The 57,951-nt window shown below is 31.1% G+C and overlaps 2 protein-coding genes across 3 annotated transcripts; one reads left to right on the top strand and one right to left on the bottom strand.

Annotated features, from left to right (window-relative positions):
* Positions 1-3,763: 3,763 nt before the first annotated feature.
* Positions 3,764-45,018, bottom strand: LOC129948130 (uncharacterized). 2 transcript variants are annotated; one of them, XM_056058986.1, is made up of 4 exons: positions 44,858-45,018; positions 23,369-23,453; positions 5,898-6,054; positions 3,764-5,831 (listed from the first exon to the last, which is right to left on the bottom strand). In XM_056058986.1, exons 2-4 carry the CDS (start codon positions 23,426-23,428, stop codon positions 4,357-4,359), a joined length of 1,692 nt encoding a protein of 563 aa, XP_055914961.1. In that variant the 5' UTR covers positions 23,429-23,453; positions 44,858-45,018; the 3' UTR covers positions 3,764-4,356. The 2 variants fall into 2 exon arrangements, with proteins under 2 accessions (XP_055914961.1, XP_055914960.1); XM_056058985.1 differs by lacking the exon at positions 44,858-45,018 and adding an exon at positions 31,428-32,157 and having other exon boundaries at positions 3,765-5,831.
* A 97-nt stretch (positions 45,019-45,115) lies between these two features.
* LOC129948131 (insecticyanin-A) lies at positions 45,116-50,760 on the top strand. The gene is made up of 5 exons (XM_056058987.1): positions 45,116-45,376; positions 48,883-49,020; positions 49,931-50,054; positions 50,310-50,466; positions 50,525-50,760. The coding sequence occupies exons 1-5, from the start codon at positions 45,260-45,262 to the stop codon at positions 50,685-50,687; spliced, it is 699 nt and encodes a 232-aa protein (XP_055914962.1). The 5' UTR covers positions 45,116-45,259; the 3' UTR covers positions 50,688-50,760.
* Positions 50,761-57,951: the final 7,191 nt, after the last annotated feature.

Below are 57,951 nucleotides of genomic sequence, written 5' to 3'. Positions count from 1 at the left end.
GGGAGACTTAAAGGACGAGAATATGGTGAAATGAAATAAAGCCAAGTTTTAGTAGTTGGCCGCTTTATTTTGAAGGTCAAACTTTTTTGAGAAATACAACCAACTTAATTTGGTTAAAAAGAGCACATGCACTTCGTGTTACATGAACAAGGTCAAGCTTTTTTTGTTTTTTATTTGACTATATTTTAAAAATTGTTAGGTTTTACAAGTCTTACAAGTTTTTTGGCGGGTTTTCCGAAGAAGGTCATACAAAGTACCCGTTTTTTTGTGTCACATGAATGTAAGGGACAAGATCTAAATTCACTTTTAAGCGTGATTTAAATCAGATAAAAGCATACTCCGATTGCTTTGGAACTAAGAACGAGCATTAATTTGATTGAGTGAAGAAGTATGTGTAGAGGTAAATGTGTAATCAAGAAGGAAATAGGAGAAATTCGATCATACATCCGTTTTATAGTCAGCAAAATTAGAATAAGTTAAAATGTTGTATAGAACCACCCAAGGACCGAGAGATTTATTGAAAAAACCACAAAGGAAGAGTAAAGATAACCACATAATTACAGAAAAGTCGGGCTATAGTGAGAGCTGCTTCAAATTCAAGGCTTTCCATTAGTAAATTCAAGGCAGGAGCTGGGATAAATGCTAGTAGATTGACTGTTGCTCAAGTGATACAGAAGGCAGACCATACATGTACGACAACAAAAAATGAAAAAAAAACACAATAGGATGCTGCACGCATGAGCCAAACATACCGTCTTTTCCAATGAAAATTAAATTAATTTGGACGGACCTGATGGATACAGCTGCTATTTTCATGATTTTAGAAAGGAAGAAATCTATCTTAAAAAACGGCATAGCAAAGGATGCGGTGCAATGAAATAGGGAGCAATCACCTATTAAGGGTCAGTGAAACTGGATTTTCAAAGCTCTAAAATAATAGCAATCACTTTAAAATCGATTCTGGAACAAGCTTTTTCTCTAGTTTTCTGAATTATTTTGTGGACTTTTCAATAAGATTATGGACCAATATATACCGCACAGACAACAAAAGCTTGGGTTTAGGAGCAAAATGTGAACCTATTACCATGGCCCCATATTCTCCTGAATATTGTGTGGCGATGGATTTCAAGAAAAGTCTACGAGGGATACTAAAAAATACCTGGGCCCACACATTACTAAAAATTATTGTAATCCATTCAATAAAACCAGTATAACCATAAGAATGGTTGTTATTTTCTTTACTTTAAAGGGTCTTACAGGTAAATTTTGATTTTGTACTTATTCTTATGACACAAAAAAAGTACTTTTTATGACCTTCTTTGGAAAAACCGTCATAAAACTTGCATTTATCAACTAAATCCAAAAATCTTTTGTTAAAAACAAACCTAAGGGCTTAAGAAATATCAGCAAATAAAAAAAGAAAAAAACTTGTTACTATTCATGTGACACGGGGAATGACATTAATTGTTTCTTTCATATTTTCCTTTGCAAACGTTTAGTTTTAAAGCTAGTGTTGTTTTAAGCCCAACGTTTTTTAAGTAGTATATATTATTACCACGTAAGTATTCGAATGTAATGCTGCGTCAAGATATCAAAGCAACACTTTCAAAGATAAGCGATAAGGAACATCTAAACCTATACATTTTAATTCCTGTAAATTGTAAATTTTCTCTCCAAAAAACTTTCCTCGGACTACAACGACTACATGAAAAAAAAAGATAATTTCCCATCCAGCCTGTCTATTTGTCTTGCTTAAAAGTATTACTATATGTACTCGTATCACTTTTTAACCAAATTTGCGTTCTTTTCTTTGTAGATTTTATTTTTTATGAAAAAACGGACTGTTGGATTTTTATATAAAAATCACTGAATATCGAAAACAATATTTTCTGTGAAATAAAATAAGTTTGAAGCGAATATTTTTAATTTTTGAAAAGCTATTTGAGTCGAAAGTAAAGTTTTACCAAGTTTTAGTATTGTAGAGTTTCATTTTTTGTAAAAACACTGTCAATTCGATTTTTTCAAAATTTTATCGAATGTTGAAAACAATATTTCTTATAAAATAAAATTACTTTGAAGCCAATATTTCAAATTTTTGAAAAGATATTTGAATCGAAAATCAATTTTTACCAACTTTTGTTAACTTTTTTTAGGTTTTTAATTTTTTGTACAAAAACTGTCAATTATTTTTTTCAAAATTTTACTGAATGTTAACAATAATATGTTTTGAAAGATAAAAGCAGTTTAGAGCCAATATCTACATTTTTTGAAAAGATATTTGAGTCGAAACTCATTTTTACCAACTTTTATACATTTTTTTTTAGGTTTTTATTTTTTGTAAAAAAACTGTCCATTCGATTTTTCTCAAAATTTGTCCTAATGAAAATAATATTTCTTATAAGCAAAAATTAGTTAGAAGCTATTATCTCAAATTTTTGAAAAGATATTTGAATCGAAAATCAATTTTTACCAACTTTTGTTAATTTTTTTTCGGTTTTTAATGTTTTGTAAAAAAAACTGTCCATTCGATTTTTTTTCAAAATTTTACTGAATGTTGACAACAATATTTTGTGAAAGATTAAAGTAAATTAAAGCCAATATCTCGAAGTTTTGAAAAGATATTTGAGTCGAAAATCAATTTTTACCAACTTTTATTAATTTTTTGTTTAGGTTTTTATTTTTTGTAAGAAAACTGTCAATTCTCAAAATTTTACTGAGAGTTGAAAACAATATTTTTTAAAAGATAAAATTAGCTTAAAGCCAATATCTCAAGTTTTTGAAAAGATATTCAATTCTTACCAACTTTCAATTCAATTTATATATTTTTTATAAAAAAATACTGTCAATTCGATTTTTCTCAAAATTTTACCAGATGTTAAAAACTTTTTTTGTTTTGGAGATAAAATCATTTTGTATTCGTAAAATTTTCGAGTTGAAAAATTTTTTTTAGTTTTTTTGATTTATAGAAAAAAAAGTTGATTAGATTTTTTCCAAAAATATACTGATTTGGTATCACGTTACAATAAATAATAAAATTTTTTATTCAAGTCTCTAGCTACATTGGTTCGTAAGATATTTAGGGTTAAGCAAAATGTTCACCTTTTTTTGAAACTGTAATTATTTTGAAAAAATTGTATTCTTCCACCATTAATGGTGACAAGTAGAGGTTTATTCGCATTGAATAAACCTGTCTAATTGTGTGAAAAGAAATGTGTAGATACATTTGTTTCAAATTTTAACAATTTTAACGTCTTACCATAAGGAATAATTATTAAATTGTAAGGCAGCATATTACTAGCCCTTAATATTCCACCATAAGTCACACTTAAAAAAAGAAACTGCACGCAAATGTAAATAAATATCTCACAATTTTTATTATTTTTTCAATAAATATTAATTTTTTCACAACGATTTATTTTCACAACAAAGTAAAATACATTTTTATTATTTTTATTTGTTCCAATATGTTACTGGATTTATTAAATGAAAATCATATTAATATATAATCAATTGAAATAATAATTTATTGCTTTTAAAACAAAGAAAATCTAGCTGAGGTATGTATTAAAAATAGAATATAGTTTTAGTTTTTTTTTAGAAAATGCATTAAAAAAGTAAATTATAGCAGTTCTGAGTGAAAATGATAAAAAAGTTATATTTTTTTTTTCTTAATTAATAAATATTAAGATTTCTGATTAAATAAAATATAAAAGTCTTCTTTTACATTTTTGTTTTCTTTTTATTAAGCAAAAATTATTATCACTTGTGTGGTGATATATTTCTTTTATTTCTTAAAATAAATTGTCTAACCTGTTATATAAATACTTAAGAACTAAACATAAATAAAATTGTACTTAAGCTTAGAAAATAAAGTGAAATGACTATTTGGAAAAAAAACGAGAAAAATAAAACATTTCTATTTCTATAAATATTTTGTTAAAGCAGAGAATATTATTTTTTAATTTAGTTTTTTTTTATTAAATAGTCAAATTTAACTTCAGCACAAGATTTTGAAACAATTTCATACTTGAGGTTGTCCTAAACTCAAAATAAACAATAATTCTTCAAGACATTTACGTAAAAAACAAAAAAAAAACACAAAATAATTTCGTATAAATGTTGTTAGTTTTTTTTAGATTCAGGTAAATTTTTTTAACATAAAGCTATGTTTATAGCACCGTTTTTTTGTTTTGTATCAAAAATGATTTGAACTATTTGTTTTACCTTAGGCCTACTCCACACTATTAGAATAATGCGTTCGGCCTTTTAAGAAGAAAAATACTCGGAAATAAATATTTATTTCAGTAAATTGTTTTTGTTTGATTTTGCTAAACCTATAAACGCTAAGTTGACCTCTCACGAGAGATTACGATTTTTTGGCACAGATTTTTGTCCCTGGATGATGTGAGACAGTGTGGCTGTAAGCTGGGGATTTGTAAATGCTACAGAGTGTTCTTTCTTTGACATTGAAAACGGGCGCAATCGAACATAGAGGACGGCAGACATCAGACATGAAACCACCAAGATGCTTAGCAGAATTACCAGAGTTATCGTGAAGCCAGGCGTGGTCATGCAGATCAAGCCATCGTCTCTGGCTGGGAAGACCATAGTTGTTGGCTGGTTTTCGGTTGTGGTATTCGTGCTCTCTTCGATGGCAAAGGTGAGATCACCCGACGAAACAACTTTAATTATTCGGTTAAGCCCCACTTCTGGTTCAGGATTGACGGCTCTGGATCGACGAACTGTACGCTCATCTCGCCGCTTGCCGATAGAACCTCCAACATGGTATGAGTCCAATTGAAGTGGTGGTGGGCCATACTGGGACTCGGGTCCAACTTGGAGCTGATGGACTTCTTGAAGATTGGGGTCGGAGCACTGATCTGGACATTGGTACCTACAAATTTGTATCGTGCACTGGAAATGCACCTCCATAGAATCGGGGAACTTGAATGCTTGGAAATGGGCATAGGAAAGTACTGACGCGCTGGCACCAAAGTTTTTAATTTTTGTAAACCTCGACATAAGCTTTGGTCTAGTTACACATCCTCGTTGGTCGACAAGTTGAATAGGGGCTCTTTTTCCGTCATGCGCCACGCAGTTTCTTACCAACATATCAAATTTGGAATCATCATCCTTGATAGCGAGGACCATTGTCATAGTCTGTCCAATCTTAACAAGTCCCGAAACTTCAGAGGCCCAAGGTCCCTTTCCAACTTGAATTTGCATCCAGCATCCAACGTTGTCACCAGCGAAGTCGGCTCTCACCACGTCCAGCATATCCACTGGGAACGGCCTAAATGTAACACTCTTCTCATATTGATCATGCCATGTGCAACGAAGTTTTCTAGCTTGATCCCAGACCTCTTGAACCTGTGGATCGTACTGCAAGACGATAATATTTTCAAAATATGTTCCCGATCCAGATTCATGACCATAGCCATAGAGACCATTCTCTGTGTTGCCCGATGTCCCACACTCGTGAAGCCCAATATCAAATGTTGCCGAGCTACGACCCAGACCCGATGGCAAATGGACACAGTTAATGTTGCTATAGTGGCCCTTGGAAAAGACTATTCCGTAGAAGGGTTTATCGAACTGTACGAATACTTTCATGCCATTCTTTTCACACTTAACATCCAAAGATATGATCTTAGGCATATCCTGTCCAGGTGATGCCCAGATTTCGTTATTATTCGATGCACCAATACTTAGATCGGGTAAATTCTGTGGTCTCAAAGGCAACGGTGGTGGAGGACCTTGATAAGTGAGCTGTGGCGGCGGTGGGGGTCCGAATGGTTGACTTAAGGCCAAAGGCAAACCTGGAATATTACCTAAAAATCAGAAAAAAAAAGTTTCCATAAAGTTGTTAATCAATGTAGTTTACTCATTTTGGGTACCTCGGCCAGGATTGTTTTGTATATTGTGTTGATAATGAACTTTTGGTGAGTTGTCTTGATCTGATTCCTGAGCAATTTGGTCCACTTCATTCTCGTTCTCAGATGCTTCGTCTCCGGATACAGCTTTGACTACATCGATATCTTCAGCATAAGCAATCTAAAAAACGTAAAAATAGTGTTATTTTCATACATATTGGAATAAAAATCGTATAAAAGAACTTTAAGATTCTATATGACATCGAACTTAAAACGATAAAAATAATATAATTCGTGTAAACATAACCTTATGTTTTGAAGGTGAAATATTTCTACTTAACCTCAATAGAAGTGGTGGTGTTCCCGTGAAATGATTTTCCATTTTTAAAATGTTATCAGTAATGACTCTAACGATTCTGATAAAACAGAAAAATGTTTATGTATTTAAGGGAAGGTCATAAGAGAGAAACCACTGTAAACATTATGGGTTTCTTGTTTTAAGAACATAGAACAAAATTACTATTGGTCGATGTAACTTTACTAAAAAGAATTAATTTTGAATGAAACCTGTCACAAAGTGATTTTTCATAAAATAATAAATAAATGATAAAAACAACAACCAGAGACATAGCCATCCAACCAACCGGTGTATCTGACCGCGATTTCAAATCGTCTATCATGCGTCTATATGAAAAGTTTGGTGCATATATGTAAGCACAAGACGTGCATGGTGGATCGTTTTTCTTTCGATTTTATTTTTGCTCGAGGTTCTTGGCTATTGGACATATTACAGCAAAAAAAAAGTAGAAAACTAATAAAAGTCACTCTAATAAATTCTTTAATAGAAAAGTCTAGCAACCAGCAACGAGTAAGAGTGCTGATTAATTGCAAGTCTACTATTGAATTGTTGTCCCGTCAGAAGATGTGGAACAATAATCGTATCAGGTATGTACATTACATATATTGACCTAATGTCCGAGATGTCTGTACTTGGAGAACATCCTGGTAGGCTCTGAATGTAATAAAAGTCTATGTTATCATTCCCAAAATGAATTTTAAAGAAATTCGTATTAAGTCTTAAATAAACTATTTTTATAATATTAATCAATGTACACTTTAAATTTATAATCATTCATATAACAGATAGATAGATATTCTCTAAGATTTCTAGACTTTAGTTTTGAAGTATGTTAGTAGAAAAAAGGTTAGTATAAATGATAGTTGATAAATATATTAGTAATTTGTAAGTAAGAATTAACATATTCTTAAATTAATAAATGAATAAATTAGTATATAAATAAATTAATGAATAAATAAATAAATAAGCAGATAAATAAATAAATAAATAGACAGATAAATAAATAAATAAATATATAAATAAATAAATAAATAAATGAATAAAAAAGTAAATTAATAAATAGATATATAGACAAAAAATAATAAAATAAATAGTAATATTTAAACATATTGATTTATTGATTCTTAGAGAAATCAATTCAACATTTGCCTTATCATTTAAGTCTTTGGTGGAATGATATCGTGGAAGATTAAGCATCATTTTTAAAAGCTTGTTTGTGATACTTGCAGTTTTTTAAGATGGCAATTTGCACATTTTCCCCAAACCTGACTTCCATGCAGAAGTATTGCTTGGAATACTACTTTTTGGATTACCATTTTATTATCGTTGCTAAAACAGGACAGTTTGTCAGCATTCAGCTTTATTTTCCATTAAGTGTGATAATTAGTCAACAATTCTATCGCATTTTTTTAATTCGTCCCAATGGTAAGACTAAATTCATGTGATGAAAAGATGTCTGTACGATCCGCAAATATGGCTATATGAAACCTGACAACCTGGTAATCTAGGAATATCAGAAGTACATATTGTACATTAAAGGACCTAGTACTGATCCTTGCGGGACACCATAGTTGACTTGGTAACAGTTAGACGAACAGTTGTTGACTAGCACACTAAAGTAACGATTGCCCAAAAAACTTTGGATAATTTTTACAAGATACGAAGGAAACCCGAAATACTCGTATACCACCTTTTGCACAACTCCATCGTGCTAAACTGAGTCAAATGCCTTTTCGACATCAAGTAGAATAAGCCCAGTCGATTTGCCGAGAAATCGGTTCTTATCAATCTGTTCACAGACTCTAAATACCTGTTGAATAGTACTGTGATGCGTTCTGAATCTAAATTGTTCATTTGGAAATATCTGAAACTCATGAAAGATGCGTAATATTTACATTTCAAAATTTTGTGGAACACCTTGCTTATACTACTTAGCAAACTTATTGGTTGGGAGTTTTGACGGTTTGCCAGGTTTAGGAATCGGTATTACCTTTGGATATTTCCAATTCAATGAAAAAAAAACTGCGTTTTGAGACATGCGTTTAACAAAAACGTAAGAACCCTGCTTTTGGTAGTTTTTTAAGATAAATGTTTTGTATGTTGTCTAGTCCATCTGATTTTTTTACTTTTAAATTTGAAACGATGTAAACGGTGATTTTTTAAGAGCTTGAGAACTTAAAAAAAAACGCATACAATTTGCAAAATCTCATCGATTCTTTATTTGAAACGTTAGATTGGTCCATGACATTTACTTTTTGAAGATAATTTCATTTAAATGTTGACCGCGGCTGCGTCTTAGGTGGTCCATTCGGAAAGTCCAATTTTGGGTAACTTTTTCGAGCATTTCGGCCGGAATAGCCCGAATTTCTTCGGAAATGTTGTCTTCCAAAGCTGGAATAGTTGCTGGCTTATTTGTGTAGACTTTAGACTTGACGTAGCTACACAAAAAATAGTCTAAAGGCGTCAAATAGCTTGATCTTGCTGGCCAACTTACCGGTCCATTCCTTGAGATGAATTGTTCTCCGAAGTTTTCCCTCAAAATTGCCATAGAATCGCGAGCTGTGTGGCATGTAGCGCCATCTTGTTGAAACCACATGTCAACCAAGTTCAGTTCTTCCATTTTTGGCAACAAAAAGTTTGTTAGCATTGAACGATAGCGATCGCCATTCACCGTAACGTTGCGTCCAACAGCATCTTTAAAAAAATACGGTCCAATGATTCCACCAGCGTACAAACCACACCAAACAGTGCATTTTTCGGGATGCATGGGCAGTTCTTGAACGGCTTCTGGTTGCTCTTCACTCCAAATGCGGCAATTTTGCTTATTTACATAGCCATTCAACCAGAAATGAGCCTCATCGCTGAACAAAATTTGTCGATAAAAAAGCGGATTTTCTGCCAACTTTTCTAGGGCCCATTCACTGAAAATTCGACGTTGTGGCAGATCGTTCGGCTTCAGTTCTTGCACGAGCTGTATTTTATACGGTTTTACACCAAGATCTTTGCGTAAAATCTTCCATGTGGTCGAATAACACAAACCCAATTGCTGCAAACGGCGATGAATCGACATTTCACGGTCTTCAGCAACACTCTCAGAAACAGACGCAATATTCTCTTCTGTACGCACTGTACGCATTCGTGTGGTTGGTTTAATGTAAAATAAAGTAAACTGAGTGCGAAAATTGGTCACAATCGCATTAATTGTTTGCTCACTTGGTCGATTATGTAGACCATAAATCGGACGTAAAGCGCGAAACACATTTCGAACCGTACACTGATTTTGGTAATAAAATTCAATGATTTGCAAGCGTTGCTCGTTAGTAAGTCTATTCATGATGAAATGTCAAAGCATACTGAGCATCTTTCTCTTTGACACCATGTCTGAAATCCCGCGTGATCTGTCAAATACTAATGCGTGAAAATCCTAACCTCAAAAAAATCACCCTTTATTTAACATCCTCCTTGGATATATACTGATCCGTAGGAGATTTAGTGATTTGCGAGTGAACTGTGTTTGCTGTTTCACTTACTAGTATTTTAGTAAGATCATCACTAAGGTGTTGGAGATACACAATGATTTTTCAGAAATGTTGTTGCAAAGACATTGGTATTATCTGAATTTTAATAAACAACTTTATCACTATTCTGAAGGTTGAATTTGTCTGTTTTTGTTTTTGAAAATTTTTGCTATGTCCCAGAAAGGTTTAGCATTCTTTTCCAACTTACTAAGTTTCTCATTCCAATTTTTATTTCGAAATTAACTTATTTTCTCCGCAAACTTTTTGTTATAAAATTTAACTTAATTGCTGCACTCTTGTAAGCGATAACTTTGCCATTGTATTTCAAAAGAACTTCTTATACGAATGTAAAATATAATCCGGCATTTTGAAAACAAATGGTTTCTTGATTTTTTTTTTGGTACACATGTCTGCACTGCTTCAAGAACTATGTTTGAGAAAAAATCGATTTGAAAATTAACATCTTCTTTTAAAGATACTCTATTTAAATAAGTTGGAATTGGCCTAAACTATAACAATTAGGCTAAAATCAGAGGACTTTATAAAATTGTACTAGAATATTATGGCACACTTGGTTGAAAAAGTATTTTCATACAAAATTGTAACGTCGGTTATAAACGGACTCCATGAGACTGGAAAATTTGTTTGTTTAAACCAATTTTCAATTTTGTGTTTATTTATTGTACTTCTTCGAAAAATTAACATATGTATGCATCAAAACAATGTTTCGAATTTATGTGATTTAGTGTGTTTTAAATAGGCTATGTTTATCCAGTTTTTAAATCAAAATTAAACTTGTCACCTTTGCGAATTAAAAATTATTTTTTTTACACAATAAATGTGTGCAATGAAGAATAAAGTTTTTACAGCTGGTATAATTATAGAAAAATTAAATTAATTCTTTAAAAAAAGGCTGGGATGCGACTCACATTGATAACTTCCTATCCCGTCTGTCTATTTGTCTTGCTTAAAAGTCTGTAGGTTTTGTTGTTTTGGGTTAAATAAGTTGATAGTTGAATTATTCTTAAAAATTTTAAAATTGCCAACAATACATATTTTTCATATAAAGAAATACTTTAGTTTGAAAATCTAGTTTTGTTAAATAGATTTTTAGTCGAAAACAAAGTATCATTTCTTAAATTTAAATTTAATTTTAGAGATATCAAGATCCGAACATCAATTTTTACGAATTTGCGTACTATTTTTGTAGATTTAATTTTTTTTATGAAAAAACGGACTGTTGGATTTTTATAAAAAAAACTACTGAATATCGAAAACAATATCTTCTGTGAAACAAAAAGAGTTTGAAGAGAATATTTTTAATTTTTGTAAAGTTATTTGAGTTGAAAGTACATTTTTACCAAGATTTAGTATTGTTTTTTTTTGTTAGGTTTTTATTTTTTGTATAAAAAACTTTTAATTAGATTTTTCTCAAAATTTTACTAATTTTAATTTTTAAAAGAAAAAAGTAGTTTTAAGCCAATATCTCAAAGTTTTGAAAAGGTATTTGAGTGGAGAATGAGTTTTTACCAACTTTTATTAATTTTTTGGTTGAGGTTTTTATTTTTTGGCCGAATGTTTCCGAATGTTGAAAACAATATTTCTTGTATAATCTTATGGTTTTGAAAAGATATTTGAATCGAAAATCAAATTTCTACTAACTTTTATTAATTTTCTTGTTTAGGTTTTTATTTTTTGTAAAAAAAGTATCAAATTGATTTTTCTCAAAATTTTTAAAAATGTTGAAAACTATATTTCTTATAAGTTAAAATTAGTTGGAAGCCATAATCTCAAATTTTTGAAAAGACATTTGAGTCGAAAATCAATTTTGACCAACTTTTATTAATCTTTTTGTTTAGGTTTTTATTTCTTGTCATAAAACTGTCAATTCAATTTTTCTCAAAATTTGGCGGAATGTTAAAAACAATATTTCTTATAAGTAAAAATTAGTGGGAAGCCTTAATCTTAAATTTTTGAAAAGATATTGGAGTGGAAAATCAATTTTTACCAACTTTGAGTAGGTAATATTTTTTTAGATTTTTTTTTCGAAATTTGACCACATGTTAAAAACTTTATTTTTCGCTGCACAAATTGTTTTTGGGATAAAATCATTTTTATTCGTAAAATTTTCGACGTGACACATTTTTTTCAGTTTTTTGATTTATCAAAAATCGTTAATTGGATTTTTTCCAAAAATATACTTATTTGGTATCACGTTACAATATATTATATAAAATGTAATTCAAGTCTCTAGCCTTTTTGGTTCGTAAGACATTTAGGGCTAACCAAAATGTTCACCTTTTCTTAAACTGCTATAGTAAAAAAAACCACCCACGCAATTTTCTTGAGAGCCTTTCTGCCTTATTATATGTATAACAAAATTTATTTAAAGTCGATATATCTTCTAGTTCTTGAGCTATGTCGCGAACGTACGAACGTTCGTACACACGCACGCACAGACATCTTACGTGCGTTTTGTTCGCATTTCATATATAGTAAAGTGAGAATTTCCCAACAAAGCTATCCGCAGTGGCCAGATTTTTGTATTTAAAAATTGGTACAACTGGAAGAAGATCTGTCAAAATAATAATAAAAAAAAAACTTCAAAAAGGGGGTTTGCTCGTAGACTACTATATTAATATGTGGTGTTGAAGCGAGCTTGAAGCTCGCCGCAATTCTTTATATACCTGAATCGAGTTGAGATTTATCTATTCTAAACTGAGATAAACCTTTTTTGGAAACATAGCAAAACATAAATATCTTTTCTATTGTTTTTTCATGCAAAATAAGCCCAGTTAGTCCATTTTCACTTAAAAAACTAAATAATATCAACAGTAATAGATTCGTTTTTTCCGCAGTGGAAAACACACATGATTCTAAATGTAGAACTACTCAACGAACACAGCCATCGAGATACAAATGCAATATCAATCGTACCAACATATGAGAACGAAATCACATAAGATCCATTCGAGGCTTGTATAAATGTCAAAAACCTATCCATAGTGAGATTCTACTCTAACTTTTATCGGTGTTATTCTCACTATGGATAATGTTTTTGTTATTCGTGTAAAATCCTACTTTACTTTGGATAGTTTTTCCAACAAAACACGGGTCTTTCTAAAAATCTTTTATTTCAACTCTAGGGACCTTGAAATGTCGAGAAACGTTGACAAATCGGACCCATTAAAATAACTTCATATGGGAAGTTAAAAAGAAAAAGTAAAAACCTGAAACCAAATCCAATAAATTTAAAAAAAGTTTTACAACGCGAATATTTTGAAGGTATTTTCTTCAATATTGATTCATTTATAGTGAATATTGTTGTTAATATTTAAATACAAATTTAATTGACAGTTCTCTGATAAAAAAAGCAACACCTTACCAAATTACGAATCAAAATTGATTTTAGAATTAAATATTTTTGGGAACGAACGAAGAATTGATTCCAAACTTATTTTATGCTATCAAGATCATTGTTGCTAACATTTTTACAAAGAACAGTTTAAACTTAAAATATTAATTTTACTTCTTGTAGTGTTTAAAATTACAATTTAAAAAAAATTATTTTAAAAGTCACAATTGGAAAGTTATCAGTGTAAGTTGAATCCCAGCCTCTACTTAGTTTTGTAATTAATTAATTGAAACATAAAACATTTCTAGAGGTTGCTGAATAATGACATAGAAGATAGACAAGAATTTATAAGTAAAGACAAGGAACTTAACGTATTATTATAGATAAAATCTTTAGGAACTGTTCCGACGAGAATGAATAAAACAATAAGATTGATGTTTAATTAACTGATAGCCTGACCAATATTTGACAGTGACAAATGTTGGCATCGGCAAATTCTTGTAACTTCAAAAGACTACATCAAATTAAATACTTACTCTCTCGCAATATTACTTTCTTCCTGACTTTCCTTTAAAATAAAATCTCAATTCGGATTTAATTTCACTTGGCGAATAAAGAATAAGTAAAGTTCAATTAAATTGAATTTAAAGAACTTGTTTTACATAGGTAGACGGTTAATCATTGAGTATATATAAATTCTCAGAGTAGAGTACTTATACAACGCCCTAATTAATATCCTCAGAAGATGGACCACACAAAAACCGCCAAATTCCACCAAAAAGGAAACCAATTTACATTCACAATTATGTGTTGGTTACTTGATTTAATAAGGTCATTTCTGCTATCTCTTCGTTGCTGGCGCTGTCCATTTCATTTCCTGCGGCCATATTGTGAAGCAACAATATACTTTAGTATACGCCGCGCCGCCGCCGTTTACCTACTTCACAAGAAAAGGAACATAATTTACATAATACCAATTTAAGTCCTACCTTGCGCGAGCGACTACAACTACGACTAAGACTGCGACTGCGACTTTGATCGCAAAACGAGGCGAATGCACGACTTAAAAAAAACTGGTGCTGATGCTGACACTGACGCTTCCGGCACCCCTTAACCGGAGCTTCAATACTGGCTAAGGCTATGTCGACAAGGCGGCTGCAACTTCAGTAGACCCATTCATGTTTTAAACCACCATAGCACCCGTGCCCGTAACCGTACCCGTGCCACACACTATACAGATACACTCCCTCCCTACTCGTTGTCGTTACTAGTCTTTTGATGATAGTCTTCACTCCGAAGAAAGGAATGTTTGTGAGAGTTGTCTTGGTCTCCGTCTCCGTCTTGAAACGCATCGAATCTACGTACACGCTTCTTCTTCTTCTTATGTGGTCAGAGTCAGACACACCGACAGACGGATTGTCGGGACAGCGAGTCGAGTTAAAGGAACTAGTTAATGACAAGGTTGACCTCTAAAATGCACACAGCATGAGAATTAAGAGAAAGTCAGAACTGCGATGCTAATTGATGAGAACTTTCCTTACGAAACTCAATTTGATAGGCACGCGGGTACCGGGATGTATACAGAATGGATGGAAGCGAGGCGCAGCAGTGCTGCTGCAACAATATATAGTAAAGTGGCTCGATGATGTGTGTCTCTATCTCTTTCAATCAACAGTGAATAACAAATAGCAGAACGTACTTGAAATTTCGCTTCATGTGTGTTTATTGATGTTAACGAAAGTTTTTCATGGCCAGCATAAGAATCGATGTTGTGGCTATAAAAAGTGCAAACTAAATTTGCTTCTGCTCAAACAGCAGGCTTACACAACAAAAAAAAACCTCAAAATCATTGACAACACTTTCAATCAGACTCAATTGAAAGCCGTCCTTTAAAATGAAATAGTTGAGGAAAGTTAGGCAGAAAAGCCTAATTCCCGAAAAGCAGAATTATGGCGAAGAGGTTTTTGAAAGGAGTTTTTCAAATTGGTTCCTGAATATAGCAATAACAGGGAAAGACAGAACTTTCCACATTCGTGTTGTACGGCTCAAAAACAAATGACAGTATGACGGAAGTTGGGCTAGAGGGTTTACTGATCAGCATTCCTGGAGTCACAAGTATGAAGATTAGTTAAACGCAGTTGAAATGTCTGGAAGTATTTCTTCAAAGATGAATTTTGGCAATTTTCCCGAAAATCACCTTTTCGGAAACAATTTAGACTAATCAAGTTACAAATAAACTTTTTCGACATACCGTCGTCGTCGTCTTATTGTGATTAAAGAAAGTAATGAGTTATTTTTTAACAGTTACAGATCATTTAAACAGTTTACACTATCTTCACTTATTTTTTTTTCTTTATCTTCATTTCTCAATGTAATGAGACTTTTCCTACATTTTGTCAATATAAAAAGTTTTCAAAAACTTTGTTTACAAAGAAGCACTATTTTTTAATGCACATTACATATATTAATTTAAATTCCATTATTTTAGCCTTGAGCTTTATTTAAGGCTTATATCTTGAATGTTCAGAACTTAAAGACTATACTATGCATCACTATATTCTACTAACATCTTTCCTATTTACCTAACTTTCAACATGTTAGATATTTTCTGTCAAGTAAGTATCTGAGCTTTCTTCGATATTGAAATTTTAAACTTAGAAAATGAACAATACAAGTCTCATAGATTGTTTTCGATAAGTTGACAAACCACAGATGGAGCTACTATAGACAGTGGCAGTACCTTTGTTTCATGAATGAAACAGAGAGAGTGTATTCTGTTCCAATACAACTTGCATTACACCTAGATAAGTTACCAACCATGCATAGGTAAGACTTATAGCATCTTCGATTTTTTAGATACTAACTTTACTTTATACCTTACAAAGTATGTAGTAGAGGTACCTATGTTATGTATAAATCTACGTCTTCACTGCAACATAGCGCCTCATAGTTGTCGTTGTTGTCGTCGTGAATGCATCGAAATAAGGTCATTTTTAACCTGGTACGGTAGGAAATGGTTAAATGGGTCAAGCGTGCTCTACGTCACAGAAAATTGTTGAGAGTTTTCTATTTCGATTCGTTGGAATCATATCGTGCATTTTTCTTTTCATCGTCGGAGAATGAGAAGATTAAATTGATGCCGTTTATAGATTGCGCTTATTTAAGACGAGACTTAAAGTTGAAGGCGTTATATGGTTATAGTATTTTTATGTAAGTTGGTGAGACTCATGTTCATTCATTCATGGATAAAATAATTTATTGTGTACGTTATGAGAATGTAATCGAATAATTGTTGTGTATTCTATGTGTTAGTGGGGATACTTTCTTTGGATTTACAGTTGTTATTACATTATTAGGATTTTCCATATAGAAATTAAAAATTAGTTCAAAAACCTAATTTATCAGATCACTATCTTAAGATCCTTTTTCTTTTAGTTTAACTTCAAAGTTCATTAGTTGTTAAAATTAAGCGATAAGTTTTTTAACTTTGACCATGGGAAGTTATTTTAATCGTTGCGCTCCGTCGAGTTGAAAATGTTGACATTTCTCAACACTTCAAGGTCCCTAGAATCTAAATAAAAAGTTTTTAGAAAGATGTTTGTGTACGAACAAACGTCTTCAAATAACTTCCTATGGGAAGCTAATAAATTTTGTTTGACACATAATTACATCAAAAGATGGAGTCAGGACTTAAAAATTGAGCCATTGATTTTTTTTATAATATCAATTTTTAAAAAAGTCAAAATTTAAACTGCTTCCAAATAAAAATCTAATAGACAGAATACTTACTAAAATAAACCTTAAAATACTTCAAAAAGTTGGTTACAATAAATTTTTGACTTGAATAGCATTGCAACAATTTAAGCATTGGCTTAAAACTAATTTTATCGAACAAAAACTATTAGAACAACATTTTAAACGATTTAGTAAATTGTTAAATCCTTTTTTAGCACTTTACTAGGCTCAAAAGGTGATTTAGCTGATTTTAAACGATTTTTAAATCTTCTTATCTCTTAACAATTTGCTAAAGTTGAAATCACGGAATAGCTACTTTAACTTTTAGCAATTTGCTAAATCCATATGACATCAAAGTTGTCAAAAGTTGGGTATTGTTGCTTTGTTTATTTCCACCAACTGTCACTTTCAAGACATGTTTGGGTGCACGTTTTTTAATAAAAGGCAACTAGCAATTTAATAGTTAGAAAAGGTTTAAAATGTTGGATTCCATTAGTAAATTGCTTAATATTTAGCAAATTGCTAACTACTAGTAAATTGTTAAATCCTTAATAATGCAGGGTCCGGCAAAAAACCCGCCCGTATTTTCAGACGTTTATAATTAAAGCTATTTATAGATAAAATGGTATACCGGTTGGAGATAGATAGAGATAGACGAGCCGTTTTTAGTAATCATAACGGCGTGGCACGTTGAGCATCGCGCATTTGCCGTAGAGGAATATATCCGTGGTTCTGCGATTACTAATCAGCGAGCATTTTGCATTCCATTTCAACTTGGACGACATGATCCTGTTCCGGATAGAAAAACAATTTAAGTTTGGTTATAAAACTTTATAACAACAGGTTCTGCGCTAAAGAGAAAAAGGTTTGGCCGACCTTCAACCGCATCAATGCCGGATAATGTGGCACGTGTAAGTGCGTCTATCCAGCAATCTGCGAGGCGTTCAGCACTTAAACATGCAACTAGCCTTGGATTGTTTGATAGGAGTGTAAGACAAATTTTGCACACACATCTTCATATGCTTCCCTACAAAATGATGATCGCACAAGAATAAAGTGAGAGAGCTGTTTGTGAAGACATTCTTTAAAACATTCCCGTTGGTGTTGTTTTAATTTCGTAATGTAAATAAACAAAATTTCCGATACTGGGCTTTTCTGTTGCCTCAAGAAATTCATCAACGACCACTTCATCGCCCTTATGTGACAGTTTGTTCTGCTGTTGTTGAATTTGTTGTGTTAGGTATGTACTCGTATGTTAGGCCATTACACCACAAATGACTAGACGAGCAATGGGAAACTTCCGGGAAAGGCTTCGTAAATGTATTAATAACAGAGGACAATATTTTACGGATATAATGTTTAAAACTAAGTAATTATTTTAATTAATGTAAAATGGCATAGTATTTCATTTAAAAAATTCAATAACATTTTTCTGTTAAATTGTTTATTTATATGTCATTGTCTTTTAAAATATGGGAGATCTTTTTGCCGGACCCTGTAGGTTCTTTAAAATCTTGCGCCATTGTTTTTAATATAACAAAAAGTTTCTTAAAAAAATCAAATTTTCAGTTTATTTACTGTTTTATTTTTGTTATAAAAAATAGGTTAAGAACATGAATTTGAAAAAAAAACGCGTTGAACATAGAATTTAGAAAATAAATTTTTTGTATGTAAAATATGTGTGGAGTCTAAACTTTTTGCTCTTTTTTTAAGATTTTTATAGATAAAATCGTTAAACTTAATCAAATACAAACATTTTGGTGTTTGAAATTTTAAAATATTATTGACAGTTTTCGAGGTCGGCGGTCTTCAGCTTCATTGTTCATCTCGATTCCCCGAGAATAAATGAAGAAACTAACTTCTGAGCTGAATTTTATAAGATATAAAAACTATCGCAAAATACTACTAGAACTCGTAAAACATTTCTTGGATATAAGAAAAGATATTGAAATTTTATCATATGCAAAATATTGTTGTTAATTTCTTAATTAATTTTTATCAAAATCCAATTAACGATTTTTTTTTAAAACACTCCAACTTTCAAAAAAAAAAGAACAAAATGATAAGAAATAGCTTTAGACTGGGAACAGAGGAAGAATTTGTCAAATTAAAAATGTTGACATTTCTCGACGCTTCAAGGTCCCTAGAGTCGAAATAAAAGATTTTTAGAAAGATGTCTGAGCGTGCGTGTGTACGAACATTCGTACATCCGTACTTCGCTACGTTTTATTCGGGTTCCATTGCTCAAGAACTAGAAGAGATATCGAATTCAAATAACTTTTGTTAATCAGATAATAAGGCAGAAAGGGTTCTCAAGAAAATTGCTTGGGTGGTTTTTTACCATAGCAGTTTAAAAAAAGGTGAACATTTTGGTTAATCCTAAATATCTCACGGACCAAAAGAATCCAACTAACGGTTTTTTTATAAATCAAAACACTGAAAAAATTTGTCAAATTTGTTCTTATAAAAAATAAAAACCTAAGAAAACATTACTCAAAGTTGGTAAAAATTGAATTTCGACTCAAATATCTTTTAAAAACTTTGAGATTATGGCTTTCAGCTAATTATTACTTATAAAAAAATATCGTTTTAAACATTCCTACAAATTTTGAGAAAAATCGAATTGACAGTTTTTTAACAAAAAATAAAAACCTAAACAAGAAAATTAATAAAAGTTGGTAAAAATAGTTTTTCGACTCAAATATCTTTTCAAAACTTTAAGATATTGGCTTCAAACTACTTTTATTTTTTAAAAAATATTTTGTGAAAAATCGAAAAATATAAACCTAACAAAAAATACTAAAACTTTGTAAAAATTAACTTTCGACTCAAAACATTAAAATTATCTTCAAACTTTTTTTTCGATATTTAGTATTTTTTCAAAAATCTTAAAGTTCGTTTTTTTCATAAAAAAAAATCTACAAGAAATAGTAAGCAAATTTAGTAAAATTTGATTTCCGGTTCTTGATATCTCTCAAATTAATTTTATTCATCCAATTTATAAAAATTTAAAAAATTCTACAGAAATTGGTAAAAATTTGTTTTCGACTAAAAATCTATTTAACAAAACTAGATTTTCAAACTAAACTATTTCTCCATGAAGAAAATATTGTTGGTAATTTTAAAATTTTTAAGAACAATTCAAGTAACATTTTTTAACCCAACCCTACAAACTTTTAAGCAAGACAAATCTACAGAGGGGATGGGAAGTTATCAGTGCGGTTCGCATCACAGCCTCTTTTTTGTATAAAGAGTTTTGACCCATCGAGTTTTCAGTACTTTTTGTACCGCAAATACACAGTGTAAGTATTAGAAAATGGAAAGATTTTAGCTTTGTATTTGATGTTCTTCTTTGAAAACTGATCATTTGCATTAAATTTTATATTGATGGTGAACCAAATTAAAATGTTCGGAGCACGTTTGTATTTTCTTAAATCGAGGATTAATCCAAACATACATGATAGGACATGTATTTCTGTATATTGGTACCATTACTCGTAATATTTCAAACAAAATTCTAAGAAACCGTTTTATACTATACTTTGATAACTTGAAAATTCATGAACTTTATTTCTAACAATTTAAATAGAATTATTGTTCAGCATTGTATTTTATAAAATAATGTATAATGTATGTCACATAAATTTACTTTACGTAATACTAATGTGTTGTCTACTGACTTAATTAAGTATAGAGCTTAAAAAGGCCATATCTGCAAGAACTAACATTATTAAATATCTAGGTAGCAAAAAAAGTATTACACATATTAACACCTTATCATCAATCACAAAAATGTTAGTCTTAAGCAAAATAGATTATGGTTTATTTATATATTATTACTACCCAAAAAGAACTCTAAATATCATCAAACCAACATATCACCAAGCTGCGAGGAGAAACATCAACGCCTTTCCTACAACCCCGATAAAAAACATCTTAGCAGAAGCAGGACTTCCCACCATCAAAGAAAGAAGAGACACAATTACATTGAAGCTAACGGCCAAGTTGGCTTTTTCCAAAAACACGGTAATTGATTAGGACATCAGACAATCGAAATCCCATAAATTAAGAAAACGAAACCCATCCGCAATAAGAAATATCCTCGACAAATCTTCGCAGATGGATCTCCCAACCAATCGACCACACAACGTGGTATTAACCTACCCTCCCTGGGCTATAAATCCACAATCAACCATAATGACACTAGCAGATTATAAAAAATCCGACCTGCGATCGGATGGATGGAACCTTATATTTACTGACGGCTCAAAAACACCAAAAAACACAACATTCGCCGTTACACTCGAAGAGGGATCCACCCTTTGCGTTCGAAAGCTTCCTGAATTCGTATCCATCTTAACAGCTGAAGCTTTTGCCATATCACAAGCTGTAAAACAAGCCTTAATCGTCATGGAAAACATATAATTTGCTCCGATAGTAACTCTGTCCTCAAAGCTGTCAATAACCCTAACAACAACACAGAACTCATAGTCGACATCCGAAATAAACTGATCAAATCACCAAACAAACTGAAATTAATGTGGGTCCCTGGGCACTCCTGCATTCAGTTAAATGAATACGCCGAGCACGAAGCTAACCTAGCTCAAAATGAGCCACTGCTACTATTCAACATCTACTCATCAGCTTCTTGAATGGAATTCTTACCACCACCATTACAGTAAGATTAACTGTGATAAATACCCCTCAAAGTACCCCACCAACAACATCCAAAAAATTAAGATTTCAAATTTCGTTCGACTTCGTCTTGGCCACATCAATGGTACCCACCAACATCTATTAAAAAAAAAAAAAAACGTACCGATTTGCCCTACCTGCAACGTAAGATTGGACCTACCACATATCCTCGAAAATTGTGCAGTAACTAAACCTATCGCTCTCAAAATATTTAAAAACACAAATATTTATGATATACTAAAAAATCCAAATTCTACTAATATAGAAAAAATAAACCAGTTTGTATATAAGTTTATATCTTTATTTAAGAGCTAATAGTCTCTGCAGCTAGGCTCATTAATTTTGTTTATTACCATGTAATTTTAATTATTTGTTAATAAAATATAATAATAATAATAAGTTTTTGGGAAAACTCTAAAAAATTTCTTAAAAATATCAATTTTTGTATGTATCTCAAAAACACTTAACTTAAAAAATCGTTTGCATCAAACAGTAATAACGATAACAAACATGTTTCTTGTTTGACTTTTTTAAACGTATTACTTTAATATTTTTCTATGGTACCCAAAACTTAATGAGCCAAAAAGGTATAGAAGAGACACAAGTTAGTGTTAGAAAATATATTTATGAAGAATTTTGCCCCTAACTTTTTTGATCAATTTATTTCAAAGAAAATGATTACCGTATCAGTTGTTCTTTCAGTTCCAGATGAAAAATAATTCATCCGAAAACAATTCAAAATTTCACTTTTAACCAGGAAAATAATTGGTTTTCGACATATTCTCCTTTATCTATTATTCACGGCTGAAATGTTTGCCCATTTTTTTTTAAGCTGTTCGAAATATTATTTCTTACATATAAAACTCTTAATGGGGTCTATCATAATTTCCGATCCGAACGGAATTTTCTTATAAGATATTCAAGAAATATATCGTCAATTTTTTCCTTTTCAACAATTCGATGAACAAATTTTCCGGAGATGAAACCGAGTTATGAGAAATTTGTATCATTAAAATGAAAAATAAATACAAATTTGTAAGAGCATCTTTTAAAAATTCTGGGCGAATAAAAATATTTCTGGTAAAATATTTTTGTTCTTTAAAATAAGTATATGTGTTTGTTTACTTTTTATATTTTCTTCGTTTTAAATATTTACATTCTATCGATCAAAACTTGGTCAGGCTTGAATAAAATTTAATACAGACTTAAAAGCATTTAAAATTAAAGGACATCAAATAATTGAAGGCGATTCAGTACTTGTTATCACATTTTTAAATCAAGAATGTTATCATTGTCAAAAATTTATTTTGAGTTTTATTTGAAAATGTAAGTTTTGATATTGTGTGTATTCAATACAAGTGTATATTATTTTCCTAAAGTACATCATTTTTTAAAAAAGCAAAAATTAACAATAATAATATTAAGTAATTCTTCAAATGCACATCACTATAAGTTATAATTTTAACTTCAAACAATTTTTTGATGTGTTGAAATTACGAATAAGGTATAGGGTACTTATACCACTTGGTATCTCAGAAAGCATTAAATTCAATCTTCACAGAATTATTTCTCACGTGCTATAAAACAAAACTGGTATTACCACGATCATGATGAAGAATTCCTTCTCCATAGGTACATATTTATCGATCTTTTGTGGGCGCATACAAACGTGTATACTGTATATACCTATACAATCATTTAATATCTTCTCTTTTTGTTTGTTTTAAAAAAAAAACTTCTAAATCTATGAACCGCATTCATTGGTAAATAAACTTCCTCCACATTAAATTATTACTGCCAATATACAGGCCCACACAGTTTATAACGTACGTACCTGTAGTGAAAGGAAAATTGCAATCGTCAGCCAAATCTTCTTAATTCGCATCTTTCTCATGTTGTTATCTTTGAGTCGATGATGTCTGCAAGAAAAGATATACAAAATAAAAAGAAAGATAATAAATAAAGTGAAAGTCAATTAGTTGTATCAAGAATTTAAGATATTCTGAGAGCTGAGACCCTGGATATTCAAGTGTTGTAGGTAGGTAAGGTATAATAAAGATTGGAAGTTGGGAATATCATTTATGCTCAGAAAAGGTTATTTTATGGTTGTTTTCTTTATGAATATCTTAAATTTGTTAAGGTATTTTATTTTCATTCACAATAACCAAATCATAAAACTTAAAAGAGAGGAATGTTTATTTATAGACATAATATTAATTTAATTTTATACTTTCACATATTTGAAAACCAACTTGAGGTAGGTATTCAGCCCTTTTATTTATTGGAAACAAAAGCAGACACAATCGTCATGACAAGGTTAGAAGTTTTATAGCCCTAAGTTGACTGAATCTTTACTACAAATATTAATTACCACTTGAAGTTTTCTGCTATCAGTCTGTGATTTAAGAACTAAAGATTGCACAGACTGTAAATAACTGACTTCTGGTATTTCAGAAAACGATTACATCTGCTGTATAAAACAGTCCGTCTTCATACGCAGTGCAATTCTGATACAAGACATTTTAAAAATCTTCTTTTTTGTATCCTTATATTCTATTTTTTCTTATATAAGGCTTCCGGATCATGAGTTTCATTTTGAATAGCTCACTTTTTTGACAGCTGTCACTTTTGATGCTCTCGTCGTTTAAAAGTTTAAAAGTAATATCTACTTCAAGAATACATTTAATTTGTTTGATTTATGTTCAAAAATGAAACAAAATTATCAGGTAAAGTTTTCTGACCTTGTTATTTTAGAAAGAGATTGTCATCAACCCCCCACCGAAAGCTTGCGAATAAACACGTTAAGACTCTTATCTTTGGGTACAATTGAAAGAATCAGTCTTTATTAATGCTCCACGCTTCGGAATATGGTGATGAGCAAATTGTTCATGAAAAATTTCACGAAAAGGATGTGGAGCTGGTAATGTAGACTTAACGACCATTTCGTTTTTAATTGTAAATGTCACACATTAATTCCTACAATAAAATAAACAAACATTGATTTATCAATACATCTAATTAGAAATTCTAAGTTTTTTAGACCATAGCCACAGCCCAACACAAATAAATTAAAAGCTTGAGCTAGGTATCTACTACTTAGGCCTCTTTTGAATATTAATTCATTGAATCAAACATAGATCGTTGCCCTTAATAAGTTAATACAATTAGAAATTTCCAACTTTATTAGCAAAAAACCAACTCAAAATAAACTAAAATAACAACAAAGTTTAAAAAACAATTATTTTTAATACAGGGTGTCCTATATTCATAGCCGCAGACAAAAAAACGTTTAAAAACTTTACGACGTAATTTTCTCGTTTTTCCTCCTTTTTCTTATTCATTTCTTTACTGTCTTTAACCTTCTTAAATTCTTATCTGTTTGTTATATTCAAACAAAAAAAAATACACTTACTTATCATATCGTAATCGGTCCGATTTGTCGAATTGAATTTTTGACATTTCTCGACGTTTCAAGGTTCCTAAAATCTAAATAAAAGATTTTTAGAAGATTTCTGTGCGTGCTTGTGTACGTACTTTCTTACGTCCGTACGACCGTTCGTTTGGGAAGCTTTTTTCGTTGTCAATATCTCAAGAACCAGAACAGATATAGACTCCAAATAAATGTTGTCATACTGATAATAATGCAAAAAGATGCAAAAAAGACTCTCAAAAAATTGAGTGCGTGGTTTGGTTAACTCAAAAAATCTCACGAACCAGTAACGCCTGCGACTTGAGTCGAATTTTATATTATATATAGTGATGTGATACCAAATTTTCAAAATTCAACTAACGGTTTTTTATAAATTAAAAAACTAAAAAAAATAATTTTTACCTTAAATATTTTACAAATAAAAACGATCTTATCTTCAAAGTAATTTTATGCAACGAAGAATAACTTAATTGACATCTGGTGAGAATTTGAGAAAAATCGAATTGGGCGAATTGGGTTTTTTTTTACAAAAAATTAAAACCCAAAACAACATTACTAGAAGTTCATAAAAATTGATTTTCGACTTAAGTATCTTTTTAAAATTAAAGATAGGTATCGCTTCAAATTAATTTCATCTTCTAAAAAAATATTGTTTTCAACATTCAGTCAAATTTTAAGAAAAATCGAATTGACAGCTTTTATACAAGAAATACAAATCTAAAAAGAAACATTACTGAAACTTTGTACACATTAAATATCTTTTTAAAAATTAAAGATATTGGCTTTAAACTTATTTCATTTTACAGAAAATTTCAGCAGTTCTTATAAAAATCCGACAGTCAGTTGCTTTCATAAAAATTAAAATGTACAAAAAATTGTAAAAGTTGATGTTCGATTCTCGAATAAGACAAATCGACTGGGCGGGATGAGAAGTTACCAGTGTGGGTCGCATCCCAGCCTTTCTTCCTAAAAATTTGACCATTTTTGTATTTAAAATTTATTTAAGTGCTACGACATTCACTTTAAGATTTTGGCGGTTGTTTGAAAGACCTTACATCAAAATGATTATTTGAGCCCATATTTTTTTTCTGTAACGAGGCACCCTATTTACAAACACTTTGTCTATGTTCACAGGTTTAAGTGTTTTTTTAAACATTTATCCTCTATGCTTTAGAGGCCTATCTTACTTTTAAATTTTGTATAACCGTTATGTGAAGAATGCTGAATACAAAACTAAAATCGTGTTATCTCTTAAGTTTATCACAAAAATAAACCATTTCGTTTAAAACTACAAGTGTTTGAAATTAACCTTCTTCGTTTTTCTTCTCTTCTGGAAATAATTAAGTGGTTGGGCAGTATTAAAAAAAGAGCTTTTAAAATGAACATCGAACATCGACGGAAGGTTTCTTGCTTCACCCTTTGTTACCGTTATTTTAACGGACTATGCTATAGTGAAATAGCCAGTTGCATTCCTCCCCTAAAACAATTTAATTGTAATACCCGCTCTTCTAAGAATGCCCATCAGTTTGCCCTTGAGCCCAATTTCGGCCGTACTATGAAGTACAGAGATTCATTTTTTAGCCGTAGGTACTACGCGAATGTGGAACGCATTGCCACGCTCTGTCTTTCCCTATCATTGCAATGTTCAGAAATTTAAAATCCATGTACAATCAATCAATCAAAATTATACAATCAAAAAGCGATTGAGTGATATTTTTTACGTCATTTGCATCTGATTGTTGTAACTTTGTCCTATTAACTAAATATTGCCATGTCGTAGTCCCTTCTAAATCTGCTGTACAAAAGAATGGTTGAACCCTATAGAAGTGGTACGGCACTAGCTTCTGGTTCTTTAAAAGCAGTTACGTTAAAGAATATACCAATGTGAACTCATAATAATTAAAATTTTCATTTTTCGACGTTCATATTTCTGGCTTAAAGGAGAGATAAGTCTAAAAATAAAGCTAAAAATGCAATTTTGAAATATTAAGATTGGAAGGAACTTATTTAGCTAATTAAATTTCCTTGAAGTATAGGAATTTAAACTTTAATTTTTTGACCATTTCTCTTGAAGTAATGACTTTCAAATTTTTAAGAAACTTAATTTTTTTCCTAACAATAAGGAATACTCAGCTCAAGCTACATTCTAATAACGTAAACTTGATACAGTTTTCTTATAATTAAAAGTTTTGTTGAATATTCGACGAATTCACATCATACCTACAAAATCTCATAGAAACCTTTTATACATTAGCATAATTTAATCAACGCTACATTTAAAAGAATGTAGTCGCTATGCATGATGCCGGGTAAACCAGATTGACAAATATTAAAGAAAAATAATTTAAATATTTATGTAGAACTTTCATTTTCTAATTTAGTCTTTTTACTTCCATAGGCAAGTTGTCTATCTGACAATATTATTTGATGAGAAGAATCAGACATCAGAGAAATCTTGAATCAATCACATATTTTTTTTTACTACACGAATGTCGAACATTTTAGGTCTGTAGCACAGATACCTACAACATACACTTAACTTAGCCTCTTTTTGAACTCATCACGCTCACTTCAATTTCACTTTAAGAAGTTACACCTTGCCAAAAGTACCTATACCTGATATGTACAGGTACATCAAAGATGATAACTGAATGCGAAAATAAAGGCAACTTTGAGCTTGAGGTAGGTGTCTATTGCCCAACCCACTAATAACGATCGCACTTTTTTTTTCTTCTGCTTCTTCTTCTAACAAGTTGTAATAACGCCTTAAGATCTATGTTGTATGTTTGGTTTGTTGGTGTTTTGCTGCAAGTTGCTTGGTTGTTAATTAATAAACAATTTGGCCCCAAGCTATCACACTATGAATTCAATTATGAACTAAAATGGTAAGGTCTTAATTAATCGTTTAGCTTTTGGATTTTGTGTCTGAGACTTTTATGAATGAACGGATTTTTGATAAATGATCCTTAACTTTTTGGTTATGGACTATATTTCATTCATAAAAAGTTTTAGAAACAAGAATTATTATAAATAAAAACTTTTGTTTTTTTTTTATTTGTGTAAAAAAACTGAATTTATTTTAGTATATAAGTTAATGATGCGGTATTCGTCTTACAATATACAAAACCCGTGTTTTGTTGGAAAATCTATCCGTAGTATAGTAGGATTTTACACGAATAACAAAAACAATATCCATAGTATGAAAAACATCGATAAAAGTTAGAGTATCTAACTATGGATGAGTTTTTGACATTTATACTAGTTTCGTATGGATCTTATGTGATTTCGTTCTCAAATGTTCGTAAGATTGATATTGCATTTGTATCTTTATGGCTGTGTTCGTTGAGTAGTTGTGCATTTGGAATCATGTGTGTTTTCTATTGGGGATAAAATTAATCTGTTACTATTGATATTATTTAGTTTTGTTAGTGAAAATGCACTAACTGGGCTTATTTGGGAAGAGAAAACAATAGAATTTATTTTTGCTATGTTTCCACCAAAGATTAATCTCAGTTAAGATTAAATAAATCAATCTTTTTTGTGTTTCCACCGCACAAGAAGATTTAAAAATGATTAAGCTTGACAGCACTTTCTAAAATGCAAATGGTGTTTCGATGTTTCTTATAAAGTGCAACTAAGATAGTTTGATTCATGTTAAACAATGAAGGACTGATTAGTTCAGCACCATATAAGAATATGCTACCTACTCTATGTCCATTTTTTTATTTTGTAAATTGATTAAAACAAAACTATTTTGTTTGTACACAATCATGCAAATAAACAGACCGTAATGAAATGATTGGTGATTATCAAATATGTTAAACCAACTTCTCCACACATGTTTTTCTTCTCAAATTTTAACTCGACTCCGATCTCGGACGGGAATCGACTCAAATCAAGCTCATTTCAACTTGATTCAGGTATATAAGGAATTGAGGCGAACTTCAAGTTCGCTTCAACACCACAAGTTAATGCCGTAGTCTACGAGCAAACTCCCTCCTTGAAGCAATTGTTAAATGAACTTTTTGTTATGGAATCTCAATTTCCAGATGTTTTCTTCTTGAAAATTGTCCATTTTATTAGTTTTAATTAATTTGTTTTGATAAGTTAATTTTAACTTTTGATTTTTACAGAACTTTCTTCTATTTTTGTTTTTTTTTATTATTATTCTGACAGATCATCTTTCAATTGTACCAATTTTTAAATACAAAAATCCGGCTACTGCGGATCGTTTTGTTGGCAATTTCTCACTGTACTATTTATGGAATACCAAAAAAACGCACTTAATGAGATCAAATTTGAAATTATTATCAAATAGTTTTGGAACAAAATATTAATGACTATAATGATAATTCTAGTTTACCAACCAATTTCAAAATTATTATTGAAAACCTTAAACCGTTTTGTCTAAGTTTGTATTTTTTGAGTTGTGATAGTCGAACGGTATTAGCAACTTTAGCCACTTGCACAGTTTAGGACTAAACACATTGCTGAACTCAAAATGTGAATTAAGTGATCAAATATCAAGGTCAATATGTTCACATTTTTAGTTGAAAAATAGAAAAATTGATTCCTTAAAATTTAAGTGACCTTAACCACGATCGCGTTAATAAGTTTGACTCAAAAGTCCTTAAATTTAATTTTTAAAGTGTTCGTGTTGTTTTTAAAGTTTGATATTTTTATACACTTTTCTCTCATAAGACAAAAAAAGGCAATGACGTATTTCAAAGTAAATACGTAAAAGAAATCAAAATTAATTTTGTTTAACTTTTAACTTTTGCTTTTACGAATGAAATTATTATTGAAAGATAATTCTTGTAACAGAAAAGTTAAAAATGTTCAAAGAAGTATAAATATTATCAAAAGGCAGTCAATTTGTTTCTTTTATATTGATGATACAATTTTTCTTACAGTCAATTTGACAATTATTATTAAAAAATTAAGTTAAATCACCTAACACAGAAGAAATAATTGGTAATTATCAAATTTGTCTATGGAAACTGTAACAACAACTTGTGACCCTAGCGATTCCACCGAAAAAATTAAGGACACTCTTTTCAACGACATAATAATTTTTGGATTGTAATAAGTAACTTTTTTGAAAATCAAATTTGAAAATTGTAATCAAATAAGAATAAAATACCCCTGTAATTTTTTCGAATGGGCAAAATTTTAAACAGGGACTAATTTAAATTACATAATCTTAAATTTTCGTTTAACATATGTATGTGAAAAATTGACAGTGAAATCTTAATTTCCGAATATTCTCAAAAAATGTATATGTTTTAAAGATTGTTACAAATGAATGTTATGAATACAAAATAATTGAATGTGTTTGCAAAAATAAATTAATATTTTTACAGATGTAACAAGGAAGTAAACTGTTAGTGACATAAACCAAAAGAAAATATGTTCTTTCAAATCGTGGTAAAATCACAAACAGTTTCTAATAAAAAACCGAAAATATTTTTAAATACTAAAAAACTGGATGAAATTTAGACAAGAATATGATATGTGTTTACTAATTTGTATGTTTTTATGAATGTCATTAATCAATTACTAATTGATTTTCCAATGCAAAGAAGGATCTAATGACTGTTAAGAAAGTCACAGTAAATATATTTACTTCACAGAAGCTATTGATAAAACGATAAGTTGGTAGATAAGGGTTTTAACTAAGTCAATTTCCTGAAAACAACATACTACGTACATATATTGGAACATCAAAAACATTAACCCACACGGTAATGACTACTTTGTTTAATTTTTGTTCTTTAAACAAACTATGATATTTTCTATGTAAGACTTTAAAACAGCATTCTTTCAATGACGAAAAAACTAAAAAATCACAAGGTATCAAAGACAGCTTCTAGCAATTTTATAAGTTTTTAATTTTGTCATTCCTAAAAAACTGGTGAAAAAAAAACATATTTACCCCGAAGATGGTTCTTATTTTAAATAAGTAAACATTAATAAAAAAAAACGTTTTTTTTCAATTTTTTTCCGGTTTTTCATTTTCATTGAGTAAAATGTTTGTTCGTATATTAATACTTTTTCAAATTTCTTAACATTCAGAATATTAAGATTGACAGAAATCAAACTTTCAAAGAGTGTATTTGGCTGAATATATCAAATTTGAAAAATTATCTAACTGGTACTCAACCAAAAAATTTCCTATAGGTTTTAAGTTTTACACTGAAAAATAGTCCAAAAGATTACCTAAGTACCTACAAACTACTTTTTATTTCAATTAACCCATAAAACGAAATGAGACTTCACCAATTTTACTTTTACATCCCATTCTTCGCCTTAGTAAGATTATAATTAAATTTGACCTTTTGTAAAATTAAAAACACCAAAAAGAACAACCTCAAAAACCATATAATCAAAAATCATAAAATATGTCAAACTAAACTCATAACCTCGACCTTGTCGAGAAGTCAAACCAAAATTTCTTAATTACCTCTTTAAAATTTATTGCAAATCTTTTGTTACTTTATCTCCCTTTAAAGTTCCACGTTCCTTGAAATACGTCCCGGCTTTTTATTTCTTAATGAAGTTTATAGCTTGCTTTCGTCACTCTTGAAAATTTTACTTTTACTCGAAACGCGCATCCGGAAAATATACTGTCAATTTAGCAGCACCTTTCAAGCCTCTCGTATCTATTAGCACATTAACACTTCACTGCATCTACAGGTATGCACAACTTTGTATCTAGTCAAAGTATCGACAACTTTTTTGTCGAGATGAAAATGTATATTCCTTAAATTCCTTAAGTGAAAACTCAGCGTGATGTGTATCTACGCAGCAAAAAAGTGAAGTGGGTCACACAACTCAATCGGATGGTTAAAGGCGAACAAAAAGTGTTCCTTTCGCGCCACTATATAGCCACTTTAATGAAATGAAAATTTAATTGAGAAACTAATCGATAGTTAAATAAGGAGGCTTATCACAATGAAAGGTCGTAGTAAAAAGGTTCAAAATAACACACAAAATATGCGCCGCCGTATTATTGAGTTAGGACCTGGCCGACAGATAATATAAAAGCTTTAATTTTAGACGAATATGTTATGGGTACACGCAGTGTATATGGTGACAAGTTGCACACATTAAACGCGCGTCTTCACCGTGCCGTGGGTAACTAAAGAATGGTAAATACACCTGCTTTTCCAAAGCGATACACTTCACATCTTCGGCGCACGATAAGAGAAGATTGAAACTACCGACGACGACAACGACAAACGAAAAGTTGCTGCAGAAAGCACGAAAACGATATTAAAAACAACAACAAAAACAAAACAAAATCAACCTCAAACTGAAGTAAATAAAAAAGAAACGCTTGCTATTGAAAAGATACTTCTGGGCTGTCACTTGTTTAGGATGCGCGCAAGATGACTATGCGCGCCGCCGCACCGGCCTCTGCGCCTCGGTGGGATTGGTGTAAAACTGCTACCAGTGTCGGACTTATTCCAGAACACAAGAATTACATGCTGAGGCCTTATTTTCTTAAACGAGTGTTTTGAGGAAGAACAATAAAATAATGTCTTGTTTTGAAATAAAATGTTACTTTAAATTTTACAATCGCATCTTTTTTTGTTATTCTTGAAGGCTTGATTGACAAATAATACTAACAGAGCAGGTTTTCTAATAAAAGAAAGAAAGCTGTCATCTTTGACATTTGACGGTTGAAACTATGAAAAAGTTAGAAGGGTAGACGTTTTGACGATGCTTTAAAATTGATTGTTAAAATTCTCTAAACATTTGGTGAAGAGCAGTCCAGATTTGTAGTTAGAAGAGGTGATCATAATTAAAGATTTGTTTGTTGCCTTTGGAACACATCCAGACTTTAAAAATTCGTTATAAATTAGTAATTATTGTTAACTTATCCTAAAATATGATTTAAACAATTTTTAAACTTGTCAATTCATTAATCCCATACCATTTTAATATATTCCTGAAATAATACATTTTGTCAAGAATTTATTTTGAATTTCTACAAAAGTTAAGATTGTACTCGCTTTGATACAACGTGCTCAATTGGCCACCAAACTTGGCTTTGGGGGGCCACGTGAAATATAAAGTGTATTTTAATGCTCCACATTCGATTCAACTTTTAAAGATAGAATTCGTGAAGTTATCAAAGACACATAAATGGAAATGTAGGAATTGGTCATAGAAAATTTCATGACAAAAGTTTGGGTTGCAACCATAGCCGTCACGGGCAAACATAATTTTTTTCCAGGTTTACAGCTGAGTAAGCAATAATAACACAATTTGTTTTTTTCATATAAAAATAAGACTAACCTTTCAAAACACATCTAAAGCTTTATTTGCCATTACAACCCCCATAGTCCGAAAAAATACAGAAAATTGAATTTTTGGTTGCGGTTTTATTTGCTATTCAAAAGCGTACGTTTTCATTTTGTGGATACCTTTGAGTTTCATGAACAAAAAAGTAAAAGTAAAACTAATGCACAAATTCGAAGATTTAAATAACCGAGGCCCTTGAGGTTCAAAATCCACTGCTGTCACTGGCTGGGAAAACTTTATTTGGTCACATGTAGTATCAACACTCGCGCATCTTGTCGCGTTCGCGATGGGCCATTCTGTACCGCCACCGCTGTCGCACCGCCTCCACCGCCAGCCACTGCAGCCGCGTCATGGCCGAAAGACACTATATAGTGCCGATACTGAGGAGGAAGGCCCGGCCGGCAGTGACGACGGCGACGCGGCGTATGGCACCATTTGTTTGAGATACTTTTTATCTTAAGTTGGTTTTACCTGATTGGGATTGTGTGTTGGTTTTGATTCGCGATGCGAATGCGACTGTCTCCTCTTTGCAAGTTGCAACTTCAGGATGCAGCAAGTTGTCTATGATTTAATTTTTGGCTGTTTCGCGCACTTTTCATTTAATTTCAAACGCGATTTTCTTCTCGTAGTCGACGACGCTTTTTTTTTATTTTTCTAGGCTTGGATTGTTGGTTAAGCTACTTTGGCAAGATGTGTACATCCGTGTTTTGTCTGTTGACATGTTATGCCTCTTTTGAGGCAATGGTGTTGTGCTTGTGGTTCTTTGACTCTTGATTGTTGGATGTCTTCTTCGGAGTCTTCGTATTCGGCTGACGACAACGCGATGATGATGGTGATGGGGACAGCTTCAAGAAGACACGTCGAATCCGATTTTTTGTGTCTCTGTGTCAAGGAATGTTTTCATTTTCTATTTGATTGATATTATTGACATAGTGAAACACTATTCAAATAGAGAACTACTTGCTATTGGCAGATGGTCCTCGATGCATATAACTTTTTTTCCTGAGTGGGTGTAAACTTTTGCTTGTAATTACAATGCAATTTCTTTTACAGGTAAAAGTAATGAATCGGATATGTTGCATGTTGCAAATAGCCTGATGGGTATATTGACCTCGTTTTAGTGTAAATTCATACGTTGCTTAATTGTTTATAGTATAAACACAATTGAATTATTTATTATTGATAGAAACTCTTAAATTCAAAATACTAAATAAACAAGTTTAATTTCATTTTTCACGTTCATTTTTAATAAAATTTGTGATTAAGTGGTATTGGTAATAATAATTTTAAAAATCAGATATCATCATGGAAAGTGTGAGACTGAACTTGTTAGACAAATAAAATGGAATGAATCTGTTTCTGGAAATGTAAAACTTTGTTCAAAAAATCAAGGGAATGAAAATAGATATTTCATTTAAAAACTGAAATAAATAGTTTGTATATTTATTCGATTTATTATACTTTTATTTTATTAATGAATTTCGATTTATTTTTAAAGATATATTTTTACTTCACTTTACTTTATTTTCTTATGTTTATATTACAGCGCTGCTTTAAATGAATAGTAACATTTAAGAAAAATTAATATAAATAATTAAACATTGCTTTTACCTGAAATATGTTGAGAGCAATGAAACATATATACTTTCAACTTTTTCATGTTATCCAAAGTATATGGTTATAACTTTTGATACAATTTCTTAAACAATATAGTTAATAGCTTTTTCTCCATAAAATAAAATCCTGTTTAAAATATTGTATTATAGTACCCGTGGCATGTTGGTTAGTGCGTTGGACTGTCATGCCAGAAGTCTTGGTTTCGATCCTTGCCTATGCCATCTAAAGTCTTTTCACGGGTACTGCCTCTTGCGAGGAATTGACAAATTCTCCAAGAATAACTCTTCTCATGAAAAAGTGCTTTTTAAATTAGCCGTTCGGATTCGGCTATAAAATGTAGGTTCCGTCCATTCCTGACAACATTACTCGCACACAGGAATGGTTGAGAGTTGTAAGTCACTAGGCCCTAGTTCTCAACGGACTGTTGCACCACCCAATTTATTTTATTTTATGCTTAAAATATTATATTTATGAAATTTCAGGTTAAAGAGAATATCATTTGCTAATTTTTAAAGGCCTAGCTTTTTTTTACATGTGCCATATATTAACTTAAAAATGTCCCCCCCCCCCCGTATCGTTCGAGTATCCTCGCCCCTACAGTCCAAACCATTGGGTCGACTAACTTCATACTTCGAAATTAAGATTTTAAATCTATTCGCAATCTTCTTAGATCAAAAATTCGAATTTTCTTAAAAACCATCCGATAGATTTGTATGACATCTAATCTTAAAATATTTTGTTTTTAACTTCCTACACTACAATAGACATATATTTGTATTGCTCCAAAAGGGTACCCGGTATAGAACCTATATCTCAAGAACTAACTTACCGATTTCCATAATGGTTTTCTGCACAAGCTCTAATGCTGTTTTTTTTTTTTTTAATTCATTTTTATTAATTCATTCTTAACCTATCTTAAAGCTAGACAAAAATTCATAAAACTAGCCTAATTATCCATAACTTACAACTAACTTAATGGTCCCATACGGACACTCTAAGTTAAACTATAACACTTACTACTGCTCTAATGCTGTTTTAATATATTCAATGACAAAATGAAATTTTTTTGATTTTTAAAAACATGTATGTATGTATTTTAGCATCTACGAGTATTTTTCACTATTCGATGTCTCGAAAATGGATTTATTAATTTTGTAAGAAAAACAAAATTTAAAGCGTATAATAATTAGCTCTTAAAAATGCGTACTAAAAATATTTTTAAATTAAAATGGAAAAATTGTATATACATATAAGAAATTAATTTAATTCATTAACGAAATTCGATACATCAAAATACGATAGGTTTTTAAAGAAATTTGGACTTAAAACTTATATAAATAAAATAATTTGCAAAATTTTATAAAAAGAAAAATATAATTTAAAATAGAGCCGTTTAACTGATTGTCGACTTTATTGTGAAATTAAATAGCATAAACTAGTTTTGCATTTAAATATTTAAAAAAAGAGGCTGGAATGCGACCCACATTGATAACTCCCCATCCCGTCTGTCGATTTGTCTTGCTTGAAGGGTTTGTAGGTTTTCTTGTTTTGTTTAGAAAATTATCAGTTAAATTTTTCTAAAAAAGTTTAAAATAACCAACAATATTTTGCATATGATGAATTTTTGATAACGATATTTTTAGTCATTAACTAATTTTTACCAATTTTAGTAGCATTTCTTAAAAGTTTTTATTTCTTATAAAAATTGGATGAATGAAATTAATTTGGAGTCAATATCTTCTTTTGTTCACGAGATATCGAAAACCGAACATCAATTTTTACCAAATTTGCGTACTAATTTTTGTAGATTTTATTTTTTTATGAAAAAAAAACTGGCTATTGGAAATTACTGAATGTCGAAAACAATATTTTCTGTTAAATGAAAGTCGTTTGAAGCCAATATTTTTAATTTTTGAAAAGATATTTGCTCCGGAAATCAATGTTTACCAACTTTTAGGTGTGCTTTTTTTTGGGCTTTTATTTTTTGTAAAAAAAAAAATGTTGAAAACAATATTTTTTATAAAATAAAATCAATTTAAAGCCTATGCCTCAAATTTTTTAAAAAATATTTGAGTCGAAAATAAATGTTTACGAGCTTTTAGTAATGCTTTTTCCGGTTACTATTTTTGTTAAAAAATGTCAATTAAATTTTTCTCAAAATTGTAACAAATGTTGGAAACAATATTTCGTATAACATACAATTATTTTTTAGCTAATATTTTTAATTTTTGACAAGATAATTGAGTCGAAAATAAATTTTTAAAAACTTTTATTATTTTTTTTTAGGTTTTTATTTTTCGTAAAAAACACTGTCAATTCGTTTTTTTTTTTAATTTTACCAAATGTTTAAAACAATATTCCTTATAAGATGAAATTAGTTTGGAGCCAATGTGTCGAAGTTTTGAAAAGTTATTTGAGTCGAAAATGTATTAATTATTTATACGTTATTCTTCGTTGCACAAAATTGTTGTCGAGATAAAATCGTTTTTTATTCGTAAAACTTTCGCGGTGACAAATTTTTATTCAGTTTTTTTGATTTATAAAAAAAATATTAATTGGACTTTTTTTCGAAAAATATAATTTATTGGTATCACTTTACAATATATAATTATATAATATAATATGAAATTTAATTCAAGTCTATAGCGTTATTGGTTCGTGACGTATTTAGGGTTAACCAAAATGTTTACCGACGCAATTTTATTGAGAGCCCTTTCTGCATCTTTCTGCCTAATTATCTGTATAAAAACATTAATTTGAAGTCGATTTCTCTAATGGTTCTTGAGCTATGGACGAGGAAAAAAAACATTGCGAACGTATGGGCGTTCAGACGTAAGAAAGTACAAACGTACGTACACACGCACGCCCAGACATCTTTCTAAAAATCTTTTATTTCGACTCTAGGGACCTTAAAACGTCATGAAATGTTAAAATTTTTAATTCGACAAATAACTAACACTACAATAACTTCCTATGGAAAGTTAATAAAATAATAAAAATAATAATAAAAAATAAAAAAAAACATATTTAAAAAAAGAAGACTCTTTGGATACAGGACCAGTCGTGCATTTTTTTAAATTTTTTTTTAAGTTTGTGTTCAATACCTAATTTCTTAATTCAATCAAAAACACTGAAAGAAAATATTTCACTGCTGTCAGATGTTTTTTTTTATTGTATTAAATGGCTCTTATTTTTAAAACATTTTTAAACAAACTGATAAATCTAAAGACATTTGTAATTCTAGCAATTACTCAAATATAACAACGTTGTCATCAGAGAAGAATATTTCTGATTGTACAAAAGTGCATCTAAGATAAAGTCACAAATCTGAAATAAAACCTCACAATAATTTATACTCAAGATATTTGTTTTTTGCAGTCTTTCACACTGGTATTTCCGAGTGATGTACCTATACTTCTTTTCATAACCTATTTGTTTTTGTTACTATAGTTTCACTTATAGGTACATGTATTTAATCACTATTCTCTGGGAACATTCTTTTGACTAATTGTTTGTGCCACCGATATATTCAATTGTTGGAAGTTGGAAGAATAAGGTTTTCACCTCACTTTAACGAGTACAAAAAGAAAACGGAAAAAAAAACCTTACCTAACTTACTTACAGATGTGAATTGGAAGTTTTTTTGTTGTTGTTTCAATTTAATCTTTGAACTCCAGTTTATTAAGCCAATTGTTTCAATGAAAGTTTTATGAAAAAGAGTAAAAGACACCAAGTGTATAATAGTGTACTTATTTGATTTAGCGAGTACCAATTGATAAAATTTCTATGTTGAGGGAAAGTTATTTTTGTTGATAGACGGTAATCCTGTAGCTTGGCTTTGAAGTTATGAGATCGGGATATCATAAATTTTCACTTGGAGAAAAATTAAATAACAAGAAGTATAATATAAAATAAATAAATGTAAGTTAGTAATGAAATTATTAAAGATACATAAATGAATAGAAATACATTATCTGAAGATATTAGTATTAACAAATATTGAAAAATGGGATGATTCACGATTGAGATCATCTAAAATTGAATACGTATGAAAAACATAAGTTTTCTAAACAGAAAACATATGTACAGATATTAGATTACAAAACATACATATTACGTAATTTGAAGTCTTAGTAAAAAAAAATGCTAGGTAAGGAAATCAAATTTTAAAGAAAATTTAATAAAAATTACGGGTTTGTTTTTGAGAAAATTCGATTTTTGACCAAGAAATTTGTATGAGGACTACTGTTATTTTAAGTATTAAAACATGAAAAAAAGAAGGCTGGGATGTAACCCACACTGATAACTTCCTTTCTCGTCTGTCGATTTGTTTTGCTTAGAAGTTTGTAGTCGTGTTGTGTTGTATTAAAAAAGTTGTCAGTTGAATTATTCTTAAAAAATTACTAACAATATGCATATAGTAAAATAGTGTTATTTCAAAATCAAGTTTTATTAACGAGATTTTTAGTCGAAAGCCTTTTTTTTTATTTCTTACATAAACAAATGCAAATTGGATAAATGAAATTAATTTGAAGTCATGTCTTCTATTATTCACAACATATCGAAAACCAACCATACATTTGTACAAATTTTGAGCAGGTACTATTTTGTGTATACTTTATTTTTTTTGTGAAAAAAAGGAATGTTGGATTTTTATTAAAAAAAACTACTGAATATCGAAAACAATATTTTCTGTGAAATAAAAAGAGTTTGAAGACAATATTTTTTATTTTTAAAAGCTTTTTGAGTCGTAAGTAAATGTTTACCAAGTTTTAGTATTGTTTTTTTGTTAGGTTTTTATTTTTTGTAAAAAAATAGATTTTCCTCAAAGTTCAACTGAGTGTTGACAACAATATTTTTTAATAGATAAAAGTGTTTTAACCCGTATCTCAAAGTTTTGAAATGATATTTGAGTCGAAATCAATTTTTACCAACTTTTGTTAAATTTTCTTTTAAGTTTTTATTTTTTGTAAAAAAAACTGTCAGTTCGATTTTTCTCAAAATTTTAAATGAATGTTGAAAACAATATTTTTTAAAAGATAAAAGTAGTTTAAAGCTAATAACTTGAAGTTTTGAAAAGATATTTGAGTCGAAATTCAATTTTTACCAACTTTTATTTAGATTTTTTTGTTTAGATTTGTATTTTTTTTAAACGTTGATTATATTAAAATATTGAAAACAATATTTCTTACAAGTTAAAATTTGTTTTAAGCCAATATCTCAAATTTTAGAAAATATATTTAAATCGAAAATCAATTTTTACCAATTTTTGTTAAATTTTCTTTTAATGCGCTCATTTGGGCTCATGCACAGTTAAAATAATTTAAAAAAAAAAAACTATTTTAAGATTCAAAATTTTACCTGAAAAATAAGTTTGGCTTCAAAAATTTAAATGCCATTTTATAAATCAAAAAATCCTTGATTTTTCAAATTTTATTTTTGAAAATCGTTAGAGTAGTTTTTTTTTCAAATCAATTTTGTATGTATAAAATTTTTCAATTTTGTTCTAAAAATATTTTTTTAAAAATCCAAACAATAAAAAACTTTTGATAATCAAATATTGTTAAAACAATATAAAAACTTATTCAAAAAAAATTATTGAAATCGATTGATTAGTTACCGAGGAAATTAAGAAACAAAATATCGGTTCTACTAACGGTACCTTTCCTAAGAAATACAAAAATATGTTTTTCTTCTTAAAAGAAGCCAAGTTAAAAATAAAATTTTAGAGAAAATTTAATAAATTTTTCTTTTTTGACCAAAAAGTTGTATGGGGGCTACTGTCAGTTTTGAACTTAAAAAAAATGAAAAAAACGCCTAACGCGAATCTGCTGAAAACCTTAACTTTCAAGTTTGAACTTAATCGACCCAATGGTTTTGCCTGTAGAAGCGTGGACAGACAGACAAAACATACCGAATCGCGGGACCCACTTATTTCGACTTCTCTACCATCGTAATATCAAGTTTGATTAAAATCTAGAGTTCGAAATTTTGCACGAATGCAAAACTTTATTTGAAGTCGATATCTCTTCCGGATCTTGAGCTATAGGCAACGAAAAAAACGACGCGAACGTACGAACTTATACGTACACACGCACCCACAGACATCTTTCTAAAAATCTTTTTTTCGACTCTAGGGACATCGAGACGTCGAGAAATGCCAACATTTTCAATTTGATAAATCGGACATATTACAGTAACTTCCTATGGGAAGTTAAAAACGCCTGAGGAGAATCTGCTTCAAACCTTTACTTCGAAGTTTGAACTCAATCGACCGAATGTTGTGGGCTGAAGGAGCGAGGACAGACAGACAGACGGACGGAATCGGGGGACCCACTTTCTTCGAGTTCTCTACCATCGTAATGCCATGTTTGATAAAAACCTATATTGAATATATTGACAAAAGCCAAGTAAAAAAAATGTAATGAATGTTACAAAAATTTATTTGTCTATTTTATAGAAAGCTCGAGTTTTCTACATTACAGTTCCGCCAGACTCACACCATCCGCCAGCCCAAAACCCACATCAAACACTGAAGCTTTAAAAGTATTTTCCTAATCCAAAATACTTCAATTCTGCCTATTGAAGAATCGTCCGAAGTGAAATTGGACCTTATCACTAACGATGATGTTTTGATAGAACTATAATCAAAATATTTGACTTGAGATCAGTGTTTATACTAAAGTTTAATCGATGGCGCAAAATTTTACACGATTAAGCTAATTTTAAACGATTTTAATACCTCCCTATCTACTATAACAATCTGCTAAAGTTAAAACCACGGAATTGTTACATTAACTTTTGTCACTTTGCTAAATCCTTGTTCTTATAAGCGCAGTGGTTCGAATGGTACAGTCCAACACAAACTGTAATTTTTTAGACAGGTTTAGATACTCATTTTGTACTAAAATGCAATTAGCAATTTACTAGTTAACAAAGGTTTAAAGTTTTGGACTCCATTATTAAATTGCTCAATATTAAGCAAATTTCTAACTAGTAAATTATCAAGCCCTTAACGATAGCTTGTTTAAAATGTTGCGCCTACGTCTTTAAGCAAAAAACGGGTAGATACCGTTTGTGGAATGCATAACTCCAAAAAGTAATGACGAATTGACAAACCTGGGCTTGTTCATAATTTTTTAAATGGATTTTAACAACTTTGATTCGTGTCGTTTTATTGTTTTTTAACTTCAAAAAATGACAGCTGTCTATAAATAGTAGACTATTGCAAATTAACCATATCATTGACAAACCCTTTTCATAGTAAAAAAATACTCAATTTCTAAGGAACTAATTTAATATAAATTATATTATTTGAAATATTCAAGACCAAGTCTTCATTCTCCAATCCGATTACGTCCTTGATACAAAAAAGTCGCTAAAAATTCACTTTCCAGTTTTTCCAACACAAAAGTCATGATGTCCGGTCATTGATTACAGCTAAGTATAGATATACCTATACCATATGATACAGCCATCCCAGACAGACAGACATTATACACCGTAAACATCATAAATTTTGTGTGATATTTCTCCAATAAAAAAGAAAAAACCACTTGCACATACATTAGTATACGACCGTCCATTTGGTGAGTGCGAAAAAATGTAGGTCGTATAATTCAATGCGGATTAGAACTTGACCATTAACTTGTCACATTTTCGCGTTACGTTTCACTCACTTTTTGCGAATTTAAGTAGATATCTGATGAGAGTCCAAACAAAAAAAATGAAGATAAGAAAGGTTATAGTAAAGCCTTTGCAAGTCAATCAATGTCAAAAAATATCCACCTTTACCTTTTAGGTTTATACATGGAAAGAGATGGCTTAGAGATGGCTAAGACTCTAATATAGCGATGTGTGATCGATATCAGTGATCATGATTATCATTGTCATCATACCTACCTACTGTAAGTGATGGTAAGGCTCTGCTTAACAATTTCAAAATTTCCGGAACTTGCTTTGAAATATTTGAGAACCTTTTGGTTGGAAACAGCAATTAACTGAATTAGAATAAACTAGACGACCCTTATGAATTTTTTTTAACGGACGGACGTTATGATTTTTCCGAATTGAATTGAACAAAAAATATTTTCCTTTCATACATAATAAATATGTATATAAATAAAGAAACGAAGAAGACAGGAAAAAAAGAAACTAGAAAAGGAAAAACTATAAACATCAAGTTCGAAAAGAAAATCCTATTGCTTCTATTCAATATGTCGCTAACATCGAAAACTGTACCAACTTATTCTAAAAGAGTTTACAGACCTCTTAACCCATATTTGCTGCATGTATATAAATCTTGACCATGCACGCAACTTCTCATATAGACGAGATCTGTAACGATCTTCGTCGTCGTCGTCAAATAGTTCCTTTTGCTTTGCAACTCGTATATGGTTAGGATAAAAAATATTGCCGATCTAACGCACTCTATAATATAGTTAACTTTATTATACGCACGCATTCGTTTCGTATTGCCACTTCAATGGGGTGGGGTTTTCAATGTTCCTATAGGCAAAATGGGAGGAGGAAAACTAGCATTGTCGTGCATCGACGGTCGTTCGTGCCTTGAAAATGGACACAAACGGAAGAGCTTTATACGAACTATGAAGCTGTTAACTAAGTGTACATAATAATATATTGTTGGTCAATATTAAGTTCCATTTTGTTTTATCATGAAGCAGGTTACCAAAGGTCTAACCGGGTCCTTTTTATTTTGTTTTCAAATTTGAGGACAAGTTGATAACAAAAGGTTTGTAATGGCAGAACTTTCGATATTATGCTGAAGGTTTAAGCTTTGTTTTATATTTATATTTGTAGACAAATTAAATAATTATTGTTAAACATGCTGAAACTTCAACTTCCGCATCTACCCTCTAATTCCACTGCTGCAGCAGATTCTAAATTGTTTGCAATAAAGGATCTTAATTTGAATAACACGTCATATGGGCAGCTATTACTTTTGAAGCTTTCATCATATTAAAAGTAATAACTATACGCCATTACTAAAACAAAATACGCGTCAGCAGCGCATTAGAATTGTCAAATATGATGTAAATATTTTTACTCTAAAAACACTTTTGGATCGTCGTCAAGCCCCATCGAGCTGTTGTTACAAAAAAGTGATCTGAATAATGCAATTGTGTTTTAAGTCAAGAATAACCGAGAATACTGCCGCTGTTTTGGTGCAAAAACCGGTTTTGCCGATGCCTCGTCGAAATAAGGCATACCACAAACGTCATTGTAGTACCCTATCATGCCAGAGGTCTTGGATTCAATCCCAGCCTGTACCGCTTAAAGTTTTTTTCACGGGTACTGCCTCTCGCGAGGAATTGACAGATCCTCTTAGATTAATTCTTGTCATGAAAAGTGCTTTCTCAAATTAGCCGTTTGGATTCGGCTTAAAACTGTAGGTGCTCTTCATCCCTGGTAACAGTTCTCTCACACAGGAATGGTTGGGAGTTGTAAGTTAGTTTCGCCACCTAATTTACTTATTATTTTACAAACGGTATTATGTCTTACAGCTTTTAAAGTTCTGTTAAGACAATATCTCAAGCTATCTATTGACTTATTTCAAAAACTACTCGTTGTTTTAAATATCAAAATGAAAAATTCGAATTGGAATTGGAAATTGGAAAACAATGCAAACCAGTACTAAGTCCTTCGCAAACATTTTTGGAAAAACAACAAAAAGGGAAACTTTATAAAATTTCTTCAAGTCTGTCCATCTAAACGGGTTTGACTGTATCATAGATGACTGTATCATCCGGAACTTTTCTTGTAAACATAATTATACGTCTTATCTAGTTAGGTACAAAAATACTGGACATTAATTCAAACATCTTGAAAATTGTATAATCACAAACGCTTTCGTTTTAATTAAAATATATTAAAAAAAAAAAAAAAAAACAAATTAAACCTAAACTAAATTATAAACGCATAGTATATACATATCTACATATATACCCACACGTTTAAAAGCAAGTGTAAAGTAATTCATCATCTCCCACTTAATTCGCGATCTGCAGCAGCAGAGATTGTTCCTTTCGTTCTGATGATGCTTAAGCAAGAAATAACTCCAGACTGATTGTCGGAGTCGGAGAAAGAAAAATGTTTTCAACTTGCTCCAGTATTATAGGGCACAGAATTCAACTCTTCGATATCTAAAAATAAGCCAACAATGTCGACGACGAGCGACCGACCGCAACGGCGGAAGCAGTCCACAAGTTTATTGCTGATAAGAGTAAGAACATAATTTGCTGCGCAACAAGAATATAGTTTCATTCAGAATTTTGATTAATTCGGAATAAAAATTATTACTGTTCCTTAAAAATTTAAGTTATAGTGATAAAATCAAATAATACGAGTATGAATTTAAGGACTCAGGTGCTGTTGGTATTGTTGTGCGTCTCATTTGTGGAACCATGGATGTATGGATTTTCAAGGTCATCCCGTCGAACTGATCTCAAGCTTGAGTGCCCTGCGGTAAGAAAAGTCAATTATCTAAATTCAAAATATTCGTAGGACATTCAAGGTATGGTCATATATTAACCTTGAAACCATGTGTATTCAAAGATCGGCACGCTTTCTTCAAAAATGAGTTCGTTTATCGTAATGAAATGAAACCAGCTAAAAATGTCATCCGTGATACCAGCTACACGTGGTATAGAGTGGATCGGTAAATATTTGAAAGATCGCCAGAAAGTCGAGAGCCCATAATGAAATTGAAGTGTACCGTCGTCTTCTTTGCTCGTGGATGTTCTACTCTTGGTTTTGGTCTTCGTCTCAACGTAAAAGAATGCTGCGGCTCTCGCAAGCTCGCAACCTAACCAACGAAGACAGGGGCCTGAGGAAGTAGAAAATATATGTCAACATAGCTGAAGGTGTGTCTCACTTCTCGCACATAACTTTGCACGCAAATAATCATTTGAATAAACCAAACACACAAAATAAGCTAAGCTGATTTTTTTTTTTTTCTATTCAGCTACAAGCTTCATGCATAGCTTCTATAGCTTCTCCTCATAATGATGAGATTTTGAATTCGTGTTCTTTATTTTTACACTTTTTCTTATTGTGCGTTAGTGCAAAAGTCTGTGTCTTGTTTGTCGCTCGGAGGAAGGAGATGATGAAAAAGAGAAAATGCATCTGAAATGAAGAAGTGAAACCAAACTGAACCGAACTGCGAACCCGAGCCCCAAGACGGGCGCATCGATGGTAAAGAGGTAGACGCGACGAGACCATCAAGCGAGCTCCACAAACCACAACATTAAAATCGAGCCCATCGTGCAATCCAGTGATGTGCTGGAAACTGTGCCTAATGGGACGCAACAACAACAAGAGCAGCAAAGCAAGAGGAATTTCATCAGCTTTTAATTTGATTCTAAGAAATTTTACACTGATTCTTATCTTTTTTATTTATATGTATTATGCGTGTTGCTTCCTCCCCTCTGAATAAATTTAAGTGTAATTTCGCTTAGTCAAAAAAAAAGAGTAAAATATTCTTCTTAGTTCGAGCAAGTTATAGCTTAAATCATTGGTTTTCATAATGGAAACCATTCATTGGAATTTTTTTGACAGGTTATATCTTTCAATGAAAATTTTTGTCATTAGATGCTAATTTCCTGATTGGATTCAATCTGGAGTTCATCAATGAGAATAAAACTAACAGTTGGGAATAAAAAGAAAATGAAACGATTATGTTCCGAAATGGGAGATCAACAATCAACTGTTTATTGAGACGGCTTTCATCATTAAACAACAAAAAGTAAAATAAGGCGTCAGTTATAGCTATCATTGATATTTTTTTTGACAGGTCGTTTATAGCAATATTAAAAATTTCAATCATTGAAAAAAATTTCCTGATTGATATCCACAAAAAAATTTTTACTGACAGAAATCTGTCATTGGAATTGGAACAAAAATCATTGGAACGATTCGTTTTACTTTTGAACATAAAAGTATCAGCTGTTTAGGAAAATGAATTTCCGGAAAATAGAAAAACGCATTTTTAGAAAAAAGTAAATGTGCAATTACAATTTTGTCAAATAATCTCCTTGTGTGATTTCGGATCGATCAATATATGATTTTCATTTCTAATCAAAGGGAAAAACCCTCAAATATATTTTCAAACATTTTTCCCGCACGATTTCAATGAAAGCTATAACTGGCCCCTAAATGCAAAGTTTTGGGTTAAATAATGTATTTTTTTAGTACAAAAATGCTAAACCGATCAGCTTCATTTTGACACCAAACAAAACAAATTTGTCTTTCTTAATTGCTTTTAAATCACAGAACAAAATGTTCAACGATGAAAAGCAATGATAGATATAACTGGGCCCTTATCCGTAACCTAAGTATCACATAGGTATTTTTGTAATTTTTTCTACATTTAAGTGGGAAATTATTATAATAATCTTTTCGAATTGACTTTTTGATCTTTCTGAACGCGATTTAAAGTTTCTAGATTCTAAATTCAAAATTTTTACAGAGATACTGTACATTTTTCTTGTGCTCCATATCTCAAGGAGTAGCGGTGATATCGATTTTAAATAACTGTTTTTTTACAGACACAAATAATCTACACAATTATGCCCTTATATAAAATTAATATGAATTTAAAAAAATCTCAACTGACAGTTTTGTTTTGTAAAAAAAAAAATTATGTAATTTCAAGATTTTTTGTAGTACCCGTGGCATGATGGTTAGTGCGTTGGACTGTCATGCGATAAGTCTTGGGTTCGATCCCTGCCTATGCCACCTAAAGTTCTTCCATGGGTACTGCCTCTTGCGAGGAATTGACAAATTCTCCAAGAGTAAATCTTGTCATGAAAAGTGCTTTCTCAAATTAGCCGTTCGGATTCGGCTTAATACTGTAAGTGCCTTCCGTCCATGACAACAGTACTCGCACACAGTAATGGTTGAGAGTTGTCAGTCACTAGGCCCTTGTTCTCGGACTTACTTATTTATACTTGAGGTGGCGCAACATTCTGGGATGGATCTGACCTCAACCAACAAGCATCTCCAGCCAGCTCGGTCCCTAGCCATCTGCCTTTAGTTTCGCACTCCAAGTTGGTGTAGGTCCTCTCCCAGCTAGGGGTGCCACCTATCTCTACTTTGCCGTCCCTCAGGATTAAATTTGAACACCTACCGGACTGGAGTCTTGATTTATCTTCTCCTTCACTCTCTAAGTACGTGTATAGCAACGCAACCAAAAAATGTTTCTTTCGAAGCATTTTAACACGTTCTCATCTTTCTTTGACAAAAGGGGAACCGGGATGATAAATGATGGTGACTTTAGATGCTTATAAGATCTGACACCGGTACATTTTTTCAGAGGGTCAAAAGACCATCTTTTCGCAAACAATCTCCAAACTAAAAACCAACATTACTCAAGTTATAGCCAAGATCCACCCAAAATGTACAAGATTCAAGATAACATACAAACATTTTCTACTTTCTAAACCACAAAATAACTTAACCTGTAATTTCTTTATTTTTAAATGTCTGCTAAATAAGAAAATATTAAAACAAAAATAAAATTTTATTAATAAGTTTTTAAATTTGTTTCTTGATTTTATTACAAATACGATATGGCGTATTAGCACTTTATTATTTAACTCGTATTTCACCTCAATTTCAAAATTCCAACTTTTAATATTGGTGAAATTCACATGATGGGAAAAAGATCCAAGCTTGCAGCCCGAATTCGAATTTAAATTACCAACACACACTTTTAATGGGTACTTTATTATGCACGTTGGGTTTTCGGGTGAAACCACTCTTCTCAAAATACCCGATTTTTGCAGATGGTCTATGTTCTTTCTGGTTCTTTGCTGACGAAGAAGTTGATGATGGATTTATTTGGGGCTCCACATACATTCCGTTCATTTTTTGAACAGAGTGAACTGATTTATGCCCACCACTCTGTCTTGACTTAACAAGAGTACTCTTTTAATGTATTGCCTCCTTTTTCTTATGATACCTATCAACAGGTGAAGGCCATACGAAATTTTGATTTGGAATCAATGATGGGATTTTGGTATGTCGTCCAATATTATGCATCATCTGAGGAGCTGCCCGAATACGCTTGCATGCAGAGTCATTTTACTTTCTCGGATCAAGATCAGCATGTAAGTACATAAATATTTGAAATGTTAAATAAACATCGATGCTATTGGAGGTGCCATATGGATAATATGTCATTTCCGCAATCTAAATTAAACTATTCTTGATTTTTATTATTTTTGTGGCTTTTTGTAAAACAGAAAAAAAGCCATAAAAGTAGAAATCGAAGTTTTTATTTTGGTATTGTGGTCAGGTTCTTCTTTCACTTGCAACAAAGATCCAAAGTGTATGGTTTTTTGTTCGTTTTGATATTTGGAATGAGTTTGTGAGATGCGTGCATAGTTTTTCTTGATTATTTTATGTCTTTATTTTTTAACTAGAATTTGAATTCTTGGATGAAAGTTTTCAGTCGAGTCTTTTCTTGGCAAAACAGTGATTGAATAATAATTTTGGTTTAATATAGGGTACACAGAAGACACGAACAACAAAATAGTGTATTGTGTTTTCTTTAAAGGTTGTCACAAAGGTGGACTTAGAAAGTGGAATGCTGTCCAAGAGAAGACAGTTGAACTAAATGTTTTAGTTTAAAGATTGATAAGAATTTTAATTTTTGACCAGATCTTTTGTTTCTTTGACCTTTCTCGTAGTTCATAATTGTCATAAAATTTGCATTTCTGGAATGCTGTAAAATTATAATGTGAATAAACATTTTGAGAACAAAGAAAGTAAAAGGAAATTCACTTGCTTGATCTTTCAAGGGCAGTGTTGCACTTTCTTATTGAAGCAAACTTTATACGTTCAAAAACAATATAAAGAATAACAATCCACAGGTCAAAGGGTTTTTTAGAAAAGAAAATTTTAAATTTTGAGTAATAAAAATGTAGTTATTGATGTTTATTTTTTTTACAAAACAGACCTATATTTTAAGCTTATCTATTTTTTAAATCTTTTCACTCGTTAACCATAAACGAAAAGGTAACAATGGACTTTACATACATTTATGCTGAGGATCCCCTAAAAGAAAAACTCCAAGGAAATATAACTTGGATGATTCCTGATTTCGATGTTCCTGCACATTGGATGCACACAGAAGATATTTGTAAGTTTAACATAAATTCATTTCATCCCTCTTCTTCTTGAACCACGAATATATCTACAAAATTTAATTTATAGTTTTCAAAAGCAATTTTGAAGTTTTTTTCGATTTAATTAAAGCAAACAAAAATTGAGTTTATCATCGGTTGTCTTACATGCTTCAAAAATATGGGTTTTGTAGATACGAGGATCTTGAGGAAACGGGACGATTTCTATCAAAAAGTTAAACTTATGTAATTTTATTTTTTAAAATTTTAAGATGAAGGAATTTACAACACTTACATATTGGATACAGACTACAAAAGTTGGGGTTTGATAATGCATTGTGCGGAAAAAAATAAATCACCTAGATATTTATCAGCCTTACTTTTATCACGTGAACCAACTCTAGGCGATAATGTTATTACTTTTCTAAGGTAAGCAAATTGACTTAATTTATGAACAAAAGACATTTATACCATTTTTAATTTACAGAGAGAAGCTACCTAGATATGACATAGATTTGTCCTTCATGTTTCCTATAAATCAGAGTTCCTGTAATGAACTCAGTGAAAGTGCCAATGAAACACCTTATACTTATGTTGTGAATGGTCGAAAATTCCCAAAAAATATATTTAAAATTATAAATAAACACTGAAATGTTGTAATGTTCTATAAATGTCAGTTTATTGTTAAATTATAATAAAATTCAATTTAAGTTTTGTCCTTAATTCATGTTTGGGTTAATATTTATTTACGAAAGTTATTATAAAAGTTGCATTTTCACAGGTTTAAGTTGGCGGAAAATAAACGATTTCCTCATAAAGGATCTACGAGAAATCAACTAACGTGGATTTTTATCAAAACTACGGGATACAGCTGCTTAGTCGTTCAAATTGTATCACCAGTTTTACTATTACCGACCGAGAAGGTGTATTCTGCTACCATTCAAGTCGACTCAAAAGTGTGTTTGTATGCATTGAAGCATGTAAATAAATAAGAAGGGACCTATAGTTTATATGTCGAATCCAAACGGCTGATTTGAGAAAGCACTTTTCATGACAAAAACTACCCTTGAAATATTTGTCCATTCCTCGTAAGTTAGTTGGCATAGACAGGGATTGAACCCAAGACCCCTTGCATGACAGTCCAATGCACATTTTTTAAATTCATTTTTATTCATTGTTCTTAAAATTATCTTAAAGCTGGACAAAAATTCATAAAACTAGCCTAGTTATTCATAACTTACAACTAACTTACTGCTTCCTTACGGACACTCTAAATTAAGCAATAATACATAGTTAATTCTTCCTTCATTAGAAAATTTAAAAAAAAAACTAATATCCTTTTATATTTTTACTTAAAAACTACTTAAAATAAGGTCCTTAAACGTCCATACTGTACATGAGCCGCCTATGCACGGTTCGTCGTCTGACTCGGTAGATTGGCGGAACTGCCAATCTATCCTGTATCAGACCGCATCTATCTAAAAAGAGGAATGCTCCTGGTGGAATTAAGCAATGTGACCTCGAACGAGTTTAACCACGAAATTTTCGATTCTGTTGATTCCAGTTGTATAGGACCTCGTTGGAACAGTAATGCACGTAAGAAAATTCGGCTGTTCGATATAAGCCGGTACAGAGTCGTAAACACCGCCGCTCGAACACCCGAAACTTCTCCATCTGGGAAGGGGCAACGTTGAACCACACAGGACAACCATGAACGATCATCGGTTGTATGAGGGCCATGTAGCAAGCTAGGGCTAGGGTCAAGCCGACTGCTCAAAACAACTGTTTCGTCAGAGCGAAGGCTCCTCTGGCCCTGGTCAGTGCAGCATTTATATGTCCGTCGAAATATAAATACTGATGTAACCAGATACTTCCCTTTACTTTTGCTTGCTAATGGCTGCCCGTGAAGATCAGCGATGACCATCTTGAACCAATTGTTGCTCGAATGGCCCTAGCCAACGGAGTCCGGAACAGAATTGTCTCCGCCTTCTGGATAATTATTTTCAGTTTCCAGTCGTCGCAATATCGCTGAATCTTGTCGAAATCACGCTGCAAGAGAATTCTAATAACCTTAACCTTTCGGGCCGTTCTGTACGCAATTAGATCGTCGGCGTCCGCAATTGCCTTTGCAAGAATACCTATCAGATCGCTGGTGTAAATGCTGAAGAGAATCGGCTTGAAGACTATTTTTAATTAAGAATGTTGTAGTAGAAGTAGTTCCCACTTTTGACAACAAACTTTCTACTGTTAAGCATATCATAAAGTATATACAACAATGGCTTGCTTATTCCAAGCCTGCTCAGTTTTAAGGCCCAACTATAATAGACTTAACCGAGCTTAAGCCAGCTTAAGGGAACAAACCAATACGCAGCCTTATATGTCACTTACCATAATAGACTTCCTGCTCAGTTTCGTTCAATTTCGCTAACTTTCGCGGAATTACGCAAACCCCATTTAAATGGATCAAGCTTAGGCAAATGTCAAATTTGCTTAAGTTACTTGAATCCATTATAGTTACTTTTTGTTTTGACGATAGCTTCTGGTAACTTTTCGTTCTTTGACATTAGCTTACTTTCGGCTAAGTCTATTATAGTTGGGCAATTAGGTGAAGACTCTCTAAAAATACGGTGTCAAAAGCCTTTTCCAAATCAACCAGAACAGAACTTGTGCATTGTTGTTTTAATTTATTCCATTGGATATCAGACACTAGTTTAGACGCAGCATGAATTGTGTCATGACCCGCCTTGAACCCGAACTTTTTATCCGGAATTATTTTATTGTCCGCAGCCCACTTAGGCAGAGACCTATTGATGATCTTTTCGAAAACTTTGCTGATGCACGGAAGAAGACTTATCGACCGAAAATTTGACGGGGTGGAGCAGTTCAACGCACTAACCATCACGCTACGGGTACTACTTGAAGCATGTATCGTTCTATTTTTCGTAATGACTTAAGATTAAGACAGATGTGTACCTTTTTTCATGCATCAAATTTAAATTACCGGGGTCTTATGGGGAAACATTTGAATAAATTCTGCATGCAGCGCAGCGCTCTGCAGAACCATTGCAGCCAATATTGCGAAGAATCAAACCTTGGACTGCCAGCACTGATATTGTATTTCTTTGAAATAAATTCTTTGTGAAATAAAAAAAAAACATATGTAGTGCTCTCATTTTGCTTAACATGACTATTTATCTTATTTATATATTTGGATCTGTCAAAACAAGATCAAATCTTCAGGTCTGCCTTTGATCTCTACTAATTCAATTTAAAAATAAATATCCAGATGGGAACTTACAGCTCTACCACAATGAAGTTACAAGTTTTTGCAATAATTAACAAAAAAGTATATTGTGTTCCGTACGTCACGAAAAAAATCAGTTATTGAAGGAAATCTGAATTTACCCATGACAGAGCATGCGCGTATGTTTTGGATGCAGATCTGTTTTAGCAATTATTTTTTCTTATAAAATGTCAAAAAATGACAGCTCGAATAACTACCCAAAAGCGGGTTATTCAAAATTAAACCTTCTATTCTCATACCTTTTTGTTAAGTATGACAGCCCTATTATGGCTATTAACTTTCAATTATTTGATAACTAATAACTTCTATTAATTTATTGATAAGTTGGTATTATGAGTATCAAATGATAATTTTTTACCCATTTTGAATACTAATCAATATATTGTGAATAGGTTTTGTTTGGTGTTTGACGTTTGTCAATTGTCATTTGTGTTGAGTTCTTGTGTTTTGGTCTACAAATAATTTCGGCGGAATAATGTAAGTTGTTTTCTTTAAATAAATGTCTCTTTTTTCTTAATAATATTTTGTTTTTTTAGGAGTAGAACAGTTAGCAACAGAAAATAAATAGAAAGGCTTGTGGAACTAATGGAGGAAAATCCTCAGTACAATTGCCTTCAAAAAACAATTATAATGAAGGCATTTCCTTTGTATATAAACTGAATAGTATTATCATGGAACAGAAAATTTTGGTACGAAAGGCGGACCATGAGGGCGCTGTGTGTACGGAAATTTGGTGTGGAATCTAAGAGCGACTGGAAGTATAAAAATATTGAAATAAATAAATAAAATAAATTACTCAAATGTAAACAAAAATCAGTCGTTGCCAACGTTACCTGAGATTTGTTTTATTCTTACTTATCAATGTATAGAAGGTATGCATATACAATACATTTAGTTGTATGTGTTTTAGGTTTGTTAGCAGAAAATTGTATTCATTTGATTTTAGATTTTCTATTTTTGTGAAATCTGAAAATTTAAAAGCAACGTTTTCAAATTTAAGTTTTAATAGAATGCTACGTTGCCATATTTTGAATTTTTCCATAGCAATACGTTCGATGTAGGTATTTTTAAATTTTTTTTTTATTGTAATGTGGGTAGTGGGTGGGTTAAGTAGGTATGTAGAAAAGTAAGTATTAAGGAGGTTGGTGTGTATTAAGCTGAATTGTAAGGACTAAAGTCGTTTCGTAATTGAAGTCAAGTCATGACTCAAGCTAGAATTAAACAATGAACTTAAAGGGCCAACGCATTGACTCTGTGACGTCATAAAAACATATAAATATTTTGTGTCAACGTTCAAAGCTTCAATGCTTAAGATGTTGACTATCACACGATTAGACAAAATAATTTTTATTTAAGCCAACGTTATTTTTATTTTTTTTCATATTAGGGTGTAAAAAAATGTTAAAATTGGTACAGTGTAAGCATATTACATAATTATTTTGTGATTTTTAATTATTGTAGATCTACAAATGAAGCCTATTTGACGTCAAAGAGTCAACGCATTGACCGATTACGTTGAACTTCTAATAGTAGCTTCAGACTTTTTTCTAAACAACTGTGTTAGAATTGGAAAAAAGCCAATGTATGCATGTTTTCCCAATTTTAAAACATATTTTCTATATTTATCGTTTTGGAGTTAAAATAGGTACATAAATAAGTACGACAGTTTTTGTTTAGGTTGACAGGTTGTTGCGTAGACAAAAATGTACGGAAGTTTCTAGGGAATAATTTTGTTAAATTAATGTATTAAACCAAAAAGGTAACAAAACCTTCTATTCTTCTCACCCTCATTTTGGTTGTTTTAAAAAACGGACAAATGGCTAAAGATTACTACACTATCTTCTTCTTGCTTATTCCGTTCTTAGGAAAAAGGTCAAATGGTTTTGGTTTGTCAGGTGTAATTAATTATTTAAGTAATCACGTTTTAAAAATGACATTCTAATTTTAAGGAATTTGATTAAGGAATAAAGATAAAAAAAACCTTAACATTGAAGAAATACACATCAAATTTCAAATCAAAATTAAATACATTTTTTATTTTTTTATATTTTGTACAAAAACTGTCAATTAAATTTTTCTCATAATTTTACCAGATTTCAAAAACGTTATTTTTCGTTACATAAAATAGTTTTGGAGATAAAATCATTTTTTGTTCGTATAATTTTCTAGGCGAATAATATTTTGTTTTTCAGTTTTTTTGATTTATAAAAAAACGTTAATTGGAATTTTTCAAAAAATATATTTCTTTGGTATCTTTCGTGAGATATTTAGGGTTAATCAAAATATTTACTCTTTTTTCAAATTACTATGTCAAAAAAACCACCCATGCAATTTTCTTGAGAGCCCTTTTTGCATCTTTCTGCATTATTATCTGTGTAACAATATTTATTTGAAGTCGATATCTCCACTGGTTCTTGAGCTATGGATGACGAAAAAAGTTCCCAAACTTACGGATGCACGAACGTATGCATATACGTACACACGCACGCACAGACAACTCTCTAAAAATCTTTTTTTTCGACTCTAGGGACCTTGAACGTCGAGAAATGTCAAAATTTTGAATTTGACAAACCGGACCCATTACAATAACTTCCTATGTTAAGTTAAAAATGTTCGCACTATTATAAGCTTGGTTTAAAAATATTTGTCTCATTTTAAAATGATTAGAAAAAAATAGGGAAAACCTTAATTTTTCTAATTGGCAACCACAAAAAATGTATATTCTAATTTTTCTTCTATTTTTTGCCCTGTGTGTTTTTTTAAATGATTTAATTGCCAATCAACCAATCAAACAATAAAAATAACAAATTATACAAAATATAAATAATAAATTATAACAAAAATGTATTTTCATTGACTCCCTCGAACTTTCGCTGAATTTGTATACATTCTTATTTATCCTCCCCTTTTTTTTTTAATAATCTGGAAATTTATTATTTTATGTTGGAATTCTCGCTCGTTTTTACTCCCACCCCAATACATTCCACATGCAAAACATGTGGAACGAATTGTTTAGGAAGTCGTAAGAAGATGTCAGGTCGAGCGTTCCTTCTTCATGATAGTACTCATAGAGGAAATATATTATCTAGAGTCCCGACTTAATGGGTTTGCTCTCTTTCGGCCTACAAGCTAAATTGGGAGGATTTTGTCCATAAGGCGAAGCATGTGTTAGTGGTCCCGTGCATTTCTTATGGGACCAAGCCATTATGAATGTAGTTGTTATGGAATTTGTGCCCACATTGCTCGACCGCGGGGGAAAAAACTATGAGGTGAACTCAGCCGTTCAAAAAAGAGATCCGTTGAATTCAAAAATTGAAAAATAAATGCAATATTTTAAGAAAAATTAATTTTGCAACTTCTTTTTAGTAAAAACTGTGCTAAAAATAATATTTGACTGCTTTTGGCAAACAAATTCTATGATTTTTATGAAAAGTTTTGCTAAAAACAGAAAAAATCATGCAGAAAGTATAGGCGCGCCCTAGAACTGCAATGCGAACGTGGCCCAACTTGAGTTGTTCCCAGTTTTGACAGATCAACAGCGAGGTAAGTATTTTGACAACGAAAATAAAAAAGAAAACAAAACACAATTGTTGCGAATTCAATGAAAGTGAAAATTAATCAAAACAAGTGATATTTTACAGATTAAAATTGAAATAATAACAAGACTAATTTATTTGCTGTTTGGAGAAGTTTTATATTTATTTTCAGGTAAGTTTTGTTAAATATACAGTCATTAATATTCAGTTTTATTTATTGATTGTCTGTTAACAAGTATTATTTTCCTAATTGTATAACCCATTCTTTTCTTTTTTAAATTTGCTTTCATCTGCAAAATTAACATCTTCTCACCAAATTTAACATCTTCTCTACATATCTTAACAAAATCTCATTGAAATCTTGCTCCACCAACTTAAAATCTATATATTTTTCTACTGAATTCCAGTTTGTTGGAAACATTTACTGTTTTGCAATTTTATAGGTGTTATATTTTTATATAGGAAGATAGTCCTGGTGATAGGGAAATTACCACTTTCGTATACGTGATCGTAGATGATATTTTATAATGAACCATAAACTTGTTGCATTTCTCGCCCTGTACTACAACTATACTGCGACAATTTGTCACAACCATCGACTGAATTGTGTGGTGTGGTTGTTATAGGGACGGGAACAGGACGACACGACACACGACGAAACTTAGCACTGGCGTATGTACGTACTGTAACCAACCACAGCCAACAGGACACTCGACAACACTGTACTATGATAGTACTATTCAATTATATATACAAAGGCATTTCGTTCTTCAATTTGTATATTCAATTCAAACTACAAAAAAAACTTTTATAGGTAAATCGTATTTAAATTACAATTCTTTACCATTTACAAATATTTGATACATTTGTCAACGAAGATTTTGTAGCTGATAGAATATTTGATGGGTATCAATATGTTTGATAGCCGTAATATCGAGTTTATCAATAAAGCTATTCACAATAGACCTATGAATTCACTATTTATCAAAAATATTGATAATTGATCACCATAATACCGATTCATTAGTTTTGTTGATAATTATCAACTATTATCAAATATCGTGTTGATAACTT

Source organism: Eupeodes corollae, chromosome 2 (genome assembly GCF_945859685.1).
Source record: "Eupeodes corollae chromosome 2, idEupCoro1.1, whole genome shotgun sequence".
NCBI classification, from domain to species: domain Eukaryota; kingdom Metazoa; phylum Arthropoda; class Insecta; order Diptera; family Syrphidae; genus Eupeodes; species Eupeodes corollae.
This window is presented reverse-complemented; position numbering and strand designations above follow the sequence as displayed.

Bases quoted from the DNA above. Each gene is read 5' to 3' on its own strand.
- LOC129948131 (XM_056058987.1), top strand. From the start codon at position 45,260: ATGAATTTAAGGACTCAGGTGCTGTTGGTATTGTTGTGCGTCTCATTT. The intron at 49,021-49,930 runs GTAAGTACATAA...ATAAACGAAAAG, and splicing joins TCTCGGATCAAGATCAGCAT to GTAACAATGGACTTTACATA. The intron at 50,055-50,309 runs GTAAGTTTAACA...TAAAATTTTAAG, and splicing joins GATGCACACAGAAGATATTT to ATGAAGGAATTTACAACACT.
- LOC129948130 (XM_056058986.1), bottom strand. From the start codon at position 23,428: ATGAGAAAGATGCGAATTAAGAAGATTTGGCTGACGATTGCAATTTTC. The intron at 6,055-23,368 runs GTACGTACGTTA...TACGTTTTTTAG, and splicing joins CAATTTTCCTTTCACTACAG to ATTGCTTATGCTGAAGATAT. The intron at 5,832-5,897 runs GTACCCAAAATG...TCTGATTTTTAG, and splicing joins ACAAAACAATCCTGGCCGAG to GTAATATTCCAGGTTTGCCT.